The sequence below is a fragment of the Acomys russatus genome, chromosome 2 (assembly GCF_903995435.1).
Source record: "Acomys russatus chromosome 2, mAcoRus1.1, whole genome shotgun sequence".
Taxonomy (NCBI): domain Eukaryota; kingdom Metazoa; phylum Chordata; class Mammalia; order Rodentia; family Muridae; genus Acomys; species Acomys russatus.
In genome coordinates, this window is record NC_067138.1 from 9,840,273 (window position 1) to 9,911,156 (window position 70,884).

Below are 70,884 nucleotides of genomic sequence, written 5' to 3' on the forward strand. Positions count from 1 at the left end.
TCAGGTCCACAGGAGGAGTTCGCAACCCTTTTGTTTGTTTGGTTGGTTGGCTGGCTGACTGGTTAGCTGACTGGATTCCTCTGTGTAGCCTTGGCTGTCCTGAACTCACTTTGTAGACCAGGCTGGCCTCGAACTCATAGAGATGCACCTGCCTCTGCCTCCCTGAGTGCTGGGATTATAGGTGTGCGCTACCACACTCAGCTCACAGAAGGAATTCATACTACACCCCTGGTCAAAAGCCCTTGACTGGGGAGGCGATAGGCCTTATAGGGGAGTCTGCTATCGTCCTGAAAAATGTACAAGGACATCAAACTGCCTTCTAAATATGTATGTTTATATCCAAATATTAGTGCTTTACCAGAGAAACTTCTGTTTGCAGTGGCCAAAATGCTGAGAATAAGTGGCTGTTAAGTGCTCATCTTTACAATCTCTGAGGCTCAGGGGAACAACTCAGAAGAAGCAGCAGCAAAAAGAATGTAAAAGCCAGAGGACTGGAAGGAGTGATATGAAACGCTGCCTTCTAGACGTGCCACGACCACACAGCAGCAGTGGCGGCCTGCACAAAACCTTCACAAGACTAGGTAGGCCCACCTATATGCCGTCGTGGATGTGGGAGAGGCTCATGGAAGCCCAAAGCTCCCTGAGGAGCCATAGGCAGGAAATGGCTACAGGAAATGGAAGAGCAGCTGTATTCCTCCGTGGTGTAGGCATTAATGACTTGCTCTTGCCCACGGAAACAATCTGCCACACACGCTCATGCAGAAAATGCTTATAAAGTCATGCACACACACACACACATGCACAAATGCACACACACACACACATGCACAAATGCACACACACACACAGACACACACACACACACAAGAAAGTATGAGGGGATACATTGGTTTTAAAAGAGGGGAGGGGACCTGGAGAGATGATTCCTTGGTTAAGAGCACTGTCTGCTCTTCCAGAAGTCCTGAGTTCAGTTTCCAGTGACCACATGGTGGCTCACAACATCTGTAATGGGGTCCGATGTCCTCAACTAATTTTCAGATGTATATGCAGACAGGCATTCATATAAATAAATATATCTTAAAAAAAAAAAAAAGAAGGCGCCAGACGCAGTGGCTCACACCCATAATCCCAGTGCTTTGGGAGGCAGAGGTCAGTGGATTTCTGTGAGTTCGAGGCCAGCCTGGTCTACAGAGCAATGCCAGGACAGCCAAGGCTACACAGAGAAACCTTGTCTTGAAAAACAAAAAGAAAAAGGTTTGATGGAAGACGAACAGAAATAAGAGAGTACAATATGGGGATGGAACATGATCAAATCACATTGTATGTATATGTATATATGTAGGTCTATGAATTATGAAACAATAAATAAGCCAAGTAGGGTTTTAGACACCTCTGGTATTTGATATAAGCCAAGCGTGCTGCTGTGTTTTAATCCTAGTACTTGGGAGGTGGAAGTTGGGAAGGGAGACATTCAAAGGCATCCTCACCTATATAGTAAAAGTCCAAGGCCAGTCTGGGCTACATTAGAGCCTGCCTCAAAAAATGAAAAGAAGCCTCCCAGGATTGAATCATGGCAGCTTAGTCACTTTAAGGCTGTATGTAGCCTGGCCAGGCAGAGCCATGAATGCTTTCCTGGTACTTGGGACACAGGGCATCCTTGTTCACGCCTTGTTTGGGCAGCTGTGAGGTGGCTTCTCTGACACTTCTAGGAGCTACAATCGCACCTCAAACATCCTGCTCCTCTGTCTCTTTCAATCTGTCTGCTCTCTCTTCTTCTATGAGCCTGAGCCTTGGGTGCAGGAGCCGTGTTGTAAGCGGACTAGTTGGGACCAGGTGCCACGTGCTCACCTTTTCTCTGCACTTTGATCAGTTATGGTTTTCTGTAATGATCTCTTGTCTATTGCAAGAAGAGATTTCTTTGATGAGAGGTGAGACCTATAGTTATCTGTAAACATTTGGATAAATATTTATAATGGAAGTTAAAATTATGCTGGTGTTAATAGAGTTCCTGATCCCTAAGGAAATAAACCATAGACTCAATCCAATTATAATTAAATGATTTATTGATTATTGTTAGCAAGACAGCCATCTCTGAGCCAAACCTGAGATTGTTGTGACAGAGGGGGTGAGGGAAGGATTTTTTTTTTTTTTTGTGGTTGTGGTTTATTTGTTTGTTTTTTTGTATGTATGTATGTTTGTTTGTTTGAGACAGGGTTGCTCTGAGTAGCCTTGACTGTCCTGGAACTCACTCTGTAGACCAGACTGGCCTCAAATTCAGAGACTCATCTGCCTCTGCATCTTGAGTACTGAGACGTAAAGGCTTGCACCACCATACCCAGAAAGGGAAAGATTTTTTAAAGGCAAAATCCACAAGGAGACCTTGAGAATCTGCACAAGCAAGCTAAGAGCTGGTTTTCTCTACCAGGATTAGGTAGTCAAGGTGACCTAAATGTCTGCGTAAGCAGCTAACAGAAGGCTAAAAGCAGTTTGTCATAACATAACAAGTAGATGGTCATGGTTGAACACTTCTGGATTTGGGGATCAGGGGTGTCACTGACCAAGTTACGGGGACTTATCTTCCAGGGACTAGAGTCAGAGATGAAGGAATAGTGGGTACCAAGATGGATGCTTAGCATAAAATGCAGGGGTTTAACCACAGTGCTGGTTTATTATAGTGGTAGTTGTAGGTTCTTCTCAAAAACTTCAGTAGCTCCTGGTAGTTGGCTGGATTCCCAGTAGCAGGCATTATTTCTCTTTTGGTGAGATGGTTGTAAATCTAACTAAAGCAGGTCTTAAATCCAATTAGGTAGCTGTTGGTTATTGCCAAGTTATACATGCCACTACTGCACCCTTAGGAATATTAGAGAGAGAGAGAGAGAGAGAGAGAGAGAGAGAGAGAGAGAGAGAGAGAGAGAGAGAGAGAGAGAGAGAGAGAATGAGAGGGGGGACCATCTTAATAGAATCTAAAAATGAGAAAAAAAAAAAAACAAGCAAACAAGCAAACAAACAACAACAAAAAAGAACAAGGAGAAAGAGGCTGGTCCCAAAGACCTAAAGCATCCTACAGCAGCAGACCTGGATGTTCCGACTAAGCGTTCTCCTCAGGCGCTAACAGAGGCACCGAGCTGTCCAGCCCAGTAGATTCATGCTTCTGACTCGATTGCAAGGTCACCAATCACTTTCTGTAAGTAGACCTACAAGAAGAGAGTGCCCCGATCTCCAGGGTGGCAGCGTGCCAGGTCCCTGGAAGTGGAGCTTGTTTCCTATGTAAACTAGGACAGTGGCGTTCTGGTGCCCTCTTCTGTCTCACCTCAGGCTAATTTCGATGGCTCCATCCCAAAGAAACCAAACTTTCTGGCTCAATACTTCTCAATAACATCAGAGCCTTGTGGCTGCAAAAGCAGAGGGGTGCTGGCACCTGATTGTCTCAATTGTCACCTGCTGGCCAGATGCAGAGGCAGGGAGACAATTCTGAGCACCGACCACAACCCCCAACTCTAACAAAAGCAGTGTGAGTGTGCCATTTCTCCTGTAAACTGCTCTCTTCTTTGTTTCCTCCCTCTGAGATGAACATGTTGCCCACCAAAGCTTATTGACTTCAGTATTGTGGAGAATGTATGTTAAATCCATCTTGCTAACTCTAAAAATTGCACGTGGGCTACGGTGGCACACACCTTCAATGCCAGCATTTGGGCATTCATTCAAGTCAGCCCGGTCTAGTAGCAAACTCCAGTCCAAGGCTACACAGTGAGACCCTGTCTCAAAAAATAAGTAAATAAACAAAAGTCACATATTTTGAAGCTGAGGAGACAGCTCAGTCAGTCCTTGCCTTGCTAGCATGAGGATCTAAATTTGGTCTTAAGAACTGATGTTTAAAAAAAAAAAATCAGCTGTGATGGTGTGCCCCTGAAGTCCCAACACTGGGAAGATAGAGTCAGGAGGATTCCTACAACTTACCAATCCACCAATCCAGCCAGCCTAGCACACTTGGCAAGTTCAAGACCAGAGAGAGACTTAAAAAAAAAAAAAAAAGAATGACACCCGAGGTTCCCTTTAACCTCCATAGGCGTGGACACACATGTATGTGCAAGTGTGCCAGCACCTGTGCCCACACACAGAGTCCCATGTTTTCTGAATGGCAGGAGTTGTCAGGTATCCACCTATACAATAGTAATCTAAGTACCTGAGGTGTGTGCCTGGTGGGTGAGCTGCTACACAGATCTCCTGCAAGAGAGAGAGATGGTTTGGGCTGAAGGGGTCTGGGAAAGCCTCCCGGTAGATGAGGGTGGATAAGCTGGTGGTTGGGCCAGAGAGGTTGGTTTTATGGTTGTTGGTTTTTTTTCCCCCTCCCCATGAGTGATTTGAATGTAGGAATCTGTGTGTGTAGCCTGCTGAAATCTCTTTAAGGCTATGTAGGTTCCGAAGCTTTGAGTGTGTTTTGTTCTGCACATAGCTAATATGAATTCAGCGAATTTGGGGCTTTCGCTTTGTCTGTGTGTGGAAAACGAGGTTGCGGAAGTCTCCCCGTGGGCATATATTTTCTTCTTCTGCATCACATGAACAGGATCTGTGGAGACGGGTCTCCTGAGCCTGACCATATGTGTTTCTAGGTATAGGCATCTGTGTGGGTGCACTTCTCCACAGAATTTTTGGTCTTTGTGGGTGTGTGCACATGCAGTCCTAAGGGGAGGAGAAGAAAAGAAAAAAGGGGCCAGAGGGAGTGAGGGAGGGAGGGAGGGAGGGACTGAGGGTGTGTGGAAAGGAGCCCCTGCTCAGAAGTCCGTGGCCTTAACACCTTATATTTCATATAATCAGTAACTGAAAAAAAGTCTGCCATGGTGACCTGGCTTTGAAACCCTGGCTGACTGGCAAGTTCTTGGCCAGTGAGAGGCCCTTTCTCAAGTGAAAGAAATCAAAATTTTAAAAAGGCAGAGAGCACCTGAGTGAGGGATCCAGGTTTGTCCTCTGACCATCACACATACAAACATACATGTGCATCCCGCACCATGGACGTGAGCCAGTAGTGCTCCCACCAAGTGAACACGTAGCCAGCCTGCATTAGCTAGCCTTTAGGTCTATGTGTTTTAGAACATGTTTACACGATAAACACATTGTCAATCCAAATAATAAACGTTTGAAGTCTAAAGCGGGAGAAATCGTTATCGGACCGTGCTTCTCCTTGTGAACGCTAAGCATATAGTGGTCTCTACACTACAGTCATGTGCTAAGAAGAAGCAGACTGAGTTCAAAGCCAAAGTGAGAAGCCTGGGTACCATTCCGAGCCTCTAAAGATGTGGAGACGTACAAAAAGTAACGACACATTTTGGCTTTTACAAGTAAATAATTTCCCATGACCCAAAGTCCCTAATTTTTCCAAGTTAGTTGTCTGAACTAAGTAAATTATTCCTTCTTCCATAGCAGCCTCTAAATTCAAAACAATCCCTGCATATGTATCAGTCTAAACACAATGACAGCTATGGGCGTCTTTTTGAAGGGGTATGATTTTATGAAATTGTTATAGCTAGAAATCATAAGCATATATGTTTTTAAAATTGTGATTTTTTTTTTCATCCTGGGCCACAGCTCGCTGGCAGACTCTTGCCAAGCATGTAGAATCTGGGTTTTGTTCTACAGCCCTACAAGAAAACTAAACTAAAACAGTGGTCATTTCCAGACCTTTAACTAAGCGTAAGAATTGAAATAAATTCTAGATAAGCTGTGGATGCATGGAGTCTCCCAAGAAGCATACAAAATAATACTCGCTAAAGATGGTTTTGATTTATCCCTTCTTATCTTAGAATAGAAATACATGGGCAAATGTATTAATGGGTTAACTGCTATCGCAAATCTGTTAGCGTGATGTGCCACGCTCATAATACAAACTGGCTAATTAGCTTGTGGCTTTCTGTCTTCTGGTTTCTCTTTGTCCTCCCTAGAAAAAAAAAAAAAAAAAAGAAAAGTTGCTTATTTTAGTTAAAGATGATGATATAATTGATTGGCTATATAAGATGTAATCGTAGAGGAATATGAAGGTAAAACAATGGGTAGTTGCTATGATTTTTTTTTCCACCTTCTCCCGCGCAAAAATATCCCTTCGTGAGGAGTTTAATCTGCATTGTGAGATATTAATCAGTGGACTTGAAGTTGAGATTAATAGACATTTTCCAGTCCTGGGTAAAATGATGACTAGAGGCCGTCTCTGTGTGAGCCAGTGAAGGGGAGAGTTGAAATGAGGGGAAAAAAAGGACTTTGTCCCAAATAGTGAAGTAGAAATTGAGGGGGAAAATACAGGAGAACTGCGTCCTAGCCATGGGGGCGTGGTGTCTGGCTTGTTTTCCTATCTCCAAAACACATAATTCACTCTTAAAGAATATTGTGGCAGCGGGAGCAAGGAGAGGCGCCCTCTTCCCCAACTCTAGTGTGAGCATGGGAAAGCCTGTCCTGACTCTCTCTGCTGTGTGGTGGAGGGAGAGCCGCCTCCCCCTCCCTCGGCCCTTGCACCTACAGCCAGCAGGAGAGCTGGGCCCTCGGGTCATGAGAATGGGAAATATCCTTCACTGTCTGCACCTCTTGGCTGGGCAGTAAGGTAGAGCTGGCCCTGGCTGGGAGTTGAGGGAGAGGTTGAGGTGTGGAGGTTGTAGGTGAGCTGGTCCTGAGGGCATGAGAGCAGCAAGCTGGAGGGCTGACCAGCTTAGATATCTCTCAGGCCCAGACCCAAAGCTTTGAATTGGCCCACCCTGACGTCTGTCCCATCGATGAACTGCTAGAGTGCACGGAAGCACTGTAGACCCGTAACTATGGGGTCTCCCAGACACAGGGCAACAGCAGGGTATCCGAGAGGAGTTCCAGTGCTGATAGAAGCCAGAGGCCTCGAACAGACCAACGAGTCATTGCAATGAACATTTGCAGGCAAAGAAGTGTGGACAGAAGTGTGGGACACACTGTGACACACTACAGCTTTCACAAGGAGATTTTTTTTCCCAATCTGTTGGGGTGGAGGTTGCAAGCTGGAGGGTAGGTACAAGGATCGGGGAGATGGGTGGGATTGAGGTGCATGATGTGAAATTCACAAGGATCCAAAAAATGCCGGTCGTGGTGGTGCACGTCTTCAATCCCAGCACTTGGGAGGCAAAGGCAGGCGGATCACTGTGAGTTCGAGGCCAACCTGGTCTACAAAGCGAGTCCAGGACAGCCAAGGCTACATAGAGAAACCTTGTCTCGAAAAAAAAATCATATATATATATATATATAATTAATACTACTGTAAAGGGACTGGATCCATGGCTGCTTGTCCAGAGGACCCTGGTTTGGTTCCCAGCCCCTGGCTGGCAGCCCACAACCATCTATAACTCCAGTTCCAGGGGACCTGAGGGCCTCTTCAGGATCTGCATATGCATGTGGTGCAGAGACAAGCAAGCAAGCAAGCAAGCAAGCAAAACATCCACACGCATAAAACAAAACTTGGAGAAAAAAAAGGAAAGAATTTTGAGAAATTCTCTCTCCCCATGATTCTATCACCCTCATTATCCAGGAAATGTTAGAAATATTAATAGAATCTTAAAATTAAACTTTGCATACTTTTAGGTTTCAGAAATGCTTGGAATTTTATGGCTTGACACAGCGGTCAGAAAGCTTTGCTGTGAAGAAATTGATAATAAATAATGTAGGCTTTGTAGCTAGTGCTCTAGGAAAGGGCCAGGCTGTAAAATATTTAGGCTTTGCAAATCTTGTTCTGGGAAACCCTCCTCCAATCTCCTTCCCAGAAGGCAGTGCGGCAAGGGTGCTGTCCCTGAGTTCTCAGTGCTCTCCCCTGGCCTGCTCCTGGGTTTGGGGGGGCCAGGCTCTCTTTACCAGTTTCTCCAGCACAAACCTTTTAAATGTTGCCATCTTTGGGAAGGGGATACTGCAAGTGTGTGAGGTGTGGGAGAGGAGATTTGGGGGTCTGTCTTCCGATTTTCAGCACACTATCCGTCGTCCCCACTTTCTGAGGTAGCTGCCTGAACCCTAGGCCCCTTCTAGAAATGGTCTTCTCCTTACATCGCTCTTCACAGCATTTAGCCTTCTCTTCCTCTGGGCTACCATTCCCGTCACCAGCAGTCCGTCTGGTTTTCACCTCTCCAATTTTTGAAAATCTTTATCAGCTTCCATCTCACTCTTCCTCCATCTGCTCCATTAAAAAAAATTTTTTGTGTCTATTTATTATTTATACAGGGTTCTGCCTGCATGTGAGCCAGCAGACCAGAAGAGGGCACCAGCTCTCCTTCTACGTGGTTGTGAGCCACCATGTGGTTGCTGGGAATTGAACTCAGGACCTCAGGAAGAGCAGACAAGTGCTCTTAACCTCTGAGCCATCTCTCCAGCCCCTTCTGCTCCATTTTTCTCCTTTATTTTTTTTTAGATTATGAGTTCATTCCTTTTAGTAAGCACCCCTCCCCCCATGTGTCTGTGTGTGTGTGTGCATAACGGGGAAGGAAAAGAGGTAAATGAAAATGATTAAAACTTGACTACAAACCCAAGTCCCACTAGGGTATAGATAAGTACCCAACCACCCGCTCTTTGTTAGCAGGAAATACCGAGGCCTTTCGGCACACACTTTGAGCTTTTTCCCCCCACTCAGTAAAGCTTTCCCTTCTTTCTCCTGGAGACATTACTTCTGTTCCCACCCCAGAATAAGCCTCTGACTTCTACTTTTGGTTCCATGCCTTGTTTTACAACTGCAATGCAGGTTTTGTTTTGAAGGCCTAAAGGTGGTTCAAAAGTTCAGTCTACACGTTAGGAATCTCTTTTTTTAAATGTTACTGTTTTATGTGCATAAGTGTTTTACCTACAAGTGTTTCTGAGCATCGTGTGTGTGCTTGGTGGTCATGGAAGTCAAAGAGCGTGTCGGATCATCCAGTCCAGCCCTGGGACTGGAATTACAGACAGTGAGCTGTGAGCCGCCATGTAGGTGCAAAGAATGGAACCCCAATCTTCTGCAAGAGCTGCAGTGCTCCTGATCACCGAACCATCTCTCCTGACCCAGGAATCATGGCTTCTTTTCAATTCCAGCTGAGCTTCTTATGTAATATTTGTTTTATTACAATGTAGTCTTTCTTAGCTAACACCCTTTTCCAGTCATCCGATGCTCCTGCATCTGACTGAAAATCGAAGAGAGGGAAGAATGGGAGGATACAAGGGATGGGATAACCATTGAGATGTAACAAGAATAAATTAATAAAAAATTAAAAAAAAAAAAAGAAAGAAAAGAAAACACTAGCTCAGAAGCCGTGTGTGCCTCAGCTTTTAGTGTTGTGTGCGCCTTCCCAAGTCTTCAGTTCTCCTTACAACATGGATTCACAAAGGTCCATAGTGGGTTGCCTTTCTTTAAAATTTACCATTGAATAAAAAAAAAATGGTTTATTCTGAACAACAATCAAAATATTAAATCCAAAGACTAGGTAAAACCAAAACCAGCCACATAAAGATGGGAAGACAGAATCGATTACACAGAAGTGGTCCTCTTACCGACACACATGACACACAAACACACACACATCACACAACACAATAAATAAACACTTAAGATATTTCTTTAAGCCGGGTGGTGGTGGCACACACCTTTAATCCCAGCACTCAGGAGGCAGAGGCAGGCAGATCTCTGTGAGTTCGAGGCCAAGGAGAGCTCCTCCTAGGCTGGCACTCTGCCACCAGGCTGCCGTTCTGACGGAGACCAGCTCCGCGAACGTCTTGAAACAGGCGGACTACTGCTCAGGTGGCGAGTAGCCTTAAGAAATGGGCGGACTATTGCTCTGGTGGCAAATAGCAACGGTTTATTTCTTAAGCACAACTTTTATACATTTCTAAAGTAGCATATTTCTGGCTTGGCGCATAACATTAGTGTTCATTAATATTACCAATAACAAACTTGGTTCCCATGCCTATTAGACTAAACACGTTCTGGGAATCAGTCAAGGGAGAAAATTTCACAGACAAGAAAGAAGATAACTATAAGCCTTCCCTCACCTTGAACCAATAACTGTTTAACTTTATCAAGGAGTTCACAAGGAATTACTGCCAAGACCTCTGGGAGCAGAGCCAGAGCTACCCAACCATTTCAGGAGGGGAAGCCCCTGAGCTTCTTCCCTGGAATCCTTAGTTAACCCTTTCAGGCCAATACTAAGTAGCAGTTCTCACCGTTCCCCATCTCCGTTGGTCTTTGCCTTCTCCTGGTGTCACAGTCCTACACTCAGTGGCAACTGCTCCTCCTATCCACCTCTCTGCTGAGAGAAGTTTCTCTTTTATCCTGTGCCCCCGCCCCCTGTTTAAAACAGGAGCCATGTTTGCAGAGAAGATGCCATAGGTAGGTAGGATTAGAGTGTCAATAAATGATTTTGGCTGTGCTGACATCAAAGCATCCACATTGGCTTATTGTCCAGACATGACTCCCTCTAAGTCTGTTGTTTATCGAGTGTTTATTGTTACCTATGCCACAAGATGCAAGTCTCTGGTGGGCAAGACTCCCTTGTCCTGTCTCTTTACCGCTGTGTCTCCTACATATAGGATGAGGGCTGTAACCAAGAAACGTGTCCAGAGAGAACGGAGGAATGAGAGAGAAAAACAGGAAACCGGAGGACGTTCTTTATTTTCCTGCCACTGAGGCTCTAAGCAAAGGCCTAAAGTGATTGGACTTGCAGGTGGTTAAGTGTCTTCACACTATGATAATCATCAGAGGCAGCAGCCTGCACCGTCCCCACCCAAGTAAGAGCCGTTAAATTGGGTCTCAATTGCATGTCACACAATAGGGAGATTTCACCACTGTAAATATTCAAATCTGTAACATGGCCTCCTGAGAAGAGCTGAGCAGACATCACCAACCTACACCAGCCAGCCAGCCAGCCAGCCTGCCTCTCCCTGTATCCTCTCTTGTTGCACCATCTTGCCTCCCCCCCACCCCCCCAAACTGGGGCTGTTTATTTGATCTAACAACACCATGTAACTCTGAGAATCTCTGCTCTGCTCTGGCTAACTGCATCGCCTGTCGGTGATGCTACAAACCCAGTCTTGCTACATTGCTATGAAGTAACCACAGGATGCTGCTATCTTAGAACGTCACTTTCCTATGTGAAATTAGCAATTTCCTTGTAAAATGGGGAAGGAAAAAAAATGGCGGTAATCTTTCTGAAATCTCCGGGACTTAGCCAAGCCTGGAGTTTTAAGCCTCCTGTGTCAGGACGCGGTCTCCTGCTTGCACAGTTTCTCATAGGCTTAAACTTCCATTTTCTCCGCAGGGCCTGACCCAGCCAACTTGTCCCCTGTCAGAAGGAATCTGACGTCTGACACACCCTTTTGGGAATTGTCACGCAAAATGTTTAACAGCTCTTGTTTCTCTTTACTAAAAATCGTTCCCAGAATCCTACAGGTCTGGTGGCCAAAATAAAAAAGTGCTGGGGGTGTTGTAGCTAGTCCCCACTTTTGGAGCAAATCAGAAGACAAGCCAGAAAAGGTATTAAAAGGAAGCAGAGGAGGCCAGGTGCAGTTGCATGAAAATCAGGGACATTCTGCTCCCAGTATTTTTTAATATCCAGAGTAACTGTGTTGCTGCCATCTTGTAGATATGACCATCAGGGAACTGTCAGTTTAAGCTGTACAGGAAAGGGACACGGAGAATTGAGGTAGATGACCTTTTTGGAGTATTTTTCAAGCTAACAACTCTAGCCCTAACATTAACAGTGGCTCTAAAGGTACTCCAGCGTCAAGGGTGCGGATTAGATTGACAGACCGTATTGCAGCTGGAAACATATCTAGGAGCGAACCCAGCCTGGGACAAGTTGACAGAAGCCGAAAGAGACAAAAAACTGGACAGCCAGCCTGAAAGACTCAGAGCCGACTTGCTTCCAGGTGAGTGTTGAGGGGACTCGGAGCCTCATTCAATGCCATAAGCCAATACTCAGGGAACAAACAAACAAAACCCAAACAAACAAACAACAACAACAAACAAAACCCTGTCATGTAGAGGCAGCCCTGTCCCTAGAAAGTGCCTGAGGCAAGACGACAACAGTGGAGGCACCTGGCATGTCCCAAGTCTTAACCCGTCTTTGGTCTGTACCCCTGTTGTTCTGTGGAGCCCCCCTCTCTCCTCCAAACATAACTGTGGCCTGAGAAGGCTCTGCTGTGCTTATGTGATACTGACCCCTACTGTCCCCATCTCTCTAAGCCCCATCTGCCATCCAAGCCAATCCCAGTTGGGAAATGAACCCAAGTTTGCCTACATGATAGCAGCAAGAGCTCCATGAATGTTAAAAGTTCAAGCATGGAGAACAGGTCGGGCTTCCAAGCCTGAGAATCTGTAGAGAGCAAATGGGCAGACTTCCAGTAGCTGTAGCTTTCCATTCTTTTAATATTTTATTTTTTATTATGTATACAGTGTTCTGCCTATCTGTACCTCTGCAGGCCATAAGAGGGCCTGCAGATCACATTATAGATGGTTGTGAGCCACCATGTGGTTGTTGGAAATTGAACTCAGGACCTCTGGAACAGTAGTCAGTGCTCTTAACCTCTGAGCCATCTCTCCAGCACTGCTGTAGTTTTCTAAGAAACCAGGAAAATGGGTTTCATAATTTCCTTTAAGTTAATCTTACCCTTTTTAGCTGTATCCTAAGCTAACCAGTGCTTACTTTCACATAGACCAGAGGCCACACACCCACACACCCACACAAGATGCTTAATATGTTCCAAATACACTATACAATTGAAAAGAAAATAATAGTAATGAAATATTGGATGATTTTTCTAGATTTATAAATGTCACTATAGTAGTTGCATTCCTCAGTTTTCTGTTTCTGTTACTGTAACGGATGGCTGAAATGGTCAACTCATAAAGAGGAAAGGGTTACTTTGACTCACAGTTTCACAGGATACAGTTTATGCTCAATTATCCATGTTACTTTTGGGTCTGTGTCAAGATGGCACATCATAATGGGAGAGGATTGGGTGGCAGAACCCAAGCACGCATCTCATCACACAGAAACAAAAGGGACCAGGATCCACAGTCCCTATAAAGGGCATATCCCCAGTAATTTAAAGATTTCCTGCTTGGGCCCACATCCTAAAGGTTTCCACTGCCTTCAAGCAGTACCCAGAGGAGACCAGGTGTTTAAGACTGGGGCCTTCTAGGGAAATTCCAGACTCAAGCAGGAGTAGAGGGAAGGCAATGGCACTTACATAATAAGAAGTCATTTCCTTCAAATGTTTTATAATTCATGGATATGTTTGTCTTAGTTGCTTTTTTATTGCCATGACAAAAATATCATGATTGAAGAAACTTATAAAAGACAACATTTAATTTTGGGCTCACGGATTCGCAGGGTTAGAGTCCGTGAGCACCATTGCAGAGGACGTGGTCGCAGCATGTTGGTGGAGCAGTAGCTGAGAGCTCACATCCTTATCTGTGAAGTAGAAGGCAGAGAGAGCCAGCTGGGGATGGCATGGGCTTTTGAGACCTCAAGACCCTCCCTCATTGACATGCCTCTTCTGACAAGGCCACGCCTCTTCCAACAAGGCCACGCCTCTTAATCCTTCCTGAACAGTTCCAGCAACTGGGGACCAAGTATGCAAATGTAGAACTCTATACCTAGGAGCCATTGTAATTCAAACCACCATAATATGTTTAAAATCAAATACGGAAGTGTAGTTAAATTTTTCATTTGAAGTATCAACAGCTTGTCAATAGTAGACTATCTCTATAACAAAACAGCTGCTATTCGATATATTCTAGAAAAGTTTCATTGTGTGTTTTCTAACTATGTACTTACCACTGCTTTATAGCCAAGGCTAGCCCCCTCTAAAATGTGAGACCTTCCACTATGATAATATAGGCCACCATTCTCACCCCAGAAGACAAGCCATGACAGCAGGGATTCTGGGGCCTTCGTTGCTAGCTCCAAGAACGACGTTTGGTAAATGCCAGTCACTCAGTATTGCAGAATAAGTGGATGACACTCTGTATAGCTCTCTTTTAGTACTTTTAGTTATGTGTGTGTGTGTGTGTGTGTGTGTGTGTGTGTGTGTGTGTAAGTATGTGCACGTGAGTCCCAGTACCCTCAGAGGCCAAGTTGGAGGCCCTAAAGCTGGGGTTACAGGCAGTTGTGTTTACAGACAGTTGTATAAGCCGCCCAATGTGGGTGCTGAGAATAGAATCCAGGTTCTTAACCACTGAGCCATTGCTCTAGCCCCAAATCTACACAACTCTTTATCCAAAGTCAAGTATACCAACACAGTTAAGTGGAGGCTAGGAGAATAAACTTATTACGCCTACTTTCTCAAGAAAAATTTTAAAATGTATTTGTTTATTTTATGTGTAGGGGTGTTCTGCCTGCCTGTATGTCTGTGTGCTACATTACTGCCTGCTGCCTGCAGAGGCCAGGAAAGGGTGTGAAATCCCTTGGGACTAGGGTTACAGGTGGTTGTAAACTGCCATGTAGGTGCTGGGAATCGAACATGGGTCCTCTGGAAGATCAGCCAGAGCTCTTGAATGATCAGCCATGTCTTCCAGGCCTCTTGCAGAATTTATAACGGCAAGCACTCATTTAAGTAGCTACGTTAGGCTCTATACTAAGCCCCTGACTTATAAAAATCTTATTATATAGATTCTATAATTGGCTTTATTTCTAAAAACCTGAGATAGCAGAATCCCAGGGAGTTTAGCAGTACTGTCAGCTTGCTATGCATGATTTCTTTTTTGATAGTGAAACCTCAGTCAACATCATGAGTTGTATGTACTTCATGCTCTACATCTCAAAAGGCAACAAGGAGAGTCCCTGTTATTTGGATTCTTAAAATACACAGTGAGCAGAAGGGCTGCTGTGAATTCTTAGAGTCCTTGATCCTGGTATGCACCACAGCGGCTCCAATTCCTCCCAGATGACAAATACAAGCTCGTAGTCAGGCTGCTGTGTCACAAGGCTATGGCAAGGGGGCATTAATAAGTGATTACAAAATTCTTTGTAAATACAGGGTACCATAGAAATGCAAAACGTCTAACAACAACAACAGTAATTAGCTCTAACTACCACCTCCATTCTGTGTGTGCAGCTGTCTCTCAAAATCCAACTTGGAGAGTTTAATCATCCAGTCACCTCCCTCTCTCCCAGGCCTGACTGACAAGCTGTCTTGTTTCCCTCCACTCCCCACTGCCCAGCCCCCTCTGTGTTTCCTTTTCACGCTCCCAGGTGGTTAGCAAAGGCTAAATACTAATATTAATGTGGGGTGGTCTGCCTGGGCCTCGAGCCTTTCAAATCGCTCGCTTTCAAACAGAATTGGGCAAGGCAGCCTGGAGAAGCATACAGATCTTTGAAACCAACACCCACTGCCCCCTCCTATGCAGGGAAAGAAAATGTCCCCTTCCAAAGCTCTAATCATGCTGATCACGCTCACACAAAACTATAGTTTGGATTTTTCCTCCCAGAGTCTCACAATGTAGCCCTGGCTTTCCTGGAGCTCGCTAGGTAGGCCAGAGCTCTTGAACTCACACAGACCTGCCTGTTTCTGCCTCCCAAGTGTTGGGATTAAAAGTGTGCGCGCCATCCCTGACTTAGAGTTTAGATGTTGACTGTCCCCCAAAGGCACCTGTGTCAATGGCTTGGATTTTGGTCTATGGCACTACTGGACCGTGGTGAAACGTTCCAGAGGTGGTGGCTACTGGGCAGTCACTGGAGGCGCTATTGGGACACTTGCCTTCGCCCGTGTCTTCGTTTCCTGGACATCACAGAGTGAACAGTAGTTACTCCACACGCTCCTACCATGGGACCCCGTGGGTCCAAAGCAGCAGAGCCAAACGTATTGAAATCTCTCAAAACCATAAGTCAACATCAACCTTCCTTTCTTCTGAGACTCTCTCAGGCATTTTGTCACAGTGACGGGAAGCTGACTTATAGTAACTATAGTGAAACACTGGGCAAATTATTACCTATTTAACAACATAAGGCACTGAGTAAATGTAGCAGTCCTGACCATGATAATTTCAACATCCAACATTCATGTAGGCACTGGCTACAGCTTCTTGAATGAAAAGTAAAAATGTTTATTCTCTGGTCCTTTACAGAAGCATTTTTTTTTTTTTGACAACTCCTGATAGAATGTAGATACAGAGAGAGGAATGCTTGCACCCTGAGTCAATATTTGGAAACAGGAATAGGTCATGATATAGGCAGAAAATCTGGAGAATGTCCTGTCCCTAAAGACAGTGGAGATTGTTCTTTGGATGGGAGTGTTCCTGGAGGTGCTGGAGGCATAGCCTGAGCCCTGGAGGCTCAGCCCTCAGCCCTCAGTTGACCAGTTACACAGGCCGGTGGTCACAGAGAACAGAAAAGGGGCTCCTGCAATGTGGCCACATTGGGAAAGGGAACAAAAAGGTCCAGTGACCTCCTAGATCCTTCTTTGGGGTTCTGACATAAAGTTTAGTTTTAAATAAGAGGCAAAGAGGCATAAGCAGCCCTGGTCAAGGCCTGCCCGTCATCATTATCTTGGCTCCAAGCCCTCCAGCAACGACTGACAAATTATCAAAACTGTGAAATCTCTTTCCCTGAGTCACCAGGCTTTAGCCTTTTCCTTCCCCCAGCTGGAGATTCCACGGGGGAGTCTAGTTTCTCTGGGTCTGTCATTGCAATAGTCTGTAGTCTGACAGCTACAGAAAAGGACATAAGTGTCTCCTTAGAACATGTTCGTTCTTGGCGCATGCGCATGAGAGAGAGAGAGACAGAGACAGAGAGAGAGAGAGACAGAGACAGAGAGAGAGACAGACAGACAGAGAGAGAGACAGAGACAGAGACGGGGGGGGGGGCAGGGGAGGGAGGGAGATGGAGATCAACTGTAATAACAGTGGTTAGAGGGGAAATTGCATGGAGAAACAAATGCTGGTTTCATAACCTGAAGTCTGGCAAAGACCGTCCCAAGAGTGAAACTTAGCTAGGCAGGGAGCCAAGAAGAGCTAAGGGAAAGTGATTTGTTTAGTGTGGTGTGTGTGTATGTGTGTGTGTGTGGTGTGCTTTGTGGTGTGGTGTGTTTGTGTGTGTGTGGTGTGCTTTGTGGTGTGGTGTGTATGTGTGTGTGTGTGTATTTTGTTTTGTTTTTGGCACAGAGGTATCTTGTGACATCTTTTGTGCTGATAATATGAAAATGATCCAAGAGAGACAAGAATAACAGAACGGCACACACACACTCACCCTGAGCTCACACACACTCGCCCTGAGCTCACACACACTCGCCCTGAGCTCACACACACTCGCCCTGAGCTCACACACATTCACCCTGAGCTCACACACACTCACCCTGAGCTCACACACACTCGCCCTGAGCTCACACACACTCGCCCTGAGCTCACACACACTTGCCCTGAGCTCACACATGCTCACCCTGAGCCGCACTGGTAAAGGACAGCAGTCTAGCTGTGAGAGGGAGACAATTCCCAATTCTTGCGTCAAACACACAAACGCTTCTTGAAGACCAGAAATGGAAACCAGAATAATTAATGCAGAAGCACAGGAGCTTTTAACACCGTATTAAAGGTTCACACTAGTACCCATCGCTGGCAGGCTGGAGAACGGCCGCTACGCTGTCCTGCTCTCCTCCATCACAGGCTGGAAGCAGACTTGAGAGCATGTATGGCTATTTACTCAGCAGCAGCAGTAGCCAGGGCTTCGGGGACCATCACTGTGATCCCCACCCTGGGGTTTAAGATAAGCTCCATCATACTGAACATTTCCGGCACCACAGGGTAGGCTTCAGACATTCTCTGTGGCCACCCAGGGATGGGCTATTGCCTCTCTGCCATCTTGATGGGACAGGAGGACAGGTCCATTAGAAAGCGTTCTACTTGGCCTTGCTCTAATATCTTTTACCCCAGGGGCCACAAACCCAGTGTGAGAGTTATGCTAGCATTTGAGTGCATCAGTGCAGTCAGGAACAGAGGACGTGGCCACAGAGGACATCTGCAAACCCAGCAGGCCCCCACCGGCCCAGGACTTAGGATGAGGCTCCTGTGGGTCCTCAGTGTAGTGTAACTATGATAACGCTTTTCCCTTCCCAGGCCCCTTTGAGGGAAGAGTTGAGGAGTCTTCACCAGGGTTGGGCCTTAGTTTCCATTTCTTTGGTCTTCCCACCTCTTCTAGGATAGCTAGGCATTTCTTTTTCCCTCAACACTGGCCATCATGTCCTTCAAAACTCTAAAAAACACTCTGTCCTCCTGGGCTCTTAGTGGAGTATTAAGTCCTGTGTCAACATGCACACACATGCACACATGCACACACAAAACTACCCACAAGTGAATTCTTCTTTATCCAATCTTATATGGCCTTATGAAGACACCTGCAGGAGCTACAGAGATGGCTCAGTGGTTAAAAGCATTTGTTTGCTCCTTTGGAGGGCCCAGGTTCAGTTTCTAGGGCCCATGTAAACAACTCACAGCCTTCTGTAACTCCAGTCTAAGGGGATCTGATGCCTTCTCCTGACTCTGACACACACACACACACACACACACACACACACACACCATATCTAAAAGGAAAGCACCCTCAAAACACAGTCTTGGAGACACCGTCTTGCTTCCATCAATATGTGACAGTTACTTTTTAGATCCAAAAATACAGTGTCTCTTCTCCCTTACCAGACACAGCCCTTCCCTTCAAGGCTGTGCTGATGTTTAGCCCCTGCATTGGTGGCCTAGCAGGAGGAGAGGTGGGGGGGGGCACCTGCTGCCCTGTGGGGCTTACTAAAGAAAAGCAGGCCGCATATGCAAAGCCTTAGCATTAGGGAGGGCCTGAGAGTCCCCAGAGCATCCATCCAGATGTCTCCTCCCATATGTCAGGGTCCAAGTTTTCTCCAAACAGGACCCTGAACTTAGCATGACAGATTTCGCTTTGACTGATTATTTAGGTCTCTGGAGCGCTGCCACGCTAAGTCTCAGATGATCTCTGGGCTGCTTTCCTGTGTCCTCTTTTGATTGCAGTGTTTCAGGGCTCTGCTGCTTGGGTCCCCACTCTTTGTTAGCAGCCTTCAGGTGCTCACTGTCTGTCTGCACAGCCTTGGTCGGTTTAGCAGTAACTAAGAAGCCTTTGTACGCTTTGCTGCCACCATACTGCAAACAAATGGATGGCTGCGCCAGCAAAGTCAATCCTTTAAGTCGACCTTCAGACAAGGTGCCACCACTGTGTGCCAGGGACTAGCCACCCAAGAGGGAGCAGCCTTTGCCCACTGGGCAATGGTGAACCGTAGCCAGAGTGTGTTCACGGGATGTATTTCTCGGACCACGTAGACCACGAAGATATCAAAATGAAATAAGACACACAGATTTGTGGTGGAGTCAGGATGAGTTTCCTGAGAGGTAAGAGGGGGAGAGTCTGAGAGAGAAGCTGAGAGAGGTTTGACCTCAGAGAGAGAGAGACAGACAGAGAGAGACAGAGACAGAGAGAGACAGAGACAGAGAGAGATATGGAGAGAAACATAGAGAAAGCAAGGCTAAATATGAGGCTGTGTTCAGTTCTAAGAAGAGTCCATGGGAATCTCTGGAGACAAGGTGGCTGTCAAACCCAGGTGAGGGAAGGGAATAGTCCTGCCCAGTGTCTCCTCTGGAATCCCTCTCTGTTGGAGAACAGGTGTAGAAGGTGTGGCCTTACCAAGTCCAAGCTGTCAATCATACGGTGCAAAATGACGTATTTTTTTCCTTGGCTCCCACAGTACTTCACAGAGCTATTTTGAACGTGAAACAACACATGCAAGAATGCTTGATTTTATCTAGCATGTAGCAAGTACCCAATAACACACAAGGATTGTGCTTGTTGGTGGAAGCATAATGTTTATTAATGGCCGGCGCCTGTTCCAGTGAGAAGGCAATATTTCATGGTCCCAACCATATAGATGCTACGCCATAACATCCTGATGCCTTCATGTTCAAGACTGCTATAAACAGATTGTTTCTATGCTGTCCACCAAGAATTTTAACCCCCCTCACTCCCCTCTCTTTTTCTCTCTCCCCGCCCCACTACCCTCTTCTTCTCTCTTCTCTCTCTCTTATTTTGGTTTGTTGTGGGTTTGTCTTTGTTTTGTTTTGTTTGAGACAGGGGTCTCATTTTGTAGAACTGACTGGTCTGGAACTCACTATGTAGACCAGGCTAACCTTGAACTCAGACATCTGCTTGCCTCTGCCTCCTGGCAGCAGGGATTAAAGGCGTGAGCCATCATGCCCTGCTGGCTTACTCTATAAATCACAATATTTGTCTAGTAAGAATCTATAATCTGGGGCTGGAGAGATGGCTCAGTGGTTAAGAGCACTGCCTGCTCTTCTATAGGACTGAGGTTCAATTCCCAGCACCCACATGGCAGCTCAAAACTGTCTGTAACTCCAAAATTTGACACCCACACACCAGCGCACATAAATTAAAATTAAATAAAAAATATTAAAAAAAAAGAATCTATAATCTAATTTCCATACCCATTAGAAGATACTCATTTGCTGTTTTACTGTTTTATATTAATCTAACAAAAACCAGTATACTGCATGCCAGAAAAAAATTATACTTTTTTTTTTTAAGTTTTTCAAGACAGAGTTTCTCTGTGTAGCCTTGGCTGGCTGTCCTGGACTCACTTTGTGGACCAGGCTGGCCTCAAACTCACAGTGATCCACCTGCCTCTGCCTCCTGAATGCTGGGATTAAAGGTGTGCGCCACCACGCCTGGCAAAAATTTATACTTCTAAGTGGACCATTTCTGATGACTCATGAAAGCACCTTTAAAAGCATATCAAAGTTCAATAAATGCTGACAGTGCCACTTTACAGTAACGGCAACAAAGTCTGTGCTGTAAGAAGTGGCCTTTAGAAAGCCAGGCACAGTGACTCATGCTGTGTGAGGGGCTGAGGTAGAAAGATTGGTGCACTCAAGGCCAGCCTGGGCTACATAAGGAAGTTCCGAGCCAGTGTAGGCTACAGTGCGGAACCCTGTGTAACGCAAACAACTGTATTTTCATATGGAATCCCTGAAGATTGGTGCCACAGAGGCAGGGGGAGGAGGGTGACATGGAGCTTATTGTCACAAGCAGGTGTGAGGCCACGAGGAGTCACACCAGAGGGAAGATCGCACTCGCAATGGAAACAAAGGCAGTAAGAAACTTCCAGAAGATTGTGTAGTTCTTAAAATACAACTTTGTGTTGTACTTTGAAATAAATGATGCTTTTTTTCAAAACAAACAAACAAACAAAACAAAAAACAAAAAAAGTCAGTCACTAATTTGCTCTAGTGGGCAAGGGGGAAAAAAGTAAACAAAACTAAAAACTCCCAGGTGCCAAGAAAGAAAATGGGCCAAGTGAAACCTTAAAAAGAGACGTGCGGGTCTCTGCATCTGTCTCCATCAGCTGATGGATGGAGCCTCTCAACTCTACCTTCAACAAATGTTTTTTTAGGTGTGCGTCTGTGTGTGGGCATGTGGTGTGTGCGCTCACAGAGGCCAAAGGCATCGGATCCCTCCAGAAGCTGGAGTTGCAGGCAGCGGTGAGCCGCCCAGTTGAGGTGCTAAGGACAGGGTTTGGGCCCTCTGTAAGAGCAGCACACACTCTTAACATGGAGCCATCCCTCCGCCCTTTAATATCCCAATTACACGGACCCTCACTTCAGCATATTTCCCTTTACTTAGATTTGCTTGAATTGCATTTCTTTTATTTGAAAGCGAAGGTCAGACAGGTCAAGAGTGAACCGATTTGACGGACAAATGTCAAGTTAGTGGGAATATTGAAAAGAAGACGAAGACAGGACAAAGGAGTGGACATTTACCAACTAGCAGGTGTTTGGTTTTTGTGTTTTGTTTCGTTTTACTTTTTAAAAACTTTTTAATGATTCTTCGTGAATTTCACATCATGCCCACCCCAATCCCACTCATCTCCCCATTCCTCCATATCTGCCCTCAGCCTTTGCACCCTCCCCCTCAAAAGAAAAATAAAATAAAATAAGAAAAACAAAATCTCGCCGTGGAAGCTGTAGTATTGTCACAGTGTGTCACACAACACACCCCTTTTACCCACACAGCGTCACGTGCAAGTGTTCACTGCAATGAATCACTGGTCTGGTTTGAGGCCTCTGGTTTCTACACTATCAATACTGGAGGAGCCTCGCCAGGACTCCTCTGGTTAGCCTGTTGTTGCCCTCTGTCATGGAGACCCCGCAGCTTTGGATCTGTAGGACTGGTCCCTTCACGCGCTCCAGCAGTTCATTGATGAGGGTGTCCAGCGCAAAGCCCTGCATCAGGTGACCTTAAATAACGCAGGAAACTATACACTGTCTTAATATTCGTGCGGCTATAAGCTTAGAGAGAGCACTGTGTAAAGGCCATGGTGCTCTTTGTAAAGTTTGGATCCCAGCACTGAGCAACTTCGTCATCGTGCACAATGTAATAACTGGCATTTCCCAGCACATACTTTATGTCACTCACGACGCCAAGAACTTTAAGTGCGCGACTTTATCAGCTCACACTTGAGGCGGCAGGACGGGGACTATTAAGAACTTGCCTTACGGCGTGTGTCTACAAAGTGCAGCTCTGCGGCTGGAGCACAGGCCTCTCTCACTCCAGGCTCTTTGCACCCGTGATGCACAGCCTCTCTTGTGGTCAATTTGTATCTATTACATGAGTCTAAAAAATGCTTTCAGGATCCACAGATACCACCTTCCTACCATTCACGATTCCTCTGCTCATTGGAGTTTCAGATGATAATTTTAAAAATGCTACTTTCATTCTGTGCCTCTGAGAGCTACAATAGGGGGCTTTAACTCCATCTTAACTTGAATGCTGACTTCTTTATAAAGGCAGGACAAGCTGGCTTGTCGGAAACAGTGAATCTTGTGTAGAGGTACAAGGAACAGAAAGGTCTTTTGTTTGTTTTGTTTTGTTTTGTTTTTTCGGGACAGGGTTTCTCTGTGTGGCTTTGACTGTCCTGGACTCGCTTTGTAGACCAGGCTGGCCTTGAACTCACAGCGATCCCCCTGCCTCTGCCTCCCAAGTGCTGGGATTAAAGGCGTGTGCTACCGCACCCGGCTCAGAAAGGTCTTGAATTGTTCTTTCTCACTCATAGAATTCCCACAGTGACGGCTGGAAAGTTCCAAGTTCCCTCTTTTCTACTCTTCATGGTCCTTTGTCCAGGCTACAGAAGGAAAACTTAGGGACACGATCAAACACTCAGTGGACAGAATAAGTCCTCACTCTCATTTATGACGTCAGTGAGGACATTTTCCTCCCAATGTCCATCAGGTGTGTGGAAACCTTCGTTGGTTATGTGTGACACGTGCTCACCCAGCCCCTCTAATGCAGACACTTATCCCGACAGAGACATTGGCAAGACCCATCTTAAAGTTCCCCATTATATCCCATAACCTGTCCAATCTGGTTCCTGCCACCAAGCTCTTCACTGAAATTGCTTTTGAGACATTCCCAGCAACACCCGCATTGTCTAATGCGGCCAGTATGCAATATGTGCCATTAAAATATGTCATTAAAACGTTTTAAGTTGACTGAGCCCAGTGGCAAACACCTTGCAACCACAGCAATCTGGAGGCAGAGCCTAGAGGATCACAAGACAGACCGCGTGGTAAGTTTAAGCCAGCAGTAGGCTACTTAGCAAGACTGTCTCAGAAAACCACAGAAAGCGAAGGGGTGTGGCTTCCTGCGTAGTTCAGTGGTAAACACTTGTTTTGTATGCATAAGGCTCCAGCTTCCATTTCCATTGCAGCCCCCTACCTGTGCACTCCCCCAAAACAAGACTGTTGCTGACAGTCAGCAAGTGCTCAGCTTGGTTGCCCCTTGCTGTTTCTGCCGGCTCTGTCTGGTTTCTTCTTGCTGCTTCTGGTCACTTTCAGGCTCCATGTCCTTCCCAGGCAGTTGCTCCTCAGTCTCCGGCCACGCCTTTGCAGCTTCCCCTAGTTCCTTAGAGGAATGTGTCCTTGCTTCCATCTGCTTCTGTCTACACTGCCACGGTAATCACACAGGTACTGCCACGGCCTCAAGAACGACACTGACACTCCCTAAATGTGTTTCTTAACCACTGGCCTTTCCTGTGAGCTCCCTGTCCACATACCTTCTGTCTCCACCCGGTGCCCAGTCGGTCTCTCAGATTTGAACGTTATCTCCGTGAGTTCCTGCACCTTCTGTCTCAGGTCACAGCTCCAATACTGACTACATGGTCCACAGTCTCCGGTGTTTAGGCCTTGAACAGCCAGAACTCTTCCAAGCTCTCCCCCGCCGCACCAGAACTTCCCTCGTCCGGCTTTTATTCACCTCACTTCAGCTTTACACACCCTGGCCTGCGAAAAAATGGTTCACTATTCACTTGGCCCAGAAAAGCCTACAAAATCACGCAAATCAAGAGGTTCAAATCTTCCTGTTCACTTTAAGAACACCCAGGAAACTGCCCAGGACATCAAGGGTGTGCATTCCGGAAAAGCCACCAAGTATCTGAAAGACGTTGCCTTAAAGAAGCAACATGTGAAATTCTGGCGGTGTAATGGTGGAGTCAGGGGGTGTGCCCAGGCCAAACAGTGGGCCTGGCCTCAGGGGTGGTGGCCAAAAAAAGAGCACTGAATTTTTTTTTCTGCACGTGCTGAAAAATGCAGAGTAGAGCTGAGCTTAAGGGTTTAGATGTGGATTCTCCAGTCATTGAACACATCCAGGTAAACAAGGCACCTAAGAATGCGCTATGAATTTACAGAGTCCATGGCCGGATTAACCTGCACGTGAGCTCCCCCTGCCACATTGAGATGATCCTCACTGAAAAGGAGCAGAGTGGTCCAAAGCCAGAGGTGGCACAGAAGAAAAAAGTATCCCAGAAGAAACCGAAGAGACAACAAAACTGATGGCGTGGGAATAAATTCAGCATAAAATAAATTAGGCATAAAATAAATGCAGATAAAAGTAAAAAAAAATCCAACCTTAAATTTCCCCTCTCTTAGCACTTACCACAATATTAGCTTACTTGTCTATACCTTTGATAGGCTTCAAGCAGCAGCCTTATTTATATACTTTAATAGTTGTTCATTTTATTTATGTGTATGTGTGTATACCTATATGAGGTGCCTGTGGGAGGCCAGAGGGCATCAGATTCCCTGGAACTAGAGCTACAGGCGGTTGTGACATGTATGGGTGCTGAGAACTCAGTCTGGGTCCTCTGCAAGAGCAGCACGTGCTCTTAGTGACCTAACCTTAGTAGCTAACACAAAGCCTGCAACATAACAGGTACCTCAAATGAATCCCGCAGCGTGCCTGCTGTGCCTCTTCTGTTCTTCAAATAACTTGCAGGCATTCCTTGGCTGCTGCCTTACTTCCGGAACTCAAATGCTCCTGACTGAAAGACTTGAGTGGGGGTAGCTAGAGCCTGCAGGGCAGTTCAAAGCCAGAGCACCTGGGGTCTTTGCTCTCTGTCATGCTGTCCACCACCAGCGATGCAGCAGTTGGAGAGCGTGTCACTGGTCCCCTCACACACACTCCAACTGGTTCAACGAAATGTCTAACGACTACCTGATGGATGTCGGGGGTGGGGGGTGGGGGTGGGGGTGAGGGGTCAGGGGGGGGGAGGAGGGGTACCCTAGAGAGAGACAGAGAGACAGAGAGACAGAGACAGAGGAAGAGAGGGGAAGAGAGAGAGAGAGAGAAGAGAGAGAGGAAGAGAAGAGAGAGAGAGAGAGAGAGAGAGAGTAGCAAGAGAGAGCCATGAAGAGGATCTGTTCTTTTATACGGTCCTGGGCAGGGCCACGCCCCTGTGTCAGGTAGGCAACGACATCACAGGTAGACAGACTGAAGCAGAATCCTCACACCCACCCCCACCCTGCCTCACATGCCACCGTGAGCAGGAGCTCTTTGTTCCGCGGTTCTGCAGAACTGTACGGGTCCCTTCAGGACGCTTTCTCACAACACAATTGTTACTTGTAATTGTTGATCACATTGGTCTAAGTTTTATGACACTGAAGTTCATGCAGTTTGGTTATGTCCTGAAAGGCAGGGGGCTTCTTTGAGGAAAAATATTCTCATATTTCTAAGCCTGTCTCAGGGTCTCGGAAAGAGACTGTACACGTCACTTCATGGTAAACCCCCAACTTGGGTGGAGCATGGTGGCACACACCTGTAATCCCAGCACTCGGGAGGCAGAGGCAGGTGGATCGCTGTGAGTTCGAGGCCAACCTGGTCTATAAAGTGAGTCCAGGACAGCCGAGGCTACACAGAGAAAAACAAAAGACAAGCAAACAACCCCCCCCCAACTTGGTACCTTATCTCCACTGAATATGACCTCCAACTTAAGCTGTATTTCACACCAGCTCAGTCCTTCTCAGATCTTGATCTCTGTGTATACCTGAGCATAGAGACACTACAGGGCTGGAGTGTGGTCCCAGGATCTGCCTGCATTTGTTTTCTGGGGTGACAATACCCTACAGCTTGCTTGTGGCCTGGAGGATGCTCATTCTAACACTCCCCCCAGTTCTCCCAGCTTCTATTAGAAGTAGGGATCTGGGGCTGACATGGTGACGTGGCAGCTAAGAGCATTTGCTGCTCTAGCAGAGGACCTAAGTTTGGGTCCCAGAACCCACATCAGGTGGATCACAGCTGCCTATATCTCCAGCTCCAAGGGGTCTGAAACCCTCTTCCAGCCTCTTCTCTCTCTCTCTCTCTCTCTCTCTCTCTCTCTCTCTCTCTCTCTCTCTCTCTCTCTCTCTCATAAAAATCTTCAAAAAACCACTCACTGGTTCTAGCAGTTTCAGGACACTTCAGTTGTCCTCTCTAGCCCATACGGCACACAGCCCATCAAAGCTGATTAAGAACGCGTACAAAAGTGTTCCCTGCCCACCAAAGGATTTCAGAGCTGAGTATAATTTGGACTGCTGGATGTACAAAGGACCTACATAGAATCTAGACTTATAAAACTTCCCTCTGGCTTCCTCCCTAAGTCCTCATAAGCCTCTCGCGCAAACTAAATCTATAGTTTTCTTGGTCTAAAACAATTTTGTCTGGATTCTATGCATCTATTATATGCGTTGCCTAAGCTGTCCAAAATCAAAGGATCAAATCACTTCAGGATAAAAAGAGCTACCTGGGCCCGTGGGTGTCATAAGAGTGAAGTGTGAGGCTGCAAAGGAAGGGATCTACTTCTCAAAGGGATTGGGAAGGTCTGGATCCTTGTATGAGCACTTTTTTTTAACCTCTATTATGATCTTTCCTTCACCGCAGGAGCCATTAACAATCCCCAGGCTTGTCAGAGAAAAACAGAGATCATGTGACAAAATGGTGTCATTATCCTCTCTTCTCTAAATGTAGCGAACAGACTCAGGGAAAACTGCCCCTTTAATACCCTTTCTTTGCCTCTTGGTATATTAAAGCAAGGCAACATATTCTGGAATCGGCTAAATCTCATTAACTAGAAAATGAGCAAACTCAATGCCATTCTAAGCTACATAGCAATGTCTTGCTTAAGAAAACCCAAACAAGCTGGCAAAATGGCTCAGTGGGTAGACACACTTGCTGCTCAAATTTGGTGAGCTGAGTTTGATCCCAGAAACCCATGGTATAGGAAGAAAAAGTTGTTCCCTGGCCACCACACTTGGGCTATTCTGTGTGCACACTTACACAGAGGGGGGGAGGGAAGGAGGGAGGGAGGGGGGAGGGAGGGAGGGAGGGAGAGAGGGAGGGAGAGAGAGAGAGAGAGAGAGAGAGAGAGAGAGAGAGAGAGAGAGAGAGAGATCAAATAAACAAACAGGGGCCTGGAAAGATGGCTCAGCAGTTAAAAGCACTTGCTGCTCTTGCAGAGGATGAGGGTTGGGGCCCAGCACCCACATGACAATTTACAGCCATTTGTAGCTCTAGTTCCAAGGGATCTGGTTTCCTCTTACAGCCTCCCCAGGTAAGATTAACATAGTATACATACATACATGCAGGCAAAACACTCACACACATAAAATTTTTAAACGAATATTTTAAAATAAATAAACACACCCAAATAAACAAAATCCCCCCCCAAACCCCCATATAGGCAAAACAGCTTATGTTGGAAAAGACTGGTTCCAAGTCAATAACCGAAGGCTTCCTAATTTAAGAACTTAGGAAAACGTGAGCAAGCAAAGTAGTTGAAAAATCAAGTAGAAGTAAGAAAACAAAGAACTGAGTAGGATCATTGGAATACAATACAGAAAATAACTAGTCAAAGCATTAAAAGCTGTAGCTATTTTGTTAGCTTTTGGTTTTTCGAGACAGGGTTTCTCTGTGTAGCCTTGGCTGCCCTGAACTCACTTTGTAGACCAAGCTGGCCTCAAACTCACCAAGATCTGCCTGCCTGTGCCTCCCAAATCCTGGGGTTACAGGTGTGCACCACCGCACCCAGCTGCCAAAGTTATTAAAGATAACAAAATAGGCAAACTTTTGGCTAGACTCACCAAGAAACAAACAAACAAGCAAACAAAAAATACTGAACTAAGGGCTGGGAAGATGGCCTGGTAGATATGTTGTTGTCTCAAAAAGTATAAGGAATAGAGTTTGGATTCCCAGAACCCACACAAATGAAGGCCCATCTGCAATTCCAGCTCTCAGAAGGCAAAGACAAGATCCCCCAGGGCATGCTGGCTAGCTAGACAAGTCATCACACTATGTTCAGCGGGGAGATTCTGCCTTAAAAGAATAACGTGTGGAGATCAAAGAAGAATCTGGATGTCTTTGGCCTCCACATGCATGTGTATACACACACACACACACACACACACACACAGTGCACGCACATACACATATACTAGCCCACGTGCCAAGACGCACACTCAGGTAGCACACAGCACACATAGACACATGTTTTTAAAAGTTACTGAGCAGAAATAAAAGGAAGATTTAACTGCCAACTCTAGTGAAATTAAAAGTATTATAGAGGGGCTGGAGAGATGATGACTCAGAGGTTAAGAGCACTGTCTGTTCTTCCGGAGGTCCTGAGTTCAATTCCCAGCAACCACATGGTGGCTCACAACCATCTTTAATGTGATATGATGCCCTTATCTGGGATATAGGTGTACATGCAGGCAGAGCATTGTATACATAATAATAAATAAATCTTTAAAATATATTATAGATCATTGCTGGTTCTTTTGTGGCTGAGTCCAAAGGACAGCTCGAGCTCTAAAGTATCCTGGGCAGCATAGCAATTCCTTGTCTTAAAAACAAAGCACAAATAATAAAAGAAGAGTATGGATATGAAAAATTAAGACTTTACCCTAAAGGAAGAAATAGAGAGAAAGCTTTGGAAATCCATGAAGTAACCCAAAGATCCTGCAGAAGAAAGGGTAGGGCAAAAGATTCCTGACACTGGCAAGGAGGCTGGAAACTGCCTGGATCCACAGATCCCCGGCCAAGGAAGGGCAACAGAAATTGCTCCAAGAAGCTAGCTGCATGAAAAGGGATAGCCCCGCCCTCAAGACACGCCCACAGTGCTCCCGAGCCTCAGATCCACCATGGGTTTAAGTGCAACAGTGGTTTCTCCAGTAAATAGCAGAAGAAAAAAAAAAAATCTCATTTAGTGCCACAGTACGACTGATGCCCGGTAGCTGGGAGTCATGTTTTAGAGAGAATCTGTTGTTGAAAACTGAACTACCCTAGTCCGGGTCTTGCGATGGTGCCCAGAACGGGTTATATCTCCTGGAGTCAAGCTGTCCTTCAGACGCAGACTCAGGAGCAGCTGGAACTCCTCAGGAGTAGCTGGAACCGCTTACAATGCTTTTAATCTCTCTAGAGTTGATGGTTAAATCTCCCTTTTATTATCTAGTCACTGACTTCTACGGTTTAGCGCAGGTATGTGTTTGCGGTGCTTGCACATGTGTAGATGTCCAAAGTTGACGTCAGACGCCTTTCTTGATCGCTCTCCACTTTGTTTTTTGAGGCACAGTCTCTCAGTTGAGTCCAGAGCTTGTCCGTATATGCTAAGTCCCCCTGCCTTTGTATTCTGAGAGCTGGAACCAGAGGAGGGCCTCCACACTCTCCCAGCGTTTATGTGGGTGCTAAACTCTGGTCTGTGCTTGCTTGACAACAGCATATTCAGCCCCTACTTTAATAATGTTATCTTTTTGCTTAGTTTCTTGGTGAGCCTAGCCAAAAGTTTGTCAGTGTTGTTTTCTTTAAAGACATAATTCTGGGGTTTTTTTGTTTTGTTTTGGTTTGGTTTTTTACTTGCTTAGTTGTTTTCCGTATTGCATTTTAATGGTTTATTTTTTAATTTTACAAACTTTATTATTTAAAAACTTGCAAATAACTAAAAATATCATACAGCAAAATGAACCAGATCACAAGTATGTACAATTTAATGGACCTCTATATAGCTAGATGTGGCATTCCAAACAGAAATTGAACATCACATTAAATTGTACACTGTCAATATTGAATATAAGCTCTGCACTTATCAGCGATTTCTACTCAATTCTTTGTTATTTTCCTCTGTTTGCTTTGGGTTATCTGATAATGTTTCTCTAATTTTTTAACTTTAAATCTTATGTTATTGATTTGGAATCATTCTTTTCCAATATAGGTATTTACCTGCATGGGTGTGTGTGTGTGTGTGTGTGTGTGTGTGTGTGTGTGTGTGTGTGTGTGTGTATGCCCTTGTTTGGGTGTTTGTTTGTGAGTATTTAGTGTGTGTGTATGTGTCTGTGTGAAGATGTACACACATACACAGGCCATAGCACTCATGTGGAGGTCAGGCTATAGATAAATCAAGCTAAACTTGATCTAGAAGCATCCTCCCTGCTAGCTAGCTTTCTTTCCCAAATAGACTATAATAAGATCTCTTATAAGCAGGATGGGAGTTTACAAAGTCACAGAATACAAAGGCTAAGTACAAAATCAATCTTATGGACTACAGATGTGGTTTCACTTGTAAAAAGCTTATGCTTGGTGTGCAGAGGCCTTGGGTTCACTCTCCATCATATTTATTTTCTATCAGTGAACAACTAGAAACTGAAATCATACAGAAGATATGAAATACTGCCAGGTGTGGTGGTGCACACCTGTAATCCCAGCACTCTGGGAAGCAGTGGCAGACAGGATTGATGCGAGTTCAAGGCCAGCCTGGTCTATAAAGCAAGTCCAGGGCAGCCAAGGCTACACAGAGAAACCCTGTCTCAAAACAACAACAAAAATAGAACAAACAAAAAGGAGGTACGGAATATTTATCTGTAAATACAACAGCACGTATGAAAGATCTATATATTAAAGACTTTAAAATAATGGAAGAAATCAGAGGAGACTTAAATAAGTGAAGAAAGATGCCCTTTTGGTTTTGGTTTTGGTTTTGGTTTTATGAGACAGAGTTTCTCTGTGTAGCCTTGGCTGTCCTGGACTCACTTTGTAGACCGGGCTGGCCTAGAACTCACAGAGATCCACCTGCCTCTAACTTCCAAGTGCTGGGATTAAAGGTGTGCGCCACCACTGCCCGGCTGAAAGATGTCCTTTTTGAGGGCTGAAAGGATCAATCTTGGGATAAAAACTTTCTCCAGGTTAATCTAAAGATTTAATATAATTCCAATTAAAATATCAACAGAATTTTTATGCAACAAATAAGCCTGTTCTAAAATTGGCATAGAAAGATTAAAAGAATTATAATACCCAAAAGGCATAGCTAAAAAAAACCAAAGAGGATTCACACTCCTAAGTTTTAGGACAATAAGAAAACTTTCCTTAAAAGAAAAAGAAAGAAAAAAAACTTGCCTTGTAAAGATGGCAGCCCAAGCAGAGTGAAGAAGCAAGGTGTTAACAGCAAACAGAGTAGGATCCATGTGCTGGGAAAAACAGAATGTCTCTCCTTCCTCTGTGCTCACACCACCATCTAAATATCTGTGACGTCAGATGTGTGTGACTTCTCTCTGCTAGCAAGCAAGCAAGCAAGCAAGCATCTTTTCATCAACAGGACACCCACTAATCTGCTTGCTTCTGACACTGTCATGCAGGATCTGGCTCAGTGCACTGGCAAGGTCCTGGGTTCAAACCCTGGCACCGCAGTAAAAAACATGAAGAAAGGTGGAAGAAGGAATGGCGAGTCAGAGGGACGGACAAATGGAAGAAGGGAGTGAGGAAAAACAATGTCTGCCTGGCTGACCTCCTGACCCCAAGGCTGTCCCATTCAGACCTAGCTGTGGGTCTACGCCTCCAGAACCTCCCGGCCCACCAGCCACTGAGTGCAGTTCTCATGAGGTCCTCCTCAGATTAGATTTGTTCACCATGGTGACCCACGAGGCACTCAGACAGGCACAATCCTTACAGGTAGCCATGGAGGACTTCTTAAATACAGATAACCACCCAGATAAAGAGATGCATGGGTCTTTGGCCTGAAAGGATCTCAAAGATGGGAGTCTCTGTCCTCCCAGCATGCACGCGGTCAATGATCAATCATCTTCCTGCTACTCTCCACAGTTCGGCTTCTAAAAGCATCCCAAATGCCGTCCTTTCGGGTGGTTGTGTGGGATTTATTGAGTGTGAGTTCTAATAGGTGGGGCAGGGAACCCCAAGAAGTCCTGTCTGTTCAGACTCATTCTCCTAGCTCGACTGTTGTCTGGGAGGCTTACTGCCTATGACTGCTAACCTAGGCCTAGAAGCTTCTAGCCTCTGTGCAATCTATTCTAGGCCTGGAATGTTTTCAGCCTGTGAGACTTATTGCTTAATAAGCTCACCCTTTCTTGTTCTTTCTGAGCTCTGGGCTGGCTGGTTCAACTCAGCTGTTCTGGCTCAAACTCCTCCCCAAACTGATTTATTCATACTGGCTTTTCTCTCAGCCTCTGACTCGCTCTGCTTGGCCTCAAACTCCAGCGACCTTTTCTAATCTTCTGGCTCCTTCTTATTCTCTGGCTCATTCCATCTTCACCTGAGTTCTAACTCTGCAACCTGTCTCTCTATTACTGTCTGTAAAACTCCCTCCTCTCTCTCATTCTCTGTGTTGCTCCCTTAAGTAGCTTCCCTTTCCTCTCTGTTTGGTCAGAGTTGGGCATAGCCTATTCAGCCAAGTCTTTCTCTGATTCGTCACTTTTTCTGCCACTCAATTCAACTTTCAAACATGGGTGCTTCCTTCTTACAAACTAATTTTACCTTCACTGTTTGGGATTAAATGTGTGTACCACCACTCCTGGACCTAAGCTTTCCTTTACCTGAAACTTGCTCTATTCCAGGCTGGCCTTGAACTCAGATCTGCTTGCCTCTGTCTCCTGGATTAAAGGCACATTTGTATTTTGACCAGATCACACAGACCAAAGTAGCCATGTTCTGAATTAACATTCCTCTACAATAACCCACATCTGTAGCAGGAGTTATATGCCAGAAACCATGGCCAAAACCAGAAATACAGCTCGGTGGGAGCGTGCTTTGTCTGTTATGTGTACAGCCCTAAATTCAATGCTTAGTGAGTGCACACACATGCCCACCCTCACATACATATTTCAGAAAAAGCCCCACCCAAAAGTAAGCAAATTATTTTTAAAGATTTATTTATTATTATGTACACAGTGCTCTGGTGCCTGCCAGAAGAGGGCACCAGATCTCATTCTAGATGGTTATGAGCCACCATGTGGTTGCTGGGAATCGAACTCAGGACCTCTAGAAGAGCACTCAGCACTCTTAACCACTGAGCCATCTCTCCAGCCTGAGCAAATGATTTTTAACAGCTTTATTGATGTATAGTTGATATTATAGGAACTACATACATTTCATTTGTGCAACTTGATGAGCTTGGAAACGACCTGGGTAATATCGTCACACACTTCTTGCTGCTGCAACAATACAAACAAGTTTACAAACAAACACACACACAAAACCTTATTTGGCTCACAGTTGTGAAGGCTGGGGTGCCTGAGAGTGTGGTGAGAGTATCTGGTAAGGTCTTTTTTTTTTTTTTTTTTAAGGTTTATTTATTATTATGTATACAGTGTTCTCCCTGCATGTACACCTGCATGCCTGAAGAGGGCACTATAGATGGTTGTGAGCCACCATGTGGTTGCTGGGAATTGAACTCAGGACCTCTGGAAGAGCAGTCAGTGCTCTTAACCTCTGAGCCATTTCTCCAGCCCTCTGGTAAGGTCTTATGACAGACGGCAGAAAGGGCAGGAGCGGGGGCAGGGAGGCGCTGAGCATGCTTCTGAGATCAGCCCTTCCCAAAGGCAGCACCTTGCTGTCTAACCACCCGGGTCCCACTTCCCCACACTGTTGCACTGAGGATTACATTTCCAGTACGTAAAACCTCAAACGACAACAGGCAGTAGTTAGAATAAAGACAATGAGTCAGGAGAAAAGTTTCTTAAGCCTGACCCGGTGGGGAGAGCCAGTAAAGGAGCCGGCAGGGTTCGAAACGCTGACGAATCAAACAAAGGAAGGAACAAAACGGAACATAATCAAAGGCACAGATGGGCGAGCTGACAGTCTGCAGCAGGGAGCTCCGTTCGCTCTGAGACGATCGGAAAGGAAGAGAGGAGAAGTGAGTATGGATGGTTTCTCTTACCTTTAACGCCTAAGACAAAGATTCCCAAACCAAAACCGTGAGCTTGGACGTGAAAATTCTGAATCTTATTTATTTATTTATTTTTAACGATAGCAATCCCAGATGAGGGTTTTTCAAATGTCGGTCCTAACGGAACAAAGCTCATGTTTCTCTGTCAGAACAGGTATAAAGGGATTGTTTGATCGAGGATATGAGTTCTTATTCCCGAACTCATGTTTATTGTGTACGGGTCACAGAAACCAGGGTGCCTGTCTTACGGTTTCTATTGCTGTGATGACACACCAAGTTGGGGAGGAAAGGGTTTATTTGGCTTACACTTCCGTGTCACTGTTGACCACTGAAGGAAGTCGGGACAGGAACTCAAACAGGACAGGAACTCAAACAGGACAGGAGCCTGGAGGCAGGAGCTGATGCAGAGGCCATGGAGGGGCTCTGCTCACTGACTTGCTCACCGTGGCTTGCTCAGCCTGCTTTCTTACAGAACCCAGAACTACCAGTCAGGGGATAGCACTGCCCACAATGGGCTGGGCTCTCTCCCATCAGTCACTAATTAAGAAAATGCCCTACAGCTGGATCTCATGGAGGCATTTCCTCAGTCTGAGAGGTACCCTCCTCTCAGATGCCTCTAGCTTGTGTCAAGCTGACATAAGGCTAGCAGGAGGTACACTGTCATAGCCATCAGCATAACAGAGGAACGGGAAAATGTAGTTCACATAATAGCATTTTATTTAGCAATAAAAAAAAAAAACTTAGCTGTGCCATCTTCAGGTAGAGGGGTGTAGAACTGGATATCATTGTGTGGAGTGAAGCCACCAGACTCAGAAAAACAAATATTATGTTTTCTCTTATTCATAGAATCTAAATTTGTTTGGGGGAGAATAAGTGTAAGTAGGAAGTGATTATTTGGGCAGAGGATTCAGGAAGTGATTATTTGGAAAGCAAGCAATGAGGGTCAAATCATCAAAGCAAATTATATGTGCTGTGGAAGTGTCAGAACGAAACACACTTTGTTGGGGGGCGGGGGTTGAAATAGTCTCAGTCTGGGCTCAGATTCACCATGTTTCTTAGAATGACTTTAGACTCTGTATCCTCCTGCTGCCACCTCCCCGGTGCTGGGATTACAGGCATGTTCCACCATCCAGAGGAAACCCAAGGTCTCACGACCTGAATGCTAGGGCGCTAAGAGAAGCTTAGGGGAGGGGTCACAATCACCCTGGAAATTAGCTGATACTGCAGCTCCTTGAGAGAAGTGTGCCTTCTTGGTCCTTGTTTGTCCAGCGAGTGGCATATCGCAGATGCACAACACATACTTTTGAGGGACAGAAGGAATTACCCAACAGGCACTTCTCTGGGGACGTTATTACAGCAGTCCTGCCCATATAGGCCCATCAAATAGCCTGGAAATAGAACACTAAAGACAGTTTCCGAGGCCCCTGCCTGAAACCGTTGGTCCGACGTGATTCTAAAGGTTAGTACATTGGAACCACATGGAAAGCTCAGTCTGCTTCAATGTTAGTTTCACAAGGAAAAAAAAAAGAGATGGTGGCTCTTGTTCAAGGAAGAAAGAAAAAAAGAGGGTGGCTCCTGTTCACACTAATGTTGCAGCAGCTTCTTGGCTCTCAATAGCAGTTTGGGTTTGGTACCAAAACACCCGGATTTTAATCTCATCTCCATCACCTAGTAGCCCTGTCACTTTGCGTCTTAACCCACTGTGGTAGCTCATACTGGAACCCCAGGGCTCTGGGGAGCAAAGGCAGGATGGCTGCGGCTGCCTGGAGCTTGAGGCCAACCTGAGCTACACAGTCAGTGACATTTAAGGTATTCAAAGCAGTACTTTTGCACTTGGCATTTTTATTATCACTTTGCCGGTAATATATTTACATAATTCTACGTTAAGGACCATGTATCTCCCATAACAACTGGAAAATGTGGGGAGAAAAATGCTAGATGCTCAAAAAAAATAAAATAAAATAAAATTAAAAAATAAAAAAACAAAACCGTGAATTGTGTTTGATGGACACAAAATGCATGCACAAGAAAATCAAAGTGCTTTAAAATTTAGATACTTTAGATAAGAAGAGTCTGGTCTTATGTACACGTCGTCTGTTACTTTCCTCCAGTTAGTTCTAGATGCTTTGAGACATAGTCCTTTTCTTGCCCTCTTCAAAGCGTGGAGTTTGTTGGAATGCGCGTTACAGTTCTTAGAGACTCTGGCCGCCTGACAAGCTGGCTGTTTGGCTAGTCTGAGGGCTGAGGTTGCTGCAGCAAAAAAAGTGGGTTACAGACCGCACAGCTCTGTTGCTAGTGATGGAGGACCAATAGCCTCCGACAAAGCACACAGGGCAGGATGGAGCAGCCAAGGTCTCTGTGACGGGTCCTCTGGCCATTCCCGATCCCACTGGGTACCTGAAGGTAAGTGCCCCATGGTGAGCCTGGAGACCTGGGTGGTGCGCCCACAGAGTTGGCTGGGTGAGTTCTTCTTCCCACCCCGGGCATGTGCTGGTGGCAGCATGCACACAGACCCCGCTCTGCCTTGGGGGGTCTGCGGGTTGGCGAGTCTCCGCAGCCCCTGCAGCAGCACCGACCCGGGCCAGCTCCGGGGCGCGCTGACCTTGCCACGGGGAGGCCGGGTTGGCTCAGTCTCTGAGCCGCAGTGCGGGCTGCACGCTGCGGGCGCCCACCCCCCACCCTCTGGCACCGGGACCGCCCGCTCCCTCGGCCGCCGCCCCACGCTCCCGCTCCCACCGCGCCCCACGCCCGCAGGCGATCGAGCTGCGCCGGAGGGTGGGGCGGCGCGCGCCCACCAGCAGGCCGAGGGCGCCTCGCGCGGGTGCACGCGCAGCGGGTGGGTGTGCTCGGGGAGCGCGCGCTGCCGCCGCCGCCGCCCTGTCGCGCCGCCCGCGCCGCCCGCTCCCGGTGCTCGGCCCAGCACGTCGGCTCCGGAGCGGCCGTGGGCAGCGCGGCCCGCGGCATAGAGTCCGCCCTCCTCGGACCCGCGTCCCGCACGCGGACTGTCCCGGTAAGCGAGGGCGGGGGCGGTGGGACCCGGCCGTCACCCTGAGGGGCGGGTCTGCGGTCTGGGACAGTCCTCCTCGGACTCGGATGCCAGTGTAGGAGCCGCCCCCAGGGGGCCCCTGTGCCAGTGGGTGCACCCCAGTGACCCGCAGCCTCTACCCCTGAGCAAGTCCGCGGGAGAGATGGGCGTGGAGGGAGACGCCCAGAGAACCCTGCACTTTCTGCCTCGCACAGCCCCAGTGTGGAGGGCACGCTCCCCAGGCCTCCAGGGAGGCCTTCTGTGTATGTAGAGTGGCATCTGGGTAGCCTCTGGACTTGGCGCCACGGGAGACCATCTGGGACATCAGGGACCTTTCCAGTGGTGTTGGCAAAACCCAGGTGATTTCAGCCTGTGCCCCCAGAGATGCCCAGAAAGAACCAACCTTTGGCTGGAGAAACGGGATCCATTTGTGGTATCATTGCCCCCAAGGACTTTGGCACTGACCTCCTGTGGGACTCAGTGTGCCCTCACTTGTCCCCCTTAGCATAGTGGTAAGGTGTGGGAACTCTGGGGCGGGGGCCGGGGGGCCGGGGGGGGGGTGTCTTGTGGCCTTTGTTCATTCCAGTTCCCAACCCTGCCCCCCCCACCAGAATTTCTCCTCTGTATGATAGCTCAGTTGGCTTCAAGCTGGACTTTAGGGGAGCCTGGAACTGCTTCTAAGAGCACAGAGCCCAAGGGGTACCAGGACCAGTGAGGCCTCCAAATCAAAGACAGGAGATGCAAGCTCTTGAGCTTGGCTAAGCAGAAACAGGAAGACCAAGATTTTGGAGGAAGGAATAAGGGGCAGGAAAGGATTTTTGAGAACCAGTGTGCCAGGCACGGTGCTAGATATGTTTAGACGGCTTATGTAATGTTTAACCGCCACTCCATAAAACCGCCCCATTGAAACATCAGGTATTTGTGATGCAGGCTTAGCACTTCGCCTGAGATCACAAGTGTTAGAATGGTGAGGATTTAACTCACAGAAAAGTAATCAAAGAGGGGGGCAGAAGAGAGAGCGGACGCTTGTAAGTTGTGTTAAAGTGTCAATCGTGGAGTGTGCAGTAGCATGTGATGATTAAAGGGACAAGGACCGTTTAACTGACCGTGGGACCACTGGGGCAGCTATCCACTTCACCCCAGACCTCAGTGTGTAGCGGCCTTTGTCGGGAACCCTACTGCAGTGGTGTGGCCTTCCTCAGAACTTGTTTGGGAGAATTAGAGGGGCCACCTTCCCTGCTGTAAGACCTTGGTGGTGGGGGGGGGGGGGCGAAGAAGTGGAGACACTGTCGCTTCTAAGAGTCATCCGCACTTCCCTTGTGACCCTCCATGTGGACACTGAGCTGTAAATACCACTCAGGACACTGCCGGAGCCGTTCTTCTGTGTGAGAGAAGCGGGGAGGTGGAGAAGATGAGAGCCAGGAAAGGCTGTCTGGTGATGTGTTGTCTGGGAGAGACACTGGGGCCTGATACAGCAATGCCCCTTGTCTCGCCCCCTCAACACTTCCACACTTCCAGCTGAATCCTAAGGGTTTAACTTCAGGCACAAAGATAGAATCTGGATTCTTATTTTTAAAAAAATCAAGGGTGAAAGGGTCAAGCCATGTAATTTACCACAGAGCCATTAGTCCTTCTGCACAGACAAACCTAATACCTTCCTTTAATAAAACTCGCCCCCTAGAGCTGGGCTCCAATGAGAAAGACCAGCCCAGAGCAAAGCTCCATCACATATCCAGGATAGTTCACAGACTGGGGCAGGGGGGCCTGCCACAAGTTGAAGGCCAGCCTGGGCTACCAGGGCGACTATCTAAGAAAAACAAAACCAACCAAACACTGCACTGGCTGTGGTAACATGTGCCTATTATCCCTGGCACTTGGGAGGTGGAGGCAGGAGACTCTCAAGTTCAAGACCAGCCTGGGCTACATAGCAAGTGCTAGGTCTTGTCTCAAAAAACAAAGGATTAAAAAGAAAGGAAGGCTTCTTTGGGTGTCTAGGACTGACTACATAGTGAGCAGAGAGACCAAGCTACCGAGGAAACAGAATAACCTAACAGGCCAATTGTTAGTTGCGCTTTATTTTCCTTAGCTACTTGGCCCCTTTAAGGAGTGAATGGTTGTAGTGCCTCACACATAGCTCAACAAACAAATTCTGACAAAGGCTCATCTCTCTGTTATAAAGCTGTTCCTAGTCCCCTGCATTAGTTTAACAGACCAAAATGTACGTATATATTATTTTAAGAGAAAGCCCAGACCAAGCCTGCAAATATGGTGGAGTTTGTCCTAAATCAGATATTTTTGTTTGTTTGTTTTTGTTTTGTTTTGTTTTGTTTTTCAAGACAGTTTCTCTGTGTGGCCCTGGCTGTCCTGTCCTGGGACTTGCTCTGTAGACTAGGCTGTCCTTGAACTCAGAGATCTGCCTTGCCTCTGGTTCCTGAGTGCTGGGCCAAAAGGCTCTCAGATGTTTCTTGTTGGAGTATTACTGTAATGATTATTACAGTATCATCATCATTATTATTAAACTGATCTTTCCGTTGAGGACTCTGAGCATCACACTCCCTGGTAGCTTTGGGCAAATCACTTGATTGATGCAAGGCGCCCACCCCCACCCCCTACCCTCCGCCCTGCCCAAGTCTTGGGTCCTTGGTTCCACCTCCTGGGGTCTAGCAGTGGGTACACGTTACATTTCAGAACTTGTCACACTAGTGCCTGAGCGCAGCCTGCGGAGAGTGTGTGTGATGGGAGTTACCAGGAGGCCTTAACCTACTCAGAAATGTTTCAGTCCTCAGGAAAACAAGGGGATGCCCCTCCCCGGCATGAGTACATACAAATAGATATGGGTTTCTTCTCAGCCTCGGGTTCTCTGAACACACTCTAACCATTTTCTTCTTCCTGCACTACTACCCATATGATTGGTTTTTTTTGTTTTTGTTTTTTGTTTTTTTTGTTTTTTGTTTTTTGTTTTTTTTGTTTTTTGTTTTTTTTTTATGCTTCCTTTTCTTGGACATAGGTAATAAACCCCCTACCCAGGTCCATTGCCCACACTCCTTGCTTTCTCCAAGCACACCTGCTCCTACCTGGATCCTATTTATGTTAATACTCCGTCATCTCTTCCGCTACAGAGTATCTATTGTCTTTCAGCCCCACTGCCTGTCTAACAATGCCTGTTCGTCCCCCAAGTTTACATGTTCAGACCTGAGGTGGGGTACCACTAGCTACTCCATCTTTCCATCCCAGCGACTGAGTCCTGACCGGAACTGCTCTCTACCAGCGTCGGGCTGAGAGGCTTGGACTGTTGGTGACCCATGGAAGCATGGTTCTTGGCTCCATTATAGCAACCCCCCCCATGCTCCACCCACCTTCCGGCAACCCCCTCAGAGGCCTGCACACATCCTGAGTGCTACGGACTCGCCAGCACTGTGCTGTATAAACAGGAGAGTTCTTTGTCCGTGAGGAGTTTGCACAGAATCAGTCTGCATTTCTCCACTCGTTTACTACTAATATAAAGTGCAGGAAAAGTATTGAGGGGCGGGGGCAGGAAATACAGCTTCGGGGGCTACACATGGCAATCAGTGAGGAGTCCCCGACAGCAAACTGCTAAGGTGTGCTCCTTCAGGCAGCAGCATGCCAACCCCCGCCCCCCCATCCAAAACTACTTTTGCCCACTTGCCATGCACTCTTGGCTTCCCGTGCATGTCATATACTTGGGTAGCACGTTACAAGTTAAAACGCCCTTCACATATTGTGATCTGTGTTTGATTCTGAAGACAATTTCCTGTTGCTGTGGTCTCCTCTCTGAAGCATTACCTGAGGTGGTTGGCTCATCCTTTTCTTGTGGTTCGTGTGTGTGTGTGTGTGTGTGTGTGTGTGTGTGTGTGTGTGTGTGTGTGTGTATTTAAGCTCATGTCTCCCATAAGGCAAAGCCCCAGTGATGGCCTGCCAGTTACTGCCTGCCAGGTCTTAGGCTGTGGGAAAGGGTTCCATGTTGGGGGGCTGTGAAGGAGGTGTGCTCTGATCATCCTGGACACCCCCCCTTCCCTTACCCCTGCCCCCACTTCCCTGAATTCAGGTGAATATTCTCTTTTAAACAATTATTTTAAGTGTACTACATCAAACCAGTTTTTTGAGCGGATGCTAATTCCTCTGTGAGGGCAGCTTTCCTTGCCTATTTCTATCCAGCACCGGGCTGGCTCTAAGTCATGATGGAGTCTCCATATAGCTCCATGCTTGCCATGTGTTTTTACCTCTTCCTGGAATGCTTCCCTCCCCCCTTTCTCTCTCATCCACTGGGTTAACTCCCACTCATCTTCAAAATTTAGCTCAAGCAACACCTTTTTTTTTTAATCCTACACGTATGCCCCCTACACATGCACATACTCCCTGCGTCCTCACAGGCTGAGATTCCATTTGTTCATCCTACTAATAGCTATTAGCACTTGATGTGTGCCTAACACACAGTAGGCTTCACACACACACACACACACACACACGTTTATAGGCTCAATAAGCAAGTGAGTGGTAATAGCTAAAGTGTAATAACTGCATAAGTGAAGCTTTGCAAATCTGTGCTTTGGGGACCTAAGCAGAACACAGGGAGTGCCTCTCCATTTCGCTGGAGGAATTCACTTGCTGAGTGCAGCAGCCACACCAGCCAATCACTGCCAGTGTGATGCTCCTTAACTGTTGCTCTGCTTCTGTGGGAAGAAGTCAGAGCTGTAGCTTTTAATGAAGACAGCCCGATCCCCCAGAGGCTGAGGATCATGCCATCATTTTGTTCTCGTGTATATTAAAGCCTGTGAGCTCTCAGTGAGTGCTGAGGAACAGCAGGGAGCCCTCCTGCCTTAGCCCTGAGCTGAAGCCAGGAGGACAGTCTCACCCAGTCTTCAGCTTGTCTGTCTGCTTTTTAGAAACTCCAGGGAGGGGAAAAAACCCTCTCTGCGGTCTGGGTGACGTGACAGTCCTCCTCCCAGATAAGCGGAAGTGGACAGAAGGAGATGAGGAGGGAGACCTTTGGGGTCTACAGACAGCATTCTGTAAGTTTCTGCTAGGAGGCAGCTAGAAGCGACTCCAAGGACACACTGAGAGAGAGCAGGCAGCAGGGCAACTGGACCTTGGTTTGCCTCAGAGACCTGCGGAGGGTAAGGGAATTCTTCATGATGACTTTTACTTAAGTTCTTTAGGCCGATTCTGAGATTCTGAGCTGGGAGGGGGGACGGGGAGCGGTTTGAGCCACATGCTCTGAGTCAGTGGTTTTCAACCTGTCGGTCATGACCCTCTGGGAGGCATCGGATGACCCTTTCACAGGGGTTACCTGTACGTCAGATATCATGTACAGCAGATGTTTACATTATAACTCGTAGCTGTAGCCAAACTGCAGCGATGAAGCAGGAACGAAAGTGACTGTATGCTTGGGGTCACCGCGTTATGAGAAACCACATGAAAGGGCCAAAGCCAGAGGAGGGTTGAAGACCACTGCTCTAAGCCGAGGAGGCAGCACTCATGTGATAGGATGCGTTGACACTAAAGTTTCTAGAACTGAGTTCCAGAGGCTTATCCTGACCAGATTTGTGGTCAGCCTTGCTTTATGTTTTGTTTTCAGCGCTGGCGATTAAATCTAGGTGTGTGTGTGTGTGTGTGTGTGTGTGTGTGTGTGTGTGTGTGTGTGTGTTAGGCAAGTGCTCTACCACTGAGCCACACGCCCAGCCTTCGCTTCCATTTTTGAGACTGAGTTTTGCTAAGTTTCCCAGGCTAACGTTGAACTCACATCACAGACCAGTCTGGCTTTGAACTTGCGGTCCCTCTGCCTCAGAGTCCTGAGCAGCTGGGATTACAGGCCTGCATAAGGAGTACTAGCCTCTGGCCAACATTAGTGAAAAGAAAACTTACTGACATCACGTCTGTGATAAACTTATTTTGCCCAGTCATCTCTGCAACATTCATGTTTTGTGTAAGACACAGGTAGCCAACTATATTTTCCTACCCTTTGTTTTCATTTCTTTTTCCACAAGCTCAACTCATTTGTTTATATCTGTCTGTCTGTCCGTCCGTCCGTCCGTCCGTCCGTCTGTCTGTCCAACTGACTGTATATCTGTCTATGTAGCTCCTTCCTTCCCTCCCTCTGTACACCAGGCTGGCCCCGAACTCACAATGATCCTCCTGCCTCAGCCTCTCAAATGCTGGGATTGCAGACATGCGCCACTATACTCAACTCTCAAACATTCCTTAGTCCCCTTCTTCCCACATTGTTTTTGTTGTTGTTGTTGTTTTCCTACCTAGAAAAGTCCTCACAACCTCCAGAAAGCCCTTTTTAATTGTTCCTGGGCATCCACACAGCTGCCTTTGCTATACAAAGGCTCAGGCCCCAATGAGTAAATGTACTTCACGTCAGCACGCTGAGTAAGGAAAGCCCTGCCTGGTAGAGGCTGCTCCCCAGCCTCTCCACAGCCACAGCCTTTATAAAGTGCCTGGGGAGAGGGTTTCCCCGCTGCCTTCGCCTTCCTTATGTCTTCACCAGCTCCTGCCGAGGAGCCAAACCTCTCCACTCCCACTACTCTGCCCTTATAAGTAATCCCGTTGCATTCTAAGTAGGTGCTCTGCAAAGAATGGGTGTGTCTTGCGCACACATGCTAAGCTGCCCACATATTCGCTCTGCCTGACAAATATGTTGCAACAGCCTTCTCTCGCTGAAGGAACGATTCTGATCACAGCCACTGCCACTTCCGTTCCTCTCGGCTCACACAGGCAGGTAGCTGTCCCTGCCCACCCTGTTAACTCCCGCCGCCACCTGCTCCTATCCCTAAAGTTTTCTTCAAGCCTTTCCTGTCTACCACAGAGTCTTGACAGTCACATCATTCTTGAGACAGCACTCTCCTATCCTCTTTTCATTCTTGTTGGAGAAAAGAAAAAAAAGAAAAAGAAAAAAAGAATCCACCCACCAGCAAAAGAAGTAGTCATTAACAGTAATTCGTGGGATCTTTGCAGCTTCACTCCCTTGTAAGTTGCTCTTCTGCCTAGGGCCTTCTCCCAGCACAGGAGAGGCCAGGCCTTCCCGCTGGGAGCTCCTCTTACCCATCAGTAATCAGTGCCACTTGTTTCTCTAGGAATTAGAGCTGATTGTGTTAATTTCCCAACCACCACAGGTGCCCGTCTCAGCTATTCTAGCACACTCGCTTTTAATCAAGGTATCTTCTGTAGTCCTGGGTACGGAGCATCAGGAGACGCAGCCTTGTTCTTAAGGCTTGAGTCTGTTGTGCCCTCACAGCATATAATCAAGCCATCCCCGTGTCATTTCAAAACGATGAAAAACATGGACAAACAAACAAACAAAAAATGGCTTGAGGTCTTGTTTGGATCTTAATGGCTTCACATTAATGGCTCTATGTCCCCCCCCCCCTTTTTTTTTTTTGCCTTGGAGACATAAAGTGATCTAGAAAAATGAACCATCTCAAGCAAAAGGAATAGCTGTGCTCAAAGGAACTGGCAAAAAGTGCTGCGTTGTTTGTTTTCTTTTACATTTGGTTATTTTGATATTGTGTGTCAGCGTCTGTCTCCATGGAAGTTCCCCCCGAGAAGCACTGCAGTGTAGTCTTGTTACCAGTGGAGCTATCTTGGCATCTTCACAGAAAGCGAGTGGTCTTCTAACACCCATCGGTGGGTAGAAACAGAGGTGCAGCGCTGGGAGGTTCCTGTGGCCCAGGCACCGCCATACTGATGCCGAGTCACACTTTACCTATTGGCTGATGCTCCTACCGGCTGAGCTTGTTCAGTATCCCTCATTATGCCATCAGAAGATGCCCAAAGCCAAATGCACACACTGCCTCTCTCCCAGGGAATCAGTCTTGGAAAGTGATTTTATATGTTCAGGATCTCTAAATAAATGTTCCCAACTATGGTTCTGCCCATACCTTCCAATAAGCACACCGGTCTCACCACTGTTCTCTAAGACTTCTGACATAACTTCTAAGAAAGAGTTGGTGCATTCCCTATAGCCCAGGAGCCATGGGGGATACTGCCAGCCTGTTATACAGACCCCCCCAAAAAAAGGATGGATGGATGGATGGACGGATGGATGGACGGATGGATGGATGGATGGACGGACGGATGGACGGATGGATGGATGGATGGATGGACGGACGGACGGATGGACGGATGGATGGATGGATGGATGGACGGACGGACGGATGGACGGATGGATGGATGGATGGATGGACGGACGGACGGACGGACGGATGGATGGACGGACGGACGGACGGATGGACGGCTTTTCCATTTAAATGTATATTATACTTATTATGTACTTCAACCCGCTCATTTGTCTCCTGGAGTTTTTGACATAGACTCTCCCTGCCCTCCTAATACAGTTAATTCACCATTTGAGACTGAGTGCTCTTATCTTCGGGTTTCAAAACATTAAATTGATTTTCCTTTTTTATAGCTTGTCTATTAAGTTATTCTATGGTTTTCCTATTAAAATTGTTTCTACCCTCTTGCCATTTTTTTTTTTAACGTTTCGGTAAGCAGAAAGGGCGTGGAGGAAGATGCCTTTAATCTGACTCAGGAGGCAGAATCAGGCGGATAACTTTGAAGTCAAGGGCAGCCTAGAGTTCCAGGTTAGCCAGGGCTACCTAGAGAGCCTGTCTCAAGAAAAGGCCTTAGTAAGTGTTGTTTTACAATATGCCCACAGTTTTAAAAGACTCTGTTGTGTAGAGTAGGTTTTCTTCTTCCTCCTTTCTCTCTTAGTTCATCCCTTTCTTGTTCCTTTTCTCCATCTCTCCCGTCACCATTTCCCCTTTAAATATGCAAATCTACTCTCTTGCAATTCTTGGACATGGCCTCTCTGGACTAACAACATGAAGGCCATCCACTCTCTGCAGGCTCTAAGGCCACACCCGCTTCCGTGCCCTTTCCAGCTTCTCAAATGCACCCACATTACTTGGCTCATGCTTGCTCTCTCTCTCTCTCTCTCTTCTCTCTCTCTCTTTCTCCCTCCCTCTCTCTTCCATGCCAACTGTGTCTTTCACATCTTTCCCATGTCCCATCCCACACTAGGCTTGCTTTGGCCAGTCTGTCTCTAGCAGACCTCCCACCCACACAGACTGTTAGAAGTCACAGCAGAGCAGAGTGATCCTCACATCGCTGTGTTAATATGTAGCCATCTCCAGAGCAAAAGGAAGAGATGGCAGAATGCCTGGGTAGCAATCACAAAGCCCTGGGTTCAATCCCAGCACAGCCTAAGAAAAAGAAGTAGAATTCTTTAATAACAATATTTGCAGGGCAGTGATGGCGCACACCTTTAATGCCAGCACTTGGGAAGCAGAGGCAGGTGGATCTCTGTGAGGCTAGCCTGGTCTACAGAGTTAGTTCCAGAATAGCCAGGGCTACACAGAGAGAGCCTGTCTCAAAACAAAACAAAGTAATGAATTGAACAAAATGTCTCAAAAGACATTTACATGGAAAAATAAAGACATAAAAGAACTCTTTAATATGCTTAGTCACCAGGAAAATACACATCTAACGTGCATGGAGATTCACCTCACCCCAGTCAGAATGGCTGTCTCCGTGAAAACAAACAAACAGCCACAGCTGTTGGGTTATTAGTCCAGTCTCTATGGAAATAAGCATAGAGGGTCCTCAAAAAAAAAAAAAAAAAAACTAACTAAAATAAGGTTGCCATATTGTTCACTCCTGGGTTACATGCATGAAGGAATCTAAATTAGAATACACCGGAGATAACTAAGCCAAATATAGTGAAATATGCCTGTAATCCCAGGCAAGCTACAGTAGGAAGATCTGAACACCCAGGCCAGCCTTGGGGATACAGGTAGGTAGATAGATAGATAGGGAGAGAGAGAGAGAGAGAGAGAGAGAGAGAGAGAGAGAGAGAGAGAGAGAGAGAGAGAGAGAGACAGAGAGACACAGAGAGAGAGAGACAGAGAGAGACAGAGACAGAGACAGAGAGACAGAGAGAGAGAGAGGATAGTTACAGGCCAGCCTGGGCTACACAGAGACTCTGTCTCAAAACAAACAACTATAAAGTAGAGATAGCAGCACACCAATTATTGTTGTTGTTTTATTTGTTTTGAGACAGGTCTCATTATTAGCCCTGGCTGACCTGGAGCGCCTATGTAGTCCAGGCTGGCCTCCAACTCACAGAGGTTGGCAGCCTCTGCTTCCCGAGTGCTGGGATTACAGAGTGTGCACCACCATGCCCAGCCACGCAGTGGTAGAGCTAAGAGTCGTCCAGCCACAGGGGAGTGGGAAGTGACAGTGTGGATGCATATACAGTGGGGTTTTACCCAGCCGTCGGCAGAGGGAACTACCTGCAGGAAGATGAGCAGCACTGGAGGCCATCGAGTTAAGCAAATAAGACAGACTTAGACGAATCCCCCACATTTTCTCTCATATGCAGAATGTAGACTTTTATAAAAGATATGAAAGTAGAAAGGAGGGTTATTTACAAAGAAGAGGTGACCAACGGGAGATGGGATGAGAAAAGGCAATTGAGAATATATATGCTCAAAGTATATTCTATTACACGCATGAAAAATCATAACGGAGTGCTCGCTTCGGCAGCACATATACTAAAATTGGAACGATACAGAGAAGATTAGCATGGCCCCTGCACAAGGATGAAAAATCATAATGGAATCCATTATTTTGTACAATTAATAGACCACTAATTTATTTGGGTTTTTTTGTTTTTGTTTGTGTGTTTGTTTTTCGAGACAAGGTTTCTCTGTGTAGCGTTGGCTGTCCTAGACTCACTTTATAGACCAGGGCTGGCCTCTAACTCACAGTGATCTGCCTGCCTCTGCCTCTCAAGTGCTGGAATTAAAGGCATCCTCCACCGCGCCCCGCTAAAAACACTTTTAAAATATGGATGGGTACCTGGCTTAGTGGTAGGAAGCTTACCTAGCATTCCTGAGGTGCTAGGGTCCATCTTCAGCACTGCAAAATATAAGTAAATGCACTCTGAGGGCTGGAGAGATGGCTCAGAGGTTAAGAGCGCTGACTGCTCTTCCAGAGGTCCTGAGTTCGATTCCCAGCAACCACACGGTGGTTCACAACCGTCTATAATGTGATCTGATGCCCTCTTCTGGCATGCAGGTGTATGTGCAAGTAGAGCAACATATACATAATAAATAAATATATAAATAAATCTTAAAAAAAAAAAAAAAAAAAAAGAAAAACATTGCACTTAGTATATCAGGAAAACAGTAGACCTGGACTATATAATTGCTTATATTGCAAATGACAGTGATGGAGGGCACTGGAGAGATGGGTCAGTGGTTAAGAACACTGGCTGTCTCCAGGGACCAGGGATTTCATTCCTAGCACTCACATTGGTGGGGCTGACAACTGACTGTAACTCCAGTTCCCGGGGAGGGGGCGGGGGGACCTGATGCCCTCTTCTGGTCTCTGTGGGTAATGCATAGATAGTACACATGCAGACATGCAGACACAACACATATACACATAAAATAATAAATAAATAAATATTCTTTAAAAAGAAACAAAATCCACAGGGAAGAGTTATGTCAATTTGGCATTCCCCACCCACTTTCTGTATCTCAGGGACTTGCCTTCCTGCCTAACACAGAGCACAGCTGTTGCCCGTGAGGCATCTGGGCTGGGCTGCGGTCACAGGCCCACTGAGAACCCATAGTCTAACTTTAACACACACTGTCCTCTATAGTAGGCCCTGGCTACCCTCATTAAGTTATTTGGGCTTGTAAAAGAACACAAATGTTCTAAATGCCTAAGAATATATGCTCCAAACACAGGCTTTAACAGATAGTCTGAAGCGATAAAATATCTCAAACTAAAGTTAGCTGCCAACTCAGGGAAAGGGAAGAGGGAGGGGAAATGGAAAATACAGAATAGAAAATGTAAAGACTACATCCATCCATCTTTAAACCTTAGGGCCTGGACTAGTTTCTTTCCTATTGCTGTGGTAAGTTTACCATGACCAAGGAAACTTATGAAAGAGAGGGTTTAACTGAGCTTACGGTTTCAGAGGGCTAGAGTCTGTGGTGGCGGCATGGCGGACAGGTGGTGGCTGGAGAAGCAGCCGAGAGCCCCCACATTTGGGTTCACAAGCAGAAGGCAGAGAGAGGTAACAGGGAACGAATGGGCAAGTCTTTTGAAAGCCCAAAGCCCCGCCCCCAGTGACAGGCCTCTTCCGTCAAGGCCACGCCTCCTGACCCTTCCCAAACAGCTCTGCTAGCTGGGAACCAAGTACTCAAACCTACGAGCCTGTGGGAGCCATTCTCACTCAAATGCCCCACTCACTAATAGGCTTGCATATTTTGGACATCTCTCCACAGCAACACTGTTGCACCCCAACATTTTCATGCTCTTGAGTCTTCCTTATCCTGTGTTATTAATTTTTTTTTCTTTTTAACTTTAGGAACAACAACAACAACAAAAAACCTTAGTCTTTTAAATTTTGGTTTTTGTTGTTTTTATTTACTTGCATGGGTGATCAGTATGTGCCTGGAAGTGCAGGTGCCTGTGGAGGCCAGAGGACACGTGATTCCCTGGAGCACGTGCAGTTAGAGGTATTTGTGAACTGTCACACATGGGTGCTGAGAACCAAGCTGGGGTCCTTTGCAAGAGTGATGTGAGCTTTTAACAGCTGAGATGTCTCTCCTACCCTTATGTTATTTTCAGTTGGAAGGAGAAAAGTATCTTTAATCAGAGTTTACTGTGAGGGCCTGGAGAAATGGCACAGTGGTTGGGAACTTTGGGTGTCACCCTGGGAGCCGTCCACCTTGTTTTTTGAGACAGCGTCTCTCACCAGAACTTGGGACTTGTGGACCAGGCCAGACTTGCTGCAGTCAGATTTGTCTCTGGTGTCACTACGCTGAGACCACATCTACACCATCACACCTGACTCTTCCTGTGGTGCTGGGAATCCAACTCAGGAATCAAACCTCTGAAGAGCAGCCTTTTACAGACTGAACCCCCACCCCCCGCCCCTAGACTTTGCTTTCTTTTGGTTTGGTTTTGGTTTTCTTTGAGACAGTGTCTTACTCTGGGTAGCCCAGGCTGGCCCTGAGCTCACAGCAGTCATCTTGCCTCAGCTGCCAGAGTACTAGGATTGCAGGCATGAGATACCATGTCTGGCTTTGAAAATGTTTATTAATATCTGTTATGTTCCAGATACCTCACTGGGGTGGAGGTAGGTATTGTGCAGGGAAAAACAGGCAGAGGAAGCTGTCGTTGATCAACTAATCATCCCATTCACCATGAATGAGGAAAGTAAGTGCTCTAGAGCAGAGCATGTGGCTCCGAGAGCACTCCAGTCTAGAGTAGAGAGCATGGCTCCAGGAGCACCCCAATCTAGAGCAGAGAACAGAGCTCTGGGAGCACTCCAGTCTAGAGCAGATAGCGTTGCTCTGGAAGCACTCCAGTCTAGAGTAGAGAGCATGGCTCCAGGAGCACTCCAGTCTAGAGCAGAGAGCACAGCTCACGGAGCCAGCGAGCACTCAGGTCTAGAGCAGAGAGCACAGCTCTGGGAGCACTCCAGTCTAGAGCAGAGAGCATGGCTCCAGGAGCACCCCAGTTTAGAGCAGAGAGCAGAGTTCTGGGAGCACTCCAGTCCAGAGCAGAGAGTATGGCTCTGGGAACACTCCAGTCTAGAACAGAGCACGCAGTTCAGGGAGCATTGCAGTCTACAGCAGAGCACACAGCTCTGGGAGCATTCCAGTCTAGAGTAGAGAGCATGGCTCTGGGAGCCCTCCAGTCTAGAGCAGAGAGTGCAACTCCAGGAGCACTCCAGTCTAGAGAGCTCAGATCCAAGAGCACTCCAATCTAGAACAGAAAGTGTGGCTCTGGGAACATTCCAGTCTACAGCAGAGAGCGCAGCTCAGGGAGCACTCCAGTCCAGAGCAGAGAGCATGGCTCTGGGAGCATTCCAGTCTAGAGATGAGAGTGTGGCTCTGGGAGCACACCAGTCTAGAGTAGAGAGCACGGCTCAGGGAGCACTCCAGTCTAGAGCAGAGAGCGCAGCTCCAGGAGCACTCCAATCTAGAGAGTGCAGATCCAGGAGCACTCCAGTCTAGAACGGAAAGTGTGGCTCTGGGAGCACACCAGTCTAGTGTAGAGAGCGTGGCTCAGGGAGCACTCAGGTCTAGAGCAGAGAGTGTGACTCCAGGAACACCCCAGTCTAGAGCAGAAAGCATGGCTCTAGGAACACCTCAATCTAGAGTGGAAAGCATGGCTCTGGGAGCACTCCAATCTAGAGTAGAGAGTGTGGCTCTGGGAGCACTCCAATCTAGAGCAGAGAGTGTGGCTCCAGGAGCACCTAGTCTAGAGCAGAGAGCATGGCTTCAGGAGCACTCCAGTCTAGAGTAGACAGTGAAGCTCAGGGAGCACTCCAGTCTAGTTCAGAGAGCGCAGCTCAGGAAGCACTCCAGTCTAGAGCAGATAGTGTTGCTCTGGAAGCACTCCAGTCTAGAGTAGAGAGCATGGCTCCAGGAGCACTCCAGTCTAGAGCAGAAAGCGCGGCTCCGGGAGCACTCCAGTCTAGAGCAGGGAGCACAGCTCAGGGAGCCAGGGAGCACTCCAGTCTAGAGCAGAGAGTGTGGCTCTGGGAGCACTCCAGTCTAGAGCAGAGAGTGCGGCTCCAGGAGCACTCCAGTCTAGAGCAGAGAGTGCAGCTCAAGGAGCACTCCAGTCTAGAGCAGAAAGTGCAGCTTCAGGAGCACGCCAGGCTAGTTCAGAGAGTGCAGCTCAGGGAGCAGTCCAGTCTAGAGCAGAAAGTGCAGCTTCAGGAGCACGCCAGGCTAGTTCAGAGAGTGCAGCTCAGGGAGCACTCCAGTCTAGACTCTGCAGTGATTTCCCCAAAGAAATGATAATTAAGCAAGAGTAGCCAGTATTTGGGGAGCTCATGGTTCCTATTAATAAGAAAGCATGTTAAATAAAGACTTAGTGGTGCTAGTAGAGCTTGGAACACAGACAGTATGAGGCAACTCTGAGTGTATGGCACCTATAAGCCATGGGAAAGGCACAGATCTGAGGGATTCTGTCCTAAAAGCTGCAGAGAACCTCTGGCAACATTCCTGCCACTGTAGGTGTTCCTGGGTGTCCCAGGGACTTCCTTAAATCGACACGCACAGAGCCCAATCGTTCTTCCTCATCGTCTCCAACTCCCTGGCTGGTACTGCCATTCTTCTAGACTATTTAAAACTGCCCTCTGCCATTTTATCCTTGAGGGAGTTAGTTACCAGTTTATTCTTTAAATTCCCTAATTCTATTTCCATGGCGACAAATGCACTCAGTGTCATACCTGCGCTTGCTTCTGTTTAAACCCTCAACATCTGACCTGGGCTAGTATAGTATCTTCTGATTGTCTCTACCTTGCCTTTCACCCACTGTCACCTCTTCCCCGAAATAAACTGAACATAGTTTCTCACGCATGCCCAAAAGGTCCACTGTGACCTGAAAATGTGGTCTCACGTTTAAAAAAAAAAATCCTTAAAAATAGCCTGATGTGATGTAGTTTGTACCATAAAATTTGCTCATTTACAGTGTGGCACTAGATTATTTTTTAGCATTATGCACAGTTATGCAGTCATCACAAAACTTCACCATTAGAGCATCTTTGTTGCCCCCAAAATAAAGCCATGAGCAGCCACACCCACCATAACCTCTCCACAGACTCAGGGAAGCACAAATCTATTTTATTTCCCGAGATTTACTGGACACTTCACACAAACAGAGCTCTTACATGAATACTCCTTTCTCGGCTCTTCCGTGTCTAGTGTGTGCCAATGCTCCGTTTTTGTGAGAGGCTGTTCCCCTATGTGGATAGGTGGCATCTGTCTCTCTGGTCCCAGCCTTTGCTAACTAGTCCTGAAGTTCTGCTTGCTTCTTTACAGTCTGGTGTTTAGAAGCTTGTGTGGTGCGGTGCTGTTCCGTCGGCATGTCTGTGATGAGGGCTGAGTGCCTTGAACATGGTACTGTCCAACAAGCCTTGATTAGAGCATGCTGAGGGCACGGTTAAAATGGACTGTGCTCTGCTTGCTTTGAACAAGCCTTCCCCAGCCAGCTTCCACTGAGTTCTCAGAGTAGGAAGGCGTAGACCAGCTTTGCGGTGTGCCGTGTCATGCCCTTACTTTCCCCCGCTTTACTGCTGTCCTGCAGAGGAGGGCAGGGGTAGTATTTCTTTTTGCCTTGTGAAAACTTACGCAGTGTAGAGCAAAGGTGAGTGTGTGAGCGTGACGTTAATTAAGTCTTAGAAGAGCAAAGGCACCTGCCAAAGGCCTTGAATAGGCTCATCATCTAAGAGACCCACAAGGGGACCGAGGGGTGTTTGTGACCTTGACCACATACTCAGAGGCAAAGAGTTTCCTGGCTGCCTGATTCAGGAGTCTTCTAAAAATAGAAATCCATTCACACCGGCTGGAAAGTCAGCCAGCACTCAGTGAGGCCTGACCCTGGGTGGACGATCCACAGTACTTACTGGAGGGACTTTCTTTCCATCGGAAAACCTGAAATGTGTCACATCTCCTTTTAAGGGAGAGGGAAAGCTTGAGATCTGGAGTCCCAGCCTCAAAGTAGCAGAGACCTGATGCCACTGAGCTAGGTCAGCTCTCAAGTACCAAGGAAGACAGATATCGCTTCATATATACACAGTTCGCTCTAAGTAACTAGGCACCACTTAACCCTCTCTTTTTCTTTCTTGTATGTGATGTGTGTGTGTGTATCTGTGTGTGCCTATGTGTGTATGCGCATGTGTGTCTGTATATGTCTCTCTCTGTCTCTCTCTCTCTCTCTCTCTCTCTGTCTGCCTCTCTCTCTCTGTGTGTGTATCTGGATATGTGTGTCTGGGTGGGCATGTAGGTCTGTATATGTCTCTCTCTGTCTCTCTTTCTCTTTCTCAGTCTCTGTCTCTCCCTGTCTCTGTTTCTGTGTGTGTGCATATGTGTCTGTATATGTCTATCTCTCTGTGTCTCTCTCTCTGTGTGTGTGTGTGTGTGTGTGTGTGTGTGTGTGTGTACATGTTTTGCTGAGGTCAAACCCAGGTCTTTTTGCATGTGGCTCAAGCTCCCTACTGCGGAGCTGTACCACCAGCCCAACTTAATTTCCTTATGTCACCCTCATAACAAGCCCTGTGCAGTGTGCTGAACAGATACCCCCCCTCCATCCCCAGAATCAGCTGCCAGTCAGGAGCAGAACCGGGGTCTTCTGCCTTCTTGATGTGTGCTCTTCCCAGCATGCCTTGTTGCTAGGAGCTGGGAATCGGTCCCTGCTTTCTCCATGACTGGATAAAACTGCTTTCGTCCACAGAACCATGGGGGTGTTGATGTCCAAGCGGCAGACAGTAGAGCAGGTGCAAAAAGTGAGCCTGGCTGTCTCCGCCTTCAAGGATGGGCTACGGGACAGGCCTTCCATCAGACGTGGGGGTGAGCTGCCAGGGTCCCGCCGTGGCACTGTGGAGGGCTCTGTTCAGGAAGTACAGGAGGAGAAAGAAGCCGAGACAAGTGGCCCCGTGGTCCAGGAAGAGAGCAGCATCAACCGTGCAGCCTGGGAGCGGCTCCGAGACGGGCGTGGGGTGGAGCCTGAGGAGTTTGACAGGACCAGCCGGTTCACACCCCCTGCCTTCATCCGCCCCACTCGGAAGCTGGACGACGACAAACCTCCAGACATCTGCCTGGAACCCCGGGAGCCTGTGAGTGTTACGTCAAGGCGGGATTTCCCTGTCTTAGCCTCTGTAAGGATCACACAACAGGATGGCGTGAGGGGTGGGGGCGGCGGGGGGGGGGAGCGGGAATGGGGGGCTGGGTGCTGGGGTGGGGGGTCAGGGGCGGGGGAGGAGCTAGGTGTGGTGCAGGTGAGACCCCCAGAGCCAGAAGATGGAGCTGAGTTCCTGTGAGACAGTCTCCTTACAGGATGCTTGCCTTGCCTGTTCAAGTCACTGTGTTCTGTCCCCAGTACCACAAAGGGGAAACGATATTTTATATGAATAAAAATACTAGATACATCTTGAATTAGTCATAGTGAAAGGCTTGAGCTTTTGAGTGCTAAGGAATGCTGCCATGACAGATCTTGCGCCAACTCTATCACCTACGGATTCTCAGCCACAGAAGCTCCTGACCCTTGTAGGAGGCATTTGAGAAATTGACAAGGGGGGAGGAACTAAGGTAAGACTCTGGTGTCAAGACAGCTAGGAATGTTAAATGTCTTATAATGCTTGGGACAATCACTCACACAGGTTGCTCTCTATAAAATACTAATAGCATCCATGCTGGGAAGCCGTCCCATAGACCTACCCTAGGCCCTGCTAGAAGAGCTTCCTGGTTCTCCTTTACCAGGAAGGACTCGCTCATGCCTTAACTGAGGCTGCAGAGGGCCCCAGGCCCACGCAGCCGCAGCAGCAGCAGCAGCCGTGGAACCTTGCTCCCTCCACTTTCAAATCCTTTCCACTCCCACCAGGTTGTCAACGATGAGATGTGTGACATCTGCGAAGTCTGGACGGCTGAGAGCCTCTTCCCCTGCCGAGTCTGCACCAGGGTTTTCCACGATGGTTGCCTGCGCCGCATGGGCTACCTCCAAGGGGACAGTGCGGTGGAGGTGACTGAGACGGCCCACACAGAGATAGGCTGGAGCTGCTACTACTGTGTGAGTCCGGGCTGCAGGGCAGCAGGGAGACTTGGCGGTTCTTCTAGAGACCTAGTCTTAAAAATGATCTAAGGGGTTTTCTAATAATGCATGCAAAGGGCCCAGAGCTAGGTAACTGGGTCTTCGTTGTGAAGTGCACTGCATGGCCCTTAAGAAAGCATGCCAGTAGCACCTAGGCCCTGCTGTAACACACCAGACCTTGCCAAGTGTGTTCTAGAGGGAGCAAAGCATCCTCAGTTAATCATAAAAAGAACAGGCCTGACCAATCAAAAGTGCTTCTTCACAGGGCAGTGCTTTGTCTGAGTCTATAGCTGTCTTTCGCTCCTTGTTCTCAACTGAGAAAGCAACCTGGCATCCCAAACAGCTTGCTTCCAGCAGAGGTAGATTCTGTCAGAGGCAAACATTCAGTCATGCGGTCCTCACTCACCTGCTGCCCGTTAGAGCCCTTTGTTTATCATCTCTGTAGTGACCGTTATGTGAGTTGAATAGCAAAGCTGCACTGATTCAGGACTTTGCCTTCCAAAAAAAAATTTTTTTTAAAGATTTATTTATTATGTATGTTTTGTGCCTGCATGTACACCTGATGGCCAGAAGAGGGCACCAGATCTCATTACAGATGGTTGTGAGCCACCATGTGGTTGCCGGGAATTGAACTCAGGACCAGTGCTCTTAACCTCTGAGCCATCTCTCCAGAGTGCCGCTCCCCCACCCCCCCCCGCCCCCCGCGCCGCCTTCTGTGTCTTCCAAATTTTAACAGCAGAAGGAATCTAAGGCATCTGTTGAAAGCCAGATTCATAGCCACTTACGCCACCACATCTGTGTAGGATCCCGTCTTCCCTTCCTGCTGTGCTGTCCTGCAGATGTCTTCACTGCTCCTCTGATTCTGCAGAAGGAGCAGCTGGCTGCCATCTTCGTCCCGCTGTCAGCGGAAAGCAGACAGGTGCTACTTTCTGACTCTCCGTCTGTGGCTAGTCCACAAAATGAAATCCGGAAGTCACTGAAAGTTTTCCTCTAGAGTATACCCCAGAAGACCCTGCTCTGCAGTCTTTGCTTCCCTTCCCTCCCACTCCAACCTTTGTATACACTTACTTTTTCGCTTATAGCAGCCTTGCTTGCCGGTGTGCTGCCAGCACAGGCCTGGGTCACCCCGGGTCTCTTTGCCATCTCCCAGGACTGGTCTGTTTCCTTCCCAGCTCTGCTAAGGTCCTGCTGTCCTCCCCCCCCCCCCCCACCTCCACGTGCTTCTTACAAAGCCTCCCCCGGGCTCATCTCTTTCTTCCCCCTGCACTCAGGTCTTAAGAGTCCTTCCCTGTCTCCTGACCTCTCCATTCCTCGGGGTGACCCCTACCTTCAGCACTTTGCTGAATTGGCTTGGACTGAGGTCACCGATGAACCAATTGTCCAACCCAGTGGCCTTTTCTCGGGTGTCTTCTTAGTCAGCCATTCTGAATGAAATACTTAACATTTCCTTATTCCCTCCCCTTTCTCTTGACACTTAAGTATTTTCTAGAATTCCTACACTGTATGGAAACTAGAGAGGATGTTTACACAAGATAAAGCCCCACCACCTGTATATTGCCACTGTTAGCACCACCCCCTGCATCCCGCCGCAGTCTTCGCTTGGTATCCGGGACTTCCGGTCCCCTCCAGCCTCCTTCGGCCATTCTCTCTCAACACCCTTGGTTTGCTTTGATTCTAAATGCCGACTGCCGTTGTGTGGTCACTGTACTCACTGTCTTTGAGTGTAGAGCAGGGTCTTCTGCTCTACAACCCTATAACTATCTAAGCATTAATGATTCCTATATCGGTGCCCAGGCTTAAATGTCCTGTCTCAAGGGCTTCTCTCTCTTGATGCGCACCAGGACTTCCTGCTCACTATGCCCCCAAATGAGGTCATCTTTCTGCCTAAGCCTATTCTTTCTCCATTTCTTCTGTGAATAGTAGGATCACTCACCGATTTCCCGGCCCCAGCTCTCCCCTTCCTCATCCCACTCAGCTGGGAAATCACCAGGCTCAGACGTCAGGCTCAACTCTGACCTCTCTCATCTCTTTTCCCTTCCCTGTTCTCCTGTCTGGGTTTAGCACCGCCCCCCTCTCTTTTCCTTAGCTGTACAACAGCTACCCAGCTGTTCTCCGTACCACCAGATTTTGCTTCCCTCATCCATTTTCCCATAGCAGAGCTCTGACCACCGTCCTGTCTCCCCATTGTTCTTAGAATATAAGGCCTGAGGTTAGGGGCTCAGTGAAGGCCGCCTGAGAGGCTCCCCAGTTCCACATCTACTTCCTGTTTCCCTGACTCCCTTCATACTTACATGTGGCGGCCACACCAAGTATCAAGCGTCACTGTGCCCCCAGCACATGCCAGGCACTCAGTGGGGCCTTACTGAAAGAATCATAGGATTCTCTGTGAAACTCATGGATGAGTGAGTACTCAGGGGGAAGACCTGCGCCTGCTCTTGGCTGATATTTTAGGAGGAAAAGGGCCTTCCATAGTTTGAAGACTGCATGGCAACACTAACAAAATTAAGATCTCAGTGCTTTTTCATCATTAAGACTTCTATGACCCCAGAAAAATTCATTTTGTTCAGGAACATTTCAAAACCACTCTAGAGCCATTTGAAGCTGTCCAACACACTAGAAGCAGGGCTATTTGTTTGTTTGTTTGTTTGTTTGTTTATAAGTAAAGCGTGCTTTGAGCACAGCCTAACACAAAGTCAGGCTCGGACATCCCTAGGTCAGCTCACAGGCTGTATCTAATAAGGGACCGAGCCAGAGTCAGGACATCTGTATTCTAGGGAGGATTCGTCCCCCAAATCAAGCGGCTCTGAGCAGATTCTCCTTCTTTCTGTGGCCTGGGCCGTGGCTGGGGGGTGCGGGGGTGGGGCAGGGGTCCTGAGTGGAGAGCCTGTTCCCACCCCTCTTGACCCTGGCTTTTCATCCGTTACCGGGCTGTGTGGCCGCTGACCCGCAGGCACATTCGCTTGCAGGACAACCTTAACCTGTTGCTTACTGAGGAGGAGATGTACAGCCTCATGGAGACCTTTCAGCGGTGTAAAGTCATCCCTGGTAAGGCCGGCCACGCTGCGGAGAAGGAGCCAGACACGTTCCCTTTCTTCCTTCTAGGGGCGGGGCGAGGCGGGGCGAGGAGAGGGGTGAGGGCAAAGAGAGGATTCTGGGATTGGGGGACTAGGCGTGAACGAGTACTTGTTCTTGCCTTCTTGGGCCATCAGAGGCACCCCCGCTTCCGCCACAGCACCCTTGAGCTCCCCTGGCTGTGGGGCCACTGAGGGTGCCTTAGAGGTGAGTGAAGGTATCCAAGGCTGAGGAGTGGTGGGCATGGCCAGCAAGGGTGTCTCCCTCCCACAGATTGCTCCCTGACACTGGAGGACTTTGTGCGCTACCGTCACCAAGCAGCAAAGCGAGGGGACAGCAGCAGGGCCCTGAGTGACGAGCAAGAGGAGCAGGCGGCCCGCCAGTTTGCAGCCTTGGACCCCGAACATCGAGGGCGTATAGAGTGGTCCGACTTCTTGTCCCACGAATCCCTCCTCCTACTGCAGCAGCTCCGTCCCCAGGTGAGGAGCAGCAGCAGCAGCAGATGTCCGCGGGCAACAGAGGGCTAAGGTGAAGGCTGGGCGTCTTAGGGGCGGGGCGAATCAGGTAAGGGTTCCAGGTCCACCCAGTGTCACCTGACCAGTGACCAGGGGCTAAGGAAACTGCTCCCCTGAAAATGTCAGGCTGTCAAAAAGGCTCTGGGGCGGTGGCGGTGGCGCGCACGCCTTTAATCCCAGCACACAGGAGGCAGAGGCAGTCTGGATCTTTTGTGAGTTCGTTCGAGGCCAGCCTGGTCTACAAAGTGAGTCCAGGACAGTTAAAAACAAAAACAAACAAACAAAAAAAGATATTAGGTAATGGAAATGCAATCCCCTGTAGTTTTCATGATTTTTTTTTTTTTTATACCTCCAGGACCTTAACTTATCTCTTCTTCCCCAGAACTCTCTATTGAGGCTTCTTACCGTCAAGGAGAGGGAGCGAGCCCGGGCCACCTTCCTGGCACGGGGCAGTGGGAGCAGCATCACTGAGGCAGAATGCCACCATGCCCGCCACTCTTGGTTCTGTAAACGCCTTGCAGATGCTTCTTCTTGCAGCATCAGGTCTGCTCCTTACCAGCCCTGCCCCGACTATGGGCCCTCTCGCCTTTTCCATCTGGAGGTCCTTGGTTGTGGCATGTACTTCTTTGCCCCCTCCTACTGGCAGAAGATCCGCTTGTCACCTAGGGAGAGGACAGCAATCCCATCGGCAGCATGTTGGGCAGCCTCTGTCCTAAAGTCCGTGCTGCCCCATCTCAGAAAGCCTGGATGGGCATAGCTAGGTCCATGGGGTCACCAGAGTTGGGAGGAGTCGGGCCTCTTGCTGCCCCGCCCCTAACCTCATGTTCTTGTGCCTGGCAGCATCAGCCATGTGGGTCCCATATCGGACAGCAGCCCGGCTGGCAGCAGTAGCAAGAGTCAGGATAAGGTCTTGCTGCCCCCAGAGCGGGAGTCCAGGTGAGTTGAACCTCCTCTTTGCTGTCTACAGCCCCCCATTGCCATAATGCCCCATGTAAGTAAAGGAAGGCGGTACCACTTCTACCCCAGAATAGCAAGTGCCTACCCCACAAAACCAGGCTCCAAAGGCACACATTTGAACCCAGGTCTCTAGGGCCAGATGGCTGAGCTACTAGCTTTACAGCACAACCAGCCCTTAACCATGTTAGTCATGAGGCAAGCTCCCTTGAGTTTTATCCAGCCCAAGGCAAACTGCCACTGGGACTGGGCCTTACGGGACCTTCAGGCTCGGTACCTAGCCTAGCAGACCTGTTCTCTCCCCTCTGCAGATCCATGGACTGGCCCACCTTCCTAAGAGAGAATGTCATCTACATCCTGGCTGCTCGTCCTAACAGTGGAGCAATTCACCTGAAGCCCCCAGGATAGTGTGGGACGGAGACACACTTGGTTCCGGGACGGTGGCGATCTTCTTCCTTCCCTTTTTCTTTCCTTCACCAACCTCTGGCACTGAGACTCACGGGAATGGGGACACTGCCAGCATCTTAATTTGTCATTAAGCTTTATGGCACTGAAGCCACCGTTCCCCTCACAACAGAGGCAGTGTGCGCATTGCCATGCCGAGAAGCCCCGAGGGCTGTGGCATCACCTGCTGCTGGACCACCTCCTCCTGCCATCACTTCACAAAAACTACCTGCCACCTCATGCACACATGTGTGCATACACACACACCACCACAAACATGCCTAGGTACCCATGCCTTCAAACTCCTGGTTCTTTTTTTTTTTTTTTTCCCCTATGAAAAAGGACCAAATTCCCTTTGTGAAACCCCTGGTATAGATGAGATGGCCTCTCTCCACTCTATTGGCCGGTTCTGACTCACTTCCCTTCTGGGAGATGCTGAGAGGCCCACTGCCCACATCGAAACCCCTTCAGTGGTGAGCCACTGTTCTTCGGAAGTGTCTGTATGTCCCTGAGCTGTGCTGTGGTAGGAGAACGGTTAAAAAAAAAATCATCCCGAACTTTGTACTTAAATTCTAATTCCTCATGATACAAAATGAAACTTTTCTCGTGGATTTCTGACTGGGAACAGTGGAGGCAGCCTCTCCCAGAGACCCAGAATTCCAGGAACTTTTTAAACCAGGTCATCCATCTTCAGAACAGGAAAACCAAGATGAGATTCCTGATCCCCACTTTTGAAATGGTATCACATGGTCCAAAGCTCTAGGGACCTGAGTTGGGGGCAGATGCCCTGGCAGGAATCACAGCCCTCTGTGTGAGATGCTTCAGCCTAACTGGCCACCTCAGAGGCCAGTGAGGATACAGTCTCTTGGAAAAGAAGAGAGAGCTGAGGCTTTTTCAGCTTCCCAGCCCAACTCAACCACAGACTTAGAAACGTGGAGTTATACGGAGGGCAAGTCAGCCTCTTAAGTAGCCTAAAGGAGCTCTGCAGAGTCCCTAAGTGGTCCTGCTGAGAACAAGGAGACAACCAAGGCTTGAGAAGATCTGTATCTCAACTGTCAAGAAGTCCTAGTCACCATCAGAAAAGGGAAAGTTATGTGCTTGTCCCTGTGCCGAGATTACTGCTGCTCCCTGCTGCACACTCCACACCCACCCTCCCTTTGCTCCCCCGCCCCGGCCTAGGAGCTGGAGCTAGCCTGAGAGGGCTTTCTGGACAAATGGAAAGTGAGTGCCATGAGTGAACCCAGCTTGGCCTGTAAGCTTTGCTCAGCCCTGTTACCCAGTTCTGAAGTCCTCAAGTCAGTACCAGTGTGTGTGTCAGACCTAAGACCTATGGGTCCAGGTTCTGGACTTCTATTGTCAACAGGATGACTTAGGCGTAGCCTGTCCTGACGCCGAGCTCCTCCAGAGAGAATTGAGCCACACCGTGCAGAAGCTTGCATTGTCTCCATGACACGCAGCACGTGTGTTAACATGGACGGTTACAGAAGGAGCTTACCGCTCAGTGTGGAGAGCTTCAGGTGACGTGGGCATCTGCAGCCAGGGCCTTGCTAAGAGCCCTGCGTGCTCTCTCTCTGTAGGAACTGCCTGACTTAGAAGCAGGGTGCCAAGCTTCTTGGAGACAGATTATTTAGGATTGAAACAAAGCAGACATTTTGAAACCCACAGCTTTTTAGAACTATTACTTAAAGCTGGGCATGGTGGTATACACCCCTAATCCCCAATACTCGAGGGTCAGAGGCAAGTGGAGCTCTGTGAGTTCAAGGCCAGCCTCATCTAAATAGCAAGTTCTGGGCCAGCCAGAGTTACACAAGTGTGACTTGGTCACACACACAAACACACACACACACACACACACCAATGAAGACTCCTGGGACATGTTCCCAGGACTGATCCATAAGATGACCCTGTTGTCGAATAGACTCAAAAACAAAATGAAGCACAAAGCTCCTGGATTAAGGACTGCGTCTATAGCAGCCAGGCCTGGGGTTTTCCACTGAGAAGATTAAAGCATGTTAAATTGTAGGGCCCTTGCTCACTCTCCCAATGAGTCATCCTCTAGCTCTGTGGCTGCTGGCTGTTGAACCCCACAAGATACTTTGAACAGAGATCGTGTCTGGGCTTCGGGGATTGGACAGTGTTTTCCTACTGTGGATGCTAGGAGTCCGCATCTTGTTCCGTGGTCCTTTACAGATCAAGATGGTGACTCCTATTTTTGGAGCTGCTGTTTCTTGCTCCTGCAGCGAATGGCAGAAGACCACCACAGGCTGAATCAGGCTGGCTGAGTCCCGAGACTTGCAGAGCCACAGGCCCACAGCTCATCCACGATAGGGCCCAGGCTTATTTGGGATCACACACGGGACCGCTGGCCTCTTCTCCATTAAGTGTCTAGTGCTGTACCAAAGGCAGGGCCCGTTGCTCCGTACCCCATTGTCACAGAAGCCCATCCCAACCCCACATTCATAACCTCTCTTTGAAGTGGCCTCCTCAAAACCCTACAGTGTGTGTGTGTGTGTGTGTGTGTGTGTGTGTAGGTGTGTGTGTGTGTGTAGGTGTGTGTGTGTGTGTGTGTGTGTGTGTGTGTGTGTGTAGGTGTGCTTTCACCAACCTAGTGAGGCTCTTTCCCTTTCCAAGCCTTTCTATCACTGTGACTGTCTGAAATTCTGCCAAGTACAAAGATTAATGTCTGGCTCTGGCTCTGGCATGAGAGAAGTGTTTGAGTCTTTTCCGTCTTGGCTGCCAAAAATTAAGATCAATGCTTTTCCCAGCATCGTCTATGGTGAGCTTAGCTAACGGAGGCTTGGGTTCCAGATGCGCCTCTCTGAAGACCACCTGACCTGAGCCTGGTTTCCATCCAGCGCTTCTCTTCCCTAGATTCAGAATTAAAGAAGAGGAGCCTCAGGATGACACAGCAGAGCTGCAGGGACAGAGTTGCTGAGAGAGACTTAGCTCTGCGTAGCCTTTCCAGGTCTGTTCCTTGGCCTCCTCCCCTGAGGCCATCTATCCCCAGCAAAACCTTTGAGCAGCAACCCCTGTGGCAACCCAGGGATGGAGGAGTTTCCTCAGGTACTGCTCCAACTCAAGTGCTCTTCCTCGGAGGATAGCTGCAGCAAAAGCCATGAATATATTGCCTCCTTCTACCCCCAGGCCCAAGCAATGGGCTGCCAGGGTAGGCACTTGCCTTTCTGGCCCTGGTGCTCCCTATGGGATGTCACCTGGACCTTGTTTAAGCGGCCAAGTCTTGGGTTTTCCCCTATTCCTATCACCAAAACAGAAAGCACAGACTTCACCCGCCTGGGAAGAAGGCGCTTCACTGGGAAGTGGGTGCCGGGTTGTACCATGCCTTAGCCCAAAGCACAGCGGTCACTGCAGGTGTCACAACCTCCAAACGTGCAGGAAACACTACAGCTGAGAGAGGAAGGCTCAGCAGAAACTGTCTATTAGGAGGGGCCCATGCAGCCAGGACTACACAAGAGCCAAAAGTAAGCAGCCTTGCAGCACAAAACTTGAACCGGAAGCAAGCTCTGGTATGCCGTGTCTCCTTCCAACCAGCAGAGTAAGATACATACACAGTCGCCATGCACTGCATGTGTATACAGAGAGAAACAAGTGCATAGGGCCACTCGTGGGCCTGAGCACAGATAACAGGGTCAGGTCCCATCTAGGCCAATGACTAAGAAGTCCAATTCCATCCTGGAAATCCATTCTGAGAACTGCATCACTAGGCAACTTCTTCATTGCGCAAGCATCAAAGAGCACACTCTTACACAAACCAAGACAACTACCATGTTACCAGGCAACATCACTTATGGGACCAACATGGTGCGCACCACCTGCTGTTGGTTGAAATGTCACTTTGTGGCACATGATTATCCTGTACTTGACATTAAAAGGCGAAACAACCTTGATGCCAAAATTTCAGAACACCCCTGGCAGCACCTGTGGCCATGGCCCCTTCCTAACCTGCCACTCACAGTGAAGTCAAGTTGCCATGCTCTCCTTGCCATCTGAGTTCAACTTGCTCACCGTTATCTCTCTCAGTCCAGGCTGCAGCCCAGACAGACCTCGGTGAGCATGATCAGTGTGCGGCCTGGTTGCACAGCTCAGCGCTGGAATATGGTGAAGCCAGCCATTCCTCCTGCCATTGCTTGCCTGCTCCCCACTATTTTGGACAACCTTGTAGAGGAAACGACAGGTTACAGAATTCCCACTAGACCAACACTAAGGAAAAGCTGCCTCCTCCTGGACTGTGCGCCCCACCCAATGGCTCAGGGCACAAAGGAGGGTCAGGTCGTATCCAGAGCCCAGTTCCATTCTGGTTTGGAATAGAAAGGGTTGGCCTTCCTATATCTATAATCAGCCAAGGCCTTCAAGTCTAGCCTCCAACCATTAAGGGATCCCCATGGTTTGTCTCCAGCCAAACAGACTGGGAGGCTCTGAGAGCCCTTGGGTAACCTAGGATCCAAGGCCCTCTGGGTCCGCGTGCCCTTCCCATGTGCTTTTCTGCTGAAGGTAACTTGCAGGTAATCAGAGGGGACCAACCCCAAGCCCTGTCTTCCTGTCTATAGCTGCATGCTCCTCCCTGTGACTCAGCCTTCACAGTACTCCACGCAGGAGCTCCGAGAGGCTGGGCGCTGCAAAAACCATAATAAACAGATTGTGATGTTGTCCCTGCTGCTTGCTTCCTGCTGTTTTGGGGATCCTCCTATTTCTCACATGTCTCATCACTGACCAATTCCTGGTCTGGGCATAAAACAGGACAGTGTAGCCATGGGTCTATCTTCAATGGCCATGTTCTTAGCAGTGTGTGTGTGTGTGTGTGTGTGTGTGTGTGTGTGTGTGTTGCTTGTCAAAGCGCTCTTCAAAGGACATATTGCAATGTAGTCTAGCACCTCCCCTCCCCACTTCTCAAAATAGAGCCAGACAGGGATCCAGGGTTGTATAGCCACATTGCAGACGCTTTCAACACCTGCACAGCCCTCCACTCTTGCTTCCATGCCTCTTGCCTCTGGTGTTTTCCCACAGGGCAGGGTGTGTCCACCAGGCTCAGGAAGTTTGATGACATCATATGAGTTCCTTCTTCTTTCCAGACTCAGGGAAGCTGAGCACCAGGGTAGCAAGAGGCTTAAAAACTAGATTCTTGGCTGGAAGTTTGCCTTCAGAGAGCAAAGGCACTTGCTGCCAAGCCTGGGGACCTGAGTTCAAGGCCTGTGGCAGACAGAGACAACTCCTGCAAGTTGCCCTCTGATCCCCACATGTGCCATGGCACACATGCTTGCACACACAGAATAAGTAAATATGCAATTAAAAACTAAAATCCTGTGTCTCTGTGAACAACCAAGTTTCCCTCCCCTCCATCAGTCCTAGCTGGAGATTCCATCACTCCTACAACTCACCAGCTGCCCCACCTCACTTCACATAAACTTCCACCTGTCCTGCTCTGGCTCAAGGACATTCACGCTATCTCTCAAGAAAGTCATTCCCCAAGGAGAAACTCAATTCTCTAAACACCAAGTTAAACCTAGTGCTCTCTCCAGCCCCGCTTTTCCCAGGGGTTCCTTGGGTCAAACCTTGGCAAACCTATTTCCTCACCTGTTAAAAAAAAAAAAAAAATCCATGCCATGTCTGCCTTCTGAGCTGATAGGGGGGAAAAAACCGAAACAAAACAGAGTGAGTTTGGTAAGAAGAAAGAGCTTTATACACTGCAGGGCACTGCAAGAGCAGCTAGGATTCCTGTTCCTCTGAAGGCTGGCATAGCTGGAGACACCGCCGGTGGCCTCTGTCCACAGTGCTGAAGTCACAGCCAGCGGGAGACCGTCTGTCCTTTGTTTCCACTCTAAGCAAACATCAAATGCAGAGGTTTCCAAGCTCAAAGACTGCCCTCAAATTCAGGAAAACGCCATCAAAATGTTTTTATTTAACTTATTTCAAGTTCTTCTCAAAACCATAAAAGGCCAAAGATCAATCAGATGCTCAGGGGTAAAAAAAAAAAAAAAAGCCTGTGGTTTTAACTTGGTATAGTGATCTATATAAGTTATCTACCAAAAAAGAAAAACTTTAAAAACTAATGTGACCTAAGGCTACAGGGAAGGGAGGCAAGACATCTTGGTCAACCCAACAGTAACTCTCCTGAAACAAGCTACTGAGAGTCGGCTAGCTCAGGCAGAAAGCCCTGAATGGCTGTAATTACCCATAAAGGCTGAACCCTGGGGTGGGTAGGCATGAGGGGTGCAGATGACTGATCTTTGGCAATAGGGCCTATAAAGCCAGAGGGTTCTCAAAGGCAGAGGGTTTTTTGTTTGTTTGGTTGGTTGATTTTTTTTTTTTGGTCTTGTTTTTAGTTTGGTTTGGTTTGATTTTTAGTTTTTTGAGGCAGGGTTTCTCTGTGTAGCCTTGAATGTCCTGGACTCACTTTGTAGACCAGGCTGGTCTCTAACTCACAGCGATCCACCTGCCTTTGCCTCCCCAAGTGCTGGGATTAAAGGTGTGCGCAGCCATCCCCGGCTCAAGGGCAGAGTTTAGATGAAAGATGGCCATCATGAGAATACAAACCAAAGGACAATGAAAGCCACAGAGGGCAGTGAAGCTATTGAAACATGACACAAGTGCTGAGTCTGAGAGCGGGGCACCTTACCCGGCTCCTGAGTCCTCTTGACCTGCGGGTCAACATTAAGATGCTTCTTGCACCTTCCCAGCCCTGATCCCAGCTGATATGGAGATAGATCTGTAAGCTCAAGCAGTCACACGACTTCAAAGTTTAGGTATCAAACAACTAAAACTTGAGTTCAGTGGTAGGCTCTTGGAAGCTCCTCTTGAGAATCGTATGCTACACGCCCTCTGCTGGTCACCCCTAAAACTGACATCGCATGCTCAAGAGGAAAAATAACTCTCAAGCCCCAAAGGTAATGATCAACGTAGGCTTAGAAGCTCAAGGTGATTCCAGCGAGGTTCCAGGAAGTTAGGTCGTTGGCCAGTGCTCGGTCAATGAAAACTACAGTGAGTTCAGGTGTCTAGCATTAAAAGTAGAGTTCAACTATGTCTCTGAAATAAGCTGAGGCTGAGGACGGACTCAAGGGATTCCTTTGGCGAAGACTATAACTAGAATCAGCATCTTAGGCAGATGCCCAAGGTGAGTCTCAGTGTGGGACCAACCCTATGTCCCTATGCCAGCACGAAGGATGCATTAAATGTCATGCTGAGTCTGACCACGAGAAGGAGCCGATCTGCATTCGCAGCAGCATTCCTGTGCTCAGGTGAGACATCGGATGCCAAGCACCCCGTCACTGGAGAACTCTGACCATGAATGCCACCCAGGGGACCAGTAGGAGAGAGATGAGAAACAGAGTAAGGCAGTCTCTAGTTTCATGGGAGTTGCTGGCTTTCAAAGTGGTAACCACCAGACTGAGGAGCCTCCTTTCTCCTCAGAAGGTGTTGCAGTCCCAGCTCACACACACATCATATTGTCACATACAAACCATAGGTTCAGTTTGGAGAAAGGGGTGGCCCAAGAGGCAGTGCTGTCTCAAGCTAGCAGCTGTGGGGGGAGTCTTCCCTGCCTCCAGGATTCTGTTTCTACTAGCAACAGGGCCTGGCATCCTCCCACACCCTGATCTTAGCAACCATGAGAGCCCCTGGCAACTGCTGCTATGGTGATAAGACAGGGAACTAGGAACAGGCAGGGGGAGGGGGGGGGAAGCATTTCCTCTGGAGGATTTGGGATGCAAGCAAGATAGGTGCTCCCCCTCCCATACACAGTCTGGGAGGGAACATGTGCTCCTGCTTAAACTCCTCCTCCTTGCTGGTGTCCCCCCCTACCCCCCGCCCACCCACGGGTTCCGGTTCCCTCAGGGTGAGGAAATGAGGGACACCTAGGGTTATGACGTCTCCGCGAGGAGGGAGGAGGACAAGCGGGGGTGTTTGAAGCCGACATGATCACAGATGCATGTGTGTGTGTATATATACGCGGTCAGAAATGGTGTCAATAGCCACATGCCTCCCGGATGCTTCATCGTGTAGTCACATGCCTACAACAGCCATTTAGTTAATCATGCATGTGTGCTGACACAGAATCACATACCTGTAATGGGTACAGCGTCAGGCATACCACACACAAAGATACCTATACAGATACACCCTTACGAACAGAACTATGATTACAACAGTAAATAGCTCCCAATCGGACACATACATTTGTAGTCAGACCCACACACCCGGATAGCCCTGGACATACAGTAAGAGTCAGCGTCATTGAACGTTAATCACATGCCACTCTCAGAACTAAGACCGTTCCATGTGTCACCTTAGTTAACCCTTAGAAAATTCCTGTGAGCTTCTACTGTTGCTTGGCTCATTTGCCCGGAACAGATGAGGCACAGATGTGGCAAGTGGCCTTGAAAGGTCGATGGGCTGACTGGCTCTAGCACTTCCCATAACAGTCTATGGTGCACTGTCTTCGCTGGTCCAGATGCCCTGGAAAGGAAAACAGACGGCAACAGCAGTGATGCGGGCAGACAGTGGAGTTTGGGCCACCACTCTTAAGGACACAAACCTAGAGTCCTTGAAGTCCACACCTACAGCCCAGCACCAGCCAAGCCAGATAAAAGCCTCTACCTCTGTTCTGACATGGGCAAGGCTGGCAGCAGCAAGAGACAGGCCTAGAATTAGGAAGAAGCGCAGCTGCCCACAGCTGGGGCCCCTCGAGTCAGGAGGAAGGAGGCCCCAAATCATTGGAGCCTGGGCTCCTCTTCCCCTCCGATGCCCATGTCCACGTCACGCTGCTCCATCCCTCAGTGCTGCTTCGCCCCTTTCTCCTCCTCCTCCTTCATCTGGTCTCTCTGTCCTGTCATTTTGTTGCTCCTACAATTTCCTCCCCGGCCCACCTTGCCTTCCTCTCACCCCCTCACTTCCTCTTTGTCTCCCACCCTATCTTCTGGACCCCTTTCCAGTTCCTGTCCTAGATCCTTCAACCAGATACCTGTTAGTCCCCATACGGACCACACCATCTCCACCCTTCCATCACTCCTCCCACCCACTTCCTCTTTCACTCTAATTCCTTTTCTTTCTCTAAACTCAGATCCCTTTATACTTGGGAGTCCATGTGGAACACCAGGAAGAGACAGGTGGTTAAGAATACATAGGCCCTGCCCCCAAGCCTCCACACCCCTCCCTGCTCTATTCTGTCGCCCAGGTACTCCAAGCCTCAGTTTACAGTGCCATCTGGTTTGCGTGGCTTCATAGGTATCTAAATCTGTCCTGGAAACTGGCAAAGAATAAGGTAAGAGCATTTTCTCGGGCCTTTGTCACCAACTCTCCCACAAGAACTCCCCCTCCCCCTCTTCACCCCCAGATTACCCCCTACCACCCCCGCTCCCTCCAGCACAGATGGGCCTGGGAGACAGTAACGTGGGCGCCAAGTTCGGTGTCTGCTGGAGCGGCGGCTTCCGCTGGCAACCGCCTCCGCAGCCCCGCCTGCTCTGGGTATCGGGGACACAGGGGCTGAGACTTAATGATTTACTAGGGGGCTGTAGGGCCAGAGATGACAGTGTGTGGAGGTGTAAAGAAAGAAGATCATGAGAGGCTGAGGTTAAAGGTTAAAGGGAGAGCTGTGAGCTATTGCAGACCACAGAAATGGGAGACATGTTAGGAATAAGACAAAAGGGGGGAGGAAGGTAAGAAAGATATAGAATAAGACAGAATGTTGGGGTGAGGGGAGAGCGGATATTGCAGGGG

General features: G+C 48.0%; 1 protein-coding gene, 1 non-coding gene and 1 pseudogene across 2 annotated transcripts; all 3 read left to right on the plus strand.

The window, feature by feature from the left end:
- Positions 1-24,320: 24,320 nt before the first annotated feature.
- Positions 24,321-24,859, plus strand: LOC127205957 (60S ribosomal protein L17-like; annotated as a pseudogene).
- A 23,222-nt stretch (positions 24,860-48,081) lies between these two features.
- On the plus strand, positions 48,082-48,183 carry LOC127208179 (U6 spliceosomal RNA). The gene has a single exon (XR_007833074.1). It is a non-coding gene; the product is annotated as a U6 spliceosomal RNA (small nuclear RNA).
- A 6,639-nt stretch (positions 48,184-54,822) lies between these two features.
- Phf24 (PHD finger protein 24) lies at positions 54,823-61,552 on the plus strand. The gene is made up of 7 exons (XM_051158111.1): positions 54,823-55,202; positions 55,967-56,152; positions 59,140-59,218; positions 59,519-59,724; positions 60,143-60,303; positions 60,601-60,696; positions 61,026-61,552. Exons 1-7 carry the CDS (start codon positions 54,825-54,827, stop codon positions 61,120-61,122), a joined length of 1,203 nt encoding a protein of 400 aa, XP_051014068.1. The 5' UTR covers positions 54,823-54,824; the 3' UTR covers positions 61,123-61,552.
- Positions 61,553-70,884: the final 9,332 nt, after the last annotated feature.

Excerpts from the sequence above, each read along its gene's own strand:
- Phf24 (XM_051158111.1), top strand. The coding sequence starts at position 54,825 with ATGGGGGTGTTGATGTCCAAGCGGCAGACAGTAGAGCAGGTGCAAAAA. Across the intron at positions 59,219-59,518 it reads GCGGTGTAAAGTCATCCCTG|ATTGCTCCCTGACACTGGAG; the intron begins GTAAGGCCGGCC and ends TCCCTCCCACAG. Across the intron at positions 60,304-60,600 it reads GCTTCTTCTTGCAGCATCAG|CATCAGCCATGTGGGTCCCA; the intron begins GTCTGCTCCTTA and ends TGTGCCTGGCAG.